Source organism: Clinocottus analis, unplaced genomic scaffold, assembly GCF_023055335.1.
Source record: "Clinocottus analis isolate CAN_PGR_092001 unplaced genomic scaffold, fCliAna1.0.p SCAF_16, whole genome shotgun sequence".
NCBI classification, from domain to species: Eukaryota; Metazoa; Chordata; class Actinopteri; order Perciformes; family Cottidae; genus Clinocottus; species Clinocottus analis.
Window position 1 is genome coordinate 4643105 of NW_027175887.1, and position 64403 is coordinate 4707507.

Below are 64403 nucleotides of genomic sequence, written 5' to 3' on the forward strand. Positions count from 1 at the left end.
ATGTGTAGGAGGTACATATACAGGGCAGATTGCTCCATTTATTTATTTTCAAAGATAAAACTGAGCCAGCGCTCTGCAGGAAGTTCACTGAATTCCTCCATCACATTCTTGACATTTGACTCTCCTCACAGATCAGACCACAATAATCTTCTTCCTCCAGTGGCTGTAGGAAACACTTTGACTGTTTTTAAGACTTCTCTAATAAACGAACGTGGCAGAGACATGAGAAAATAAAACCTGACTTTGTGCCAAGTGGACGGATTAACAAGCCACTCGATTCAACTTAACGAACTACAACAAAAGCTTATCCCTCTACCTTGAGCCGACCGATCCAATTACCCAGCAGTCACCTGGGTTCTGGATTAAACAGCTGGGTGTAGTTTGCTCAGTGAAATGTGACTGTTTACACCTGACACTCGCGCACTGCTACTGGATCTCTCACGTCCATGTACATTTAATTACCCTCCTTATCTCCCCTGCCTGTGCTTTCTCTCTGCAGGTCAGCTAATTGCTACTTTGACATCGAGTGGCGTGGGAAGAGGCTGACTCTCCGGGCCGCCAACGGGAAATACGTCGCCGCCAAGAAAAACGGCCAGCTAGCGGCCACCATCGACTCTGCCGGTCGGTGAGATTTGTTGATTCAGCCGTTCAGACTATGACTCACTAACTGATTTATTTACAGCCGTGATTGAAGGAGATTTCAGTACTAAATCATGGCGGTATGTCCCAGTTGTTTCTGGGCCTCGGCGCTGATTCAGCAGAACGCAACCGTTCGCTCAGATGTGTTGCTCTCGTGCCATGTTGACCAGAGTTTCTTTTTTCAAGTCAATCATTTGATTGGAAACCTCATGAAGGAACAGTGCAGAGTCCCAGAGCAGCTTTCACCATGACACAGAAACATGTGACACAGTCCGGTAGATTTTCATTTGTCCCACTTCATACAATCAGAGGAAAAGATGCTCTTGTGTGTGCGTTTTTCTGACTGCAATCGTTACTCGTTAGCTTTCAAATAAAAAAAATGTGTAACTTAAAAAATACATTTTTAGAGGGATACAGAAAGAGGAATACAGAGTTGTTGTTTTGTCTTTTTGCAGATTTAACTTTTGATTGTGTGTGTTGTGTTCAGCATAATTAAGAGATTTGATCTGTCAAATTGTCGTTTTTACACTTTGGTTTTGGTACATATTAAACAAGTTATGTGTTATATTAGTGATCTTCAGACGACTTGCATTTACTAGACAGGTGGGAGCGTTGTTTTCATCGCCTCATCAAACTCAAATATAAAGCAAAAATACATACTACTCAAAATCTCTGCATCTCCTCCTTTAACGGCACCAGCTCGTACAGATGTTGCAGGCAGAGTGGAGACGTTTTGCCATCGCAGCAACAGCTTTCATTGCGAGACACGAGCATCCTGTCAGAGCGCGGCAGAAGACGCTGCGATCAGGAAGCTGGTGGATCAAAGCTGAAGCTTCGCTCCGGCTGCAGTTTCTGCAGAGGGAGCGGTTCGCTGCCACGGTGCTCCTTCTAGGGCACATTTGAAGCCAAGTTGCTTTGCATACATATTTTATGAGCTGCATGAAAAGCCCTCAGCTCAAACGTTGAGCTGCAATGAAATGCACAAGTGTGGTCCAGATTTAGATTTAGTTCAATCATTGTGGCCGAAGCGATGTTTAACTGGCGGTATTTGAATGACTCGGCATAAAGTGATTCATGTCACGTTGTCTCGTCTTTCCAGTCTTTTTCACACGCGTCGTGCCCGTTTTGTCGTCTCCAGGCGAGTCCGAGGAGTTCCTCATGAAGCTGATTAACCGCCCGATCATCGTGCTGCGCGGGGATCACGGCTTCATCGGCTGCAGGAAGGTGACGGGGACGCTGGACTCCAACCGCTCCACCTACGACTACTTCACCCTGGAGTTCAGAGACGGAGCTTACAGCCTGCAAGGTCAGTTCAGGCGCTCCAGCTGTCGGCGTCCTTGTTAAAGGACATGCCGACGACTGCGGCACGCAAACCTGCACATGTGCGCAGCGCGTGCAAAGACCTCCTGCAGGCACACAAGGGATTACCTCACTTCCTCTTAAAGGGATTCTCATTATGGGTTTATGTTTGGGCCAAAAAGAGGGATTTGATTTGGATAATGTCCTCGCCTTCACATTACACGTATCAAACAAAGCCATTTTAAGCCCAATCTTTTGTCTGCGCCTCCATTTGTGTTCTCACACCCTTCCCCCATCTCTCCGCCTCACGATTGTCCCCACCACCCCTCCAAACCTCGACACACTCATCTGCTGACTGAGATCCGTGTGCTCTCCTCCTGCAGACTCCACGGGTAAATACTGGATGGTGGGCAACGAGCAGGCGGTGGTGAGCAGCAGCGAGGCGCCCGTGGACTTCCTGTTCGAGTTCTGCGACTACAACAAGCTGGCGATCCGCCACGCCGCCGACAGCAAGTACCTGCGCGGCGACCACGCCGGCGTGCTGAAGGCCAACGCCGACGACCTGGAGACCGCCACCCTCTGGGAGTACTGAGGGGCGGCGTGGACGCCGCGGCGCTGATGAGTCCAGTGCGGCGGCGCAGCGCGACCTGTCCATGCGTCCCCCCCCCCCCCCCCCCCCCCACCGTCCTCATATTATATCCTTATGACTTTATATGTTGATGAACTGCACAGAGAGATCAGGAAGGATAGAGGAAGAAAGGAAGGAGACACTCCTTTCTCCCCTGCCTCCCTTTCCTTCCGTCTATCCCTCCATCTTTGTTTCTTCTCCCAGCTCTGCTCTGCAGCGCCGACCTTTATCTGTTGCCATAGTTACCGTGGGGCTGTGCACTTTTTCTGCTCCGATCTGGTTCGCTGCTCGACCTGTCACTCTTCCCCCTCCTCGCCTTAGGGTTGGGCCGTCCCTCTCCCAGAGCAGAGCCACGTTTTAAGAGCCCCCCCCTCTCCTCTCTGAGTTGACCCGTCTTTCTCCTGAGCGGCACATGTTGCCGTGTTTCTGCTCTACGACCTCTGACCTGCTGGATCTGCTTCGACCCGACCGGATCTCCCAAAACAGATCCACCCACCAGATACAACATAAATGTGATGTGTCCTGTTGGCGAAGCACACAAGATGGAGGCCGTGGGTCTGTTTCTGGGCGGTTGCGTCGCGTAGAAACGGACCGTCTCTTCTGACGGGTCGAGTGCGTTTTGTGTTCATGAGCCCCGTTGCCTCAGTGTGACGACTTTGATATAACTGGATATGATGATGATGGTGATATAACTGGATATGATGATATAGAAAATGATGTAACTCACGGGTTCGACCCCCCCCCACCTCTATTCATCTCAACTGTAAGATACTCAGATGTAAACCCGTTCCCTGTGTTGTTCTCCAGCCGTGTTCTCTTTGGACCAAACAGGATGCAGGAAGTTAAAACACGTAACCCCGCCCTCTTCCTCGCGCTAAAACTATTGTCCCGAGAAACGGTTTAAAGAAGTTAAAAATAGAAAAGGTGCCGTCACATACTGTGTGTTTACTGCACTCCCATGACACGCGGTTGGATTTCTTTTTCTACGTCCAGGGCACAGACATTATCAAGGAGACGGCAGGTAGCCATAGCGGAGGGAGTGAAGTGATTTATAGACCCTTTTTGGATAGCTGCTTTTTGAATCCTTCAACCAAACCTAGACCTCGGCCTTTATCTCGACCAAACCTTTGATACTGGATTAACACGCCGTCATCTCTCACACACACACACTCTGAGAAACTGGAACCTGGTGCTAAACTCGTGACCTATTCAGAAAACCTCCATCCTGTCGGGCGTCTCCAGTCTGGACTAGCGGGCGGAGATCTTTCTGCCCAACGCCTTGCCGTGAACCCGAAGGGGCTGAAAGAGCCCGTAGTCGCGCGGTCTGCCGCTGCTTTTCATTTCTGTTTGAAAGTATCAGCTTCACAATGAGATGTGAACAAATTTTGTTGGCTTTTGTTTCATTTAGTTTTTTTTGCGTTTGCCGGTGAAGGATAGGGTTAAAAGAAAGGCAAAGAATCTGTTGTCTTATTGAACTGGACGTCTGTTCTGCAGTCGTCGTGTAGCACAATGCATCGTGGGTCCGGCCTCTCGGGTTCCCTCCCCTTCAGCTTTCTCCACAGCACGAAGCAGCGATGGCCTCTGTCTCGTGTCACAATGCAGCAAAGTCGGGCTCTTCACCCGTCTTCATTATCGTCGTCGTCATCGTCGAGCGTTCCTCCGACGTGAGAGTCTGCGCGTAGCCTCGTGGAATGATGCGTGATTGTAGCCAGCACCTCAACAAGTCCCTCCAATTTCCTCTCTCCGAAGTTTCGAGCGTTTTTGTTTGCGTGAAGGGTCGAGAGTCTCGAGCGACTAAAAGGAGCGGCCTCCTCGGAGAGACCTGCGTCCCCGAGGAGGCCGAGACAAACGGATGTGGGAGGGTAAACGTGTGGTAATGACTGTGCCTTACTCTCCAGTTTTTGGGCAGTAGGAAAATAAAAGATAAAAAGAATCCACATCTTTGCTTTGTATAACTGGAACTTCTTTTTGTATTATTATTTTGTATAATTTTTTTGATATTGTGGATTAACCTCTCTTGTGCCATTGGTTCACCTGAAATCCAACGACCAATAAAACTGGGATTTGGAACGCTACACGTCTTTATTCGTTTGTTGTTCTTCCTGCTGGATGACCGACTGTTTCGCTTGTTAAACCACTAATGGCAGATTTTTGTTGGCTGAAATGAGGACTGTCAGTAGCGGATATTAGCTGTAGCGAACGAGCTAATAAAGTCAACGTTAGCTCCATAATTTAAAGAGGTCTTAAATATGTGCGGTCAATATATCGCACTAAAAGATTGAAGCTAAAGCTACAAAATGTTAGCATCCTCACTAGTTGATTATCTCTGCAGAAGATGTTTAATAAAGACGCACCATTGACTTTGAGGTGAGAACTAGTTCATTCTAGTAATTCAATTTAATAGCGACTGTTTTATTTATCAGACCTTTCTGTTATTCCGTTCTAACATCCTCATAAGTCACAAAGCTTAACATGTCATACTTGGACAACAGGACAGGTCAGATTTGTGTTTTATCCTTCATATTTAAGTAGTACTTTAAACTTTACAAGAGGAATAAATGCTGTATGAACCGCTCCTCGACCTTGAAGCTAACGCTGGGTTGTAGTAAGCTAGTTAGCCAGACATGCTAATGTTGGCAGCTCACGTTGGAGTACACTATTTTAACTCGTTCCTCACACTTTGGATATTGTGTTTTTCTCAGGGTGAAGGTGAGTGGGTAATGTACCAAAGCACTCACAGCTACATGTCATTCACCAACATCCAGTCACTCACGGCATGAATCAGACACCAACATGGACCACAGGAGCCATCGACCCGCTCCGCACAGCCACAGCAGCGCAGGACGCCTGCATTCAAGCTCTTTCTTTATACATCGGTTTAACGAGGAGATATTCTGAGATTAACACACCTCTCATGCCTAATCATGGCTGCTAATCTTTGATGGCACAATATTTTTCGGGGAGGCCTTTAGCAAAGCTAAATTAAATATATGTTGTGCATCACTGTGCACATTTTCCTTGAATACAACATGACAAGGAGACCAACGTAACCTTGAATTGAACTCCATCGTGGTGTGAGGGCTCTGCAAAGGGCCCGCGAGGTGGACGAGCTTCAGGATCGCCTCTCACGCCTCGTTCTCTCCAGACGGTTTTACAGACAGAACACGCCGAAAGTCACAGTTCAACCTGCAAATCACAACCTTTTTATGCGCTGCACATTTCTCTTTTGCACTTCACACTTGGTGTCCTGCCAGTTTCTAACCACAGCGGCTCCATGTGCTCCCCCCCCCCCCACCCCCACACACACACACATATACGGAAACACACATTTTTCCCGTCTCCTGAATAGAGCCTTTGTGTTGAAACATTTATTCTATTGCAGAGAAAGGGCAACCCCCCAAATATTCCACAAGCACACGCACACACGCACACACACACACACACGCACACGCACACACACATCATTCAGGGCGGTAATGTAATGATGGAGCCTCTAGAGCAGGTCTCTAATCCAACTCCCACCACCCGTCAGGCTGGCAGATCCCAGAGGAACACCCAACATGGCAAAACAAACACACCACCCCTCCACGTAATCTCCTCCCCTCTGCTGCCTCATGTCCTCCTCCCACATAATCTCTCTCTCTCTCTCTCTCTCTCTCTCTCTCTCTCTCTCTCTCTCTCTCTCTCTCTCTCTCTCCCTGCTTTAACCATCCTCCCATCAATCCCTTCATCCTCTGCGTTCTCCTCCCTAACACCCCTCCCCCCTCTTCTAAATAGCTTCTGCGAAAAAGATGAGTCACTTCAAATATGACCCAGATCCCAGAAAATGCTGCAGTGGTTTGTGGGTAAAGCGGCAGGCGGAGCCGGCTGGTTGGCCCGCTGTCAGGACAAGTGGACGAGGGACTGCTGGGGGGGTTAAAGGAGGGCGGCTGTGTGCGAAATGGCCGCCGTCTCCTCTCCTCTCCTCTCCACCCGTGTCTGAATCCCCCTGCTCCTCAAACCCACCGCCTTGTTGCCATGGAAACAGCAGCTGCTGGAAGCTGAGAGGTCTGAATCAAAGAGGCGGCGCCAGGGCCCGAAATGTCAAAAACATTCATTACATCCAAAATGTGGGCTGATGGAGGCCCAGTGAGGCTTGAGGGGAGGGGGGGGGGGGGTGCTGAGCCCACGGGGGTCTGGACGAGGAGCCTCAGGGAGCAGCAGGAGGAGGAGGAGCAGGAGGAGGCAGAGGAGGGGGAGGAGGAAGAGGAGAGGGCTGCCTTTGATCAGAAAAGACCTCATCATCGGGGAAGAGGCACAAGGCCAAACTGCTGAACTTGTTCCTCTTATATTCCTCCCATCTACTTGACTGCAGTGTGTGTGTGTGTGTGTGTGTGTGTGTGTGTGTGTGTGTGTGTGTGTGTGTGTGCGTGTGTGTGTGTGTGTGTGCGTGTGTGTGTGTGTGTGTGTCTACCGGCTCTCTTCGCTCGAATCAAATCTACGTCCTCCATCTCTCACGTGGCCGGGCAGCGGGTCACTGGGTCAGCCGGTAATCTCTTTAGAGGATGTGCAGGATGAAGAGCAGGTTGACGCGTCCACACCTTGAACTAACGACGCGTCCGCGCTGTCGGCTCCGTTTAGTTGACAGCTGGGATTTGAGCTACATTTGTGCGCCATGTGCCCGTGTGTGTGACCAGGTTCAGGCGGTTGGGATTTTGTTGGGGATCCAGATGTTGGATTTCCACCCGCGAGATGTGCTGATTGCTTTTCAGCCAGATGAGCGAGGATGTTGTGATGAAGACTTCATTTGAAGGGTTTGCAGGATAATCCGTTTAACTCAGAAAGCGATAGAAATGATGCCTTCAGGTGCAACGGCAAGTGTGAGAATTGTTCAGCATTGTTTTTTTCTTTCGTGTAAGCAGATCCAGTCAGAGTTGGATGAGAAACACACACATTACAAACTCGATGTATCATCAATGATCAATCACGTTGAGCAAAATGTGAACGGCCCAAAAATGTCGGACAAGGACGTTGTTGTCAAGCGTAAAACAGCCTCTGAAGACGATGTGAGCAGCTGCACTGAGCGGTGCGGCTGCATTAAAAAATCATTAGAAATGTACACACTCATTAAAGATACACACAAACAATAACAGACACAAACAGAGCCGGCGGAGCGGGGAATCATCTGGGGAGCGAATGCTGCCAGACACCAGCGGTCCCTGTGGACACAGGGCTTTAATATGCACACACACACACACACACACACACACACACACACACACACACACACACACACACACACAATGTGTGACTTGTGGGGTGTGAAGGTTGTCTCGGTCACCACAGATAATGCAAAAATGTGTGTGTGTGTGTGTGTGTGAGTGTGTGTGTGTGGACATTGGTACTGTTACAGACACACTCGCGCCCACAGAGGCAGGAAGCTGCAGGATGTGTGTCCCTCTCAGGTTTCCAGGGAGATATGCAGGTCATGTCTCGTTCATATTTTTTTTGTTCAAAACGGTGAAATAAAAATAAAGATAAATTGTTCTCGGCATCGGCTCCACCCGCTATTCACTGACAGGGATAAACATCTACTTTCACTGGTTTCAATAGAGAACAGTGTTTATTTTACGGACTGATTGACTCCATTCATCTCTCGATAAGGCAGTTTAAGGTCAAGGCTTCACTTTACGTCATGCATGAAGACAAACAACTGAGGAGCAGAGAGACAATGAAAGAAAGACCAAAAGCAGAAGTGTGAGCAAAAAACATAAAATGCCTTTGATTGTATAAGTAATATATATATATATATATATATATATATATATATATATATATATATATATATATATATATATATATATATAATACAATGTGGCCTGCACATTGCTGTGCACCATGGAGGACAATGTCTAACAAAACCACCTAACTGCATATTCATTTTCACGTCAGAGTGTTTGAGCGACGGCAATCTCCGTTATTGAGCCTCATGCCGTCAGTTAAGCCAGTCCTTTGTTCTCTCAATTAAATGAGTCATTAGCAGATAATGCTCTATAATACTATCCGGCTGTAATCCATGACGCACACGCTCGTCTGGAGGGGCCGTGGGGGGGTTTCTCCTTCAAGGACCAGAATGAAACAGTTCTGGCTTATGGAGAGAGGCCTTTGGGTTTCCAGCGGCTCGTTCCGCCGCGTTCCCCTCCGTGTCGCAGCAGAGCGGCGGTGACAGTCGGGCCGAAGGGTCGCAGGTCGAGGTCAGTGTGCGGTGATTACAGTCGGCTGCAGCCACCACGCTCACACTCAGACACACACACTGAGTGTATTCCTCGTAGGAGGCTACTCAGTCACAGTAACGTCAGCAATAAGTACACCGCACAAGTTTTTAGTGCGATGGATGTGAAACATGAAGAATGAGCTCTTTAAACCAAAGAGAGCTTTCTTTTAAAGAAGCTTGTGTTGGGGATCTTGTCCGTCTCCATCACACAGCCGGCGGTTGGTCCGAGTCTCTGGAGATGAAGCTGGGAGGCTGGCCACCAGCTGGACTCGGTGGTCTTCTTCACTCAGTCAAAGACCTGAACCTGCACTACAAACAGGCTTCTCGTCTCTGTTCTGCGTTCATAGTCTATACATGTTTCTCTCATCACGAGCAACATGAGCATTCTTTATCCTTTAGTAAGACGGTGAATATTATGATGAAACTAGCACTTTAAACATGAGAAATACATTTTCATTTAGGATGCTTGATGGTCACAAGTCACTACAGCCACTAGAGCGAGTCTCTCCATGTGAATAACGTCGTCTGTAACTTCTGTCCTCCTGGCTTCTATAAGGAAACATCTGATAACTGCTACTTTATGTCAAGCTTATTTTAGTCACTTATTTCACTACTTTCAAAAAAGTACTCTATTTTATTATCACTTATGTTTATCAGTGAATTATATTCTGTTTAATCAACCCAGATTTTATTCCATGCTGTTTTATTCCCATTAAACTTCATCACAGCTTCCAGCTCTCTTATTTTCAGGTCGTCAGTCGTCTGTGAAGCTTTGTGAACCGCACCAGCCCGTCTGGAGGTGCGACACCAAACTAAAGGTTGAATGACGGGTGTCAGTATTGTGACTGTCAGCAGACATTAGACTCGTCAAATCCGTTCCTGGTGAATCCCCCAACCCTGACCACCAGACCTCTGGAGCACTGCTGGGGTCCAGGTGGCCCTCCAAAAAGTTCTGTCTGGTGTCTTTGTAGTTGCAGTGATGAGCACCCTCAAGCACCCATGTTCAGTCTGCAGAGGCCTCTGTGCATGGATTAAGAATACATTTAGAGTCGTACACAGCGACACACGGCTGTGGGCTCAATGGAGCCACGACGTGTCCCTGTGTGTCTTTGTTAAACACAGTTCATTCATGACTGTCCTCTCGGCTGCTGCTAGAAGATGAATATGATTAAAGTCTAATCCTGGCTCTCTTACAAACAGTCGGTCTCTCACCGACCATGACTAAAACCATTAGGACCCCTGGGCTATAGCGGGGCTTCGCTGTGCTACTTTTATCGTCTGTGAGCAGAAACGAGAGGCAGCAAGAGTGTGTGTGTGTGTGTAGCAAAATTATTTGTCACACTCGCAGCACACTTGGCTGAACAAAGAAGCCCACTCTCTCAGGAACATCACAAAGCAGCGGCTGTTGCAACGCCATGATTGGCGGAAAGCCCCCGCTCCGTCATGTGATTGGAGCATAGCCCGGGGGCTCAGCTATCATGAGTCAGCCCCTTTCTCTGCATGAGACCAGGAGGAGGGGGAGGGAGAGAGAGAGAGAGCTTCAATGGAGCGAAAGTTTAAACCTGTATGAACTGAAAACTCATCGAAAAGTGAACATAAACTTTATTAGAAAACGGTGTTCTCTCACTTGTTACACAAAAGATACAGAAGGGAATGCTAACTTTTTTTTTCTTCTTTCAATTATTTAGTCAAAAATATCAGTATAAACTGGAAATAAATTCTAGAGCGTTCATCGGATCCACCCTGACGTAGACAAACAGAAGGAACATGTGACGCGGGCCTCCTCTTCCGTATCGAAGCGCAGCGAGAGAAGGCAAAGTGTCCGAATGCGTGCGCTCGTCAGCACAGACGCGCTCGCCATTTCACTGCCGTTTTAAAAACCGGCTCAACAGAGAAGAACGCGACGAGCGGCGGGTCCGAACAAACGCTCCCCCTGCACGAGCACACGATCTGTGGGGAAGCGACGGGAGTAGAAAACCGTGAAGCACACGGAAACAGATGCAAAATAACATCAGAGCTCGAAAGACAGCACTGAAACAACGAACGGATGTGCGGAGAGCCAGCTCGTGGTTCTGCGGACGAGCGGGGGTCCCGAGTGCGCGTTAGAAGCCGCGGTGGTAGCGGTGCGGTCCGTAGTGCATGGGCAGGTCCATCATGTCTAAGTTGTGGGGGTGAGGGTTGATGGGAGGGTGATGGTGGTTGTTGTTGTTGTTGTTATTGTTCAGCGGGGGCAGGTGTTGTAAGGGCGGCACGTAGGGGGCGGGAGGCAGCCGGGGTATCATCACCTGGTGGTACATCCCGGCCTGGGGCGGCGCCGGCGGGTAGCGGCCGCGCGGCGGCACGAACAGGGGAGCCTGCACCGCCTGCGGGTGAGGAGGGGCCGCGGGGTGCGGGAGCTGTGGGTTCTCGTGCGGGGGCCCCACGCGCGGCCGCTTGGCTTCGGTGACGGGCTCCGGAGGAGGGCCGACCCTCTTCCCCGAATTATCTGGAAGGAAAGACAATATGTTGCAATGTCGTCGGTCTGCGCTCACATACTTCACACAAACACTTCCAGCTCAGACCAAAACACAGGAAGCACCGCAGCCAGCGTGAACAAATAACGGTTAAAAAAAGACACAGAGGAAGCAGCAGAGAGAGGAGCAATGATGTTGCTGCCCGGGAACACAATCCATCACATTGCCACATCAGTTTAAAAGAAAAGGAGGCAACGTGAAACAGGGCCGAACAGCTTTTACCCGACCTTAAAGCCGTCGGCGCTCAACAGACGCTCGGTACCGACCTTCAGACTTCTTATTCAGCTCGGCCTCTCCCTCCTTCTGGATATCGTGAATGATTCGCTCGTCGTCTTGCTGTAGAAACACACACAAACACAAGTTGTTAGCGTTGCCAATAAGACGAGGAAAGCAACCGTTTTACTGCGCTAAATGAACTCTTGTGGTACCCAGACGACTTGTGAATGAGCCCTCTCGTCTTTAGACAGTAACTGTGCCCTAACTTTCTATACATGAGGAGAAATCGTTTGTTTGTCTAACTCGTGCTTCTCCAGCTTAAGAAGTAAACCGGTCACCAGCCTCCGCTGGCCCTCTGGTTACCGGGGTCGACTCATTGGGGTTGGCTCTGGTGTCTCTAGAGCTGCTGCAGCAATGGGGACTATTTGTTGCCTCAGGTGGCCGGTGACGCTGCGGCCAGGTCACTGTGGGCCTGATGCTCAGGGAGAGTTACTGAACATGTCTCTGAGTGAAGGGAAACACCTTGTGACTGGATGTGTGCACTGGCTGAATGCTGACCCGAGAGGCCACAACCTGGTGGCTTCAGCGCTGACGAGCTCTTCAATAATGAAGCGGTTACCGTGGGGTCCGTCCAGAGGGAGCACTTGCGGCAGTGTCGGCAGGGAGCGCCAGGAGAGCGGGCGTGCTGGCAGAAGTGGTTGTAGCCCGTGATGGGCTCTCTGCAGAGGTAGCACATGAAGCTGGCGCAGCGGCACGACATCCGGTTGCAGCCCTCCGACTTCACCAGACCCGTCCCGCACTTGACGCACTTCCTCACCCGGGCGGCCGTCATGCGCTCCTCGCTGCGGCACAAGAGGGATACAAACGTAAGAGACCAGATACGTGAACGCCACGGAGACACAACGGCGCCGCGGAGAGAGGGGCTGTTGAACTTCCTTGTGTTTTTGTTTTTTTTTAATCTTGAAGTGGAATGAGACGTTTTGACTGCGGCTCAGGTTCAGGCTGCTACTTCCTCGAAGGCTTTGATAAGAGCGAGAATAGAAAGGTTTGATTTCATGGAAGAGTTTATGGATTATACAATGTAGTCCAAGGTCTAACAACGGGGTGCTGAACCCACATGGCATCTCGCGGATAGCTAACACACATTCATGCAAACCTGCTAATGTCCCCGCTGTGGGACTAATAAAGGATTAGCATATTTTAACTCATCTGAAAACAGAAACATGTGATGCATAAGCTGATGCTGGCAGATTCTCGGTTTAATATGCATTTATTTACTTGTCTCTGTGCCGCCAGTCTTTGGGGCCGATTTAGATTTTTTATTGAGTATTACGATAAAATAAAATAATCCTCTGTTAGTCCCACAGCGGGGACATTTGGTAATGGATAGTTCAAATAAATAAACAATAAAGAAAACATATGTGCCGACCTTACAATAAATCTACTTCAATTGCAGGTGAATTAAAAGATATTCACAATAAATCTTGATGACGATAATTATTCCCTCACAGTTTCTCATCGTCTCTAAACATCAGAGACCAAACATCAGGAGCGACTCAAGTTGCCATGGTGATTCTGTTAGTTACGTCCCGTAAGAGTCTTCCTGCTCCTCTGATCTTTCCACCAGACCACTTCCTGCCTCTTTTAGCACCAGGAAGTAAGAAGATCTGTGTGGCGCTCAAAACAGGAAGTGCTGCCTGTGGACCTGCTGGGCCACAGGAAGCAGCTGGCCTCTCACTTCCTGGAGTGTTGTCCGGGAAACTGAACCGTTTACCCAGCATCCCCTCCGAGGGAGGAGTAGCGGGGACGGCGAGGAAACAGAGAAATGTGCAGAGCCTGCTAAGACGATTCAAAAGGTGGTGAAGATAAAATATGTCTTAACTAAATCATAGTTAGTTGAAGCTTCCTGAAAGCCAACAAACATCCCGGTGGTCTGTGTGTCGATAAAGAGTTAGTTTCTCTCGGACACTTACAAGAGCACCCTCATGCGGATCTCGTCCCGCTCCAGGACCTGCTCACACGTCTTCCCCACGTGCTGCTTCCACTGGACGTGGCACTTCCTGCAACTCTCCTGAGGAGGAAGACGAGAAAGCCGTTGGACCGACGCCGTGGAGGGACGAGGGGGAAGGAACGAATCAGAGAGCAAAAGAGAAAATCGTTATCTAGAATCTCCCTGGAACATTTATTCACCTTCGGTTGTTTATGTTTTTTTAAATACATCATCAAATACCAGGCGATGAACACACGTCCACCCGCTTGTCAAACTCTCCTCCAGCTGCTGAGTGAGAGGAGCCCTGCAGCGTGCTGCTCCAGATGCTCTATATGCTGCTCTGCTGCCACTGCAGGACCAGCACACACAGCTTCTAGGTGTGGCTCTCTCTGCAAATGTGAGAGTGTGTGTGTGTGTGTGTGTGTGTGTGTGTGTGTGTGTGTGTGTGTGTGTAGCAAGAGTGTGATTTGATTGCTGCTGACTGCTTGGTTGCCTAGAAACAGCAACTCCATCCTCCAGCCTCCTTTGTCGCGTCAGCCTGAGACGTTCAGCTAACGGACGTGATGGGCCGCCGGCGTCGTGGCTCTCACCCCCCCCACCCAGCTAAGTGGTGTCACCATAAATATTTGAACCGCTCATCTAATATTGAAGATCGTGGCATATGACAGCACCAGGATAATCTATTTCTCCACGGCAACCTCCAGTCTGACCCTTAACCTGCGAGGGAAACCCTGTGTCGCTCGTAAACGCCGCCCTTACGTCCTGTGACCTCTTTACACACCCCTCCATCCCTGTGCGTGTGTGTGTGTTGTAATTTCAGCTACACAGCTTGTAGCCCTCCCTATATCCACTGAGACAGCTTTCTGTGTGTGTGTGTGTGTGTGTGTGTGTGTGTGTGTGTGTGTGTGTGTGTGTGTGTGTGTCTGTGTGTGTGTGTGTGTGTGTGTGTGTGTGTGTGTGTGTGTGTGTGTGTGTGTGTGTGTGCGTGTGTGCAAGGTCAGCCAGAGGGTGGGGAGTTGGAAAAGCCAGAGTTTTCGTTGGCGTTTGGAGCGGTTTGGATGCAAGCAGTGCAGAGAAACCTCAAAGACCTTTATAGCCAGAACGCGGTCGCTTCCAGCAAAAGAAGAGTCGATTTCAAGAGACAGACGATGAGTAGACCGCCTGTGTTCACATTCTTGTGGCGCTTGTGATTTATAAAAAGGGAGTGCCCGAGCAGTGACAAATCACGAAGCATCGTCGTGAAGAATAGCAATGAGCGTGACCGGGGTGCAGCAGAGTGAGAAAACTGTCTCTGGTCCACGATACCGGTCCAACGTGGGTCGTTAGAGGCGGGCGGGGCGAGGTTTGAGCCAAAGGGCGCAGCGCTGGACTCGAGTGTCAGAAAAAGACGGATCACACAAAGACCGGGAGGCAGAGAGTGAGGAGGGGATGAGGACGGAAAGCAGAGCGGTGAAAGATCACCCCCTGGTGGTAACCTAGAGAGCAGGACGAGGGACAGCGTCTGACACAGGGAGGGAGAGAGAGAGAGTGTGTGTGAGTGTGTGTGTGAGTGTGTGTGTGGGACCTGTTGGAAAAAGCTGTTGAAAAGCAGGAACACACCTGAGCTCTTATAGCACAGCTAAAAATACAGGCGGTGACGTTGGAGTCAACCCCTTACACAGGGGCGTGTCTCCACACACCCGAGGGCTGATTTACATACAAGTGAGTGTGACTGAAATGTGACGAAGGTCGGAGACACACGCACACACACACACGTACACGCACACACGCGCAACTTCACTGCATAAATGGCAGCAATGTGAGCGACTCCAGTCGGGGACATCGTACACGTTTGGCTGTTTGACTTGAGTCATTCACTCGGCATCCTGCTCCAACTTGTCCTCCACCCGATTCACCGCACTCTACTCTCTCGGGTCCTACCCTCCTTCCTACCCTCCTCCCAGTATCACCTTCCTCCAGCTTCATTCATACTTTACCCCCCCCCCCCTCCCCACGGGATCTCTCTCTTTCTCTAATTCCTCTCTCTCTGCAGCAGCCCTTATAAGGCAGTGCAGCAGCTTGCTTCTGATTGGGGGGCTGCGCCGAGGGTGCGGCGGGGCGGCTTTTCACTGCAATCATCAAATCTGAGTGCAGGTTTGATAATGCATGAGAACACAGCACTCACGGATACACGAAGACTCCGGGGCACCGATTCAGCTCTCGTTTGCACCGTGACAGCCTCTCAGCGGCCGATATTTCACATTCCCGCACTTTCATGAAGTAATCATTCGCAGGCCGGGAACAAGCCTGTCCAAATGTCCTCATAAACCACATGTGGAAAACATTAGTAGGGGAGCCAGGGGAGAGGAGGATTGGGAAAGAGAGGGAGGGAGGGAGGAGAATCTGGGTCAAACTTGACCTGCACCACATTTGAAATGGAGGAGGAAGTGCGTCCAACCAGTAAGGAACCAGTATGAGGGGAGTAGAGAGTGCAGCCAGCCAATGAGGCGGCGTTGTGGGAAAAGGCGGGTGGGCTCGCGGATGTGTGTCAGTTACATAATGAAGCCCCTCCCTGCTCGTAGGCTGAGCGGGCTGCGAGGCCGACTGTACGACAACTCGCCACCGCGGGACCAGGATGAAAAAAAATGTAATTAAATAAATATTTCAAAAGCAGATGCAGGAAAGCTCGTGGATGTCGTTCTGATGTTCTTGTGAGTGTGTTCGAGAGGGGGGAAGTGTGTGGGGGTGAAACCCCAGACAACACACGCAGCAGCTACAGACTCACATCCTGATTCCTCCACAACTTAAAGAGGAAGCAAGTTGTGTTCACTTTCTGTATTACTTGACTTGCTTAACAACAAAAAAGAAAAAATAGGGCCGTTTCCTCCATAACTCAAAAGTCTCCATGTAAACTTCAGAGTACGAGACAGGAAACATATTCCAACAGCTGCGGATTGAAATCCGCAGCTGTTGCCGAGATGGAAAATATTCAGAAAAGGGATCCGACCAAAATAAATCTGGAGCATGTCTAACTTTCTTGTATCTTTGGGTGTGTGTATGAGAATGTAATAGGATGCAGCTGTGCAGTCACACTGCAGGGCAGCTGCTACGAACCTCTGGCTCCACCTACAGGTCAGTGGGCGGAGTAGCAGGAGAAAGGATGAACATATTTTCACGTTCACACAACCGCAGAGGTTTGTATGATTATCAGAGCTCTCCTGGGACAAAGACATTCTTAGTCGGCTAACACTCCGAACTCTGAAGAAGTCAGAGTGAAAAAACGATTGGTCGAATAACCGCCTAAGAGGCGGGGCAGCCCCGATGAGTACAATTAAGGTGAGGGTGAGGCCCGGTAACTTCTCCAGCAATAACTGAAATGACAATATATGACTTGAACAGGGATATGATAAGGGCATCTCATAGTCTGGTCGTTCACGGAGAAGCTACCGCTTTTAGGAAATACATGACGGTGTCTGTGCTGCCCGAGGAACTAACGGAGCTTGGGCAAAGTCAGCAGATGTAAAATAACACTTTTATAGTCTGACCGGAGACAGAAGAGCCCTTGTCTTGTGTGCCACAAGAGCATCATGTTCACGTATCGTCAAACACAAACTGGCTGAAAGGGGAACACATCAAAATGTGTTTTTCCGGTCTTGTGGAGTACCCGAAGCTACGCTAGCCGCCACTAGCGTAACACAATCGAACCCCTGTCCGTCAACGGCCGAGTGGCATCGCGCGGTTTTACAAGAAAACAGCCGGCGTGTAATGTAGAAAGACGATATCTCTGGTTTGTTAAATGGGCAAATCCAAATACGCCGTTTTCAAACTACTTATTTTGGCCAAATATAGTCAGATCACATGAGTTCACATCTACTGGAGGACGGGGGTCAAGAGGTGAATATACACATGTATTACATTGGGCTGTTGAGATAGAGATATCTCTCTCTTCCTCTGTGATAGTGTGTGTTTATGCCTCCTGTGTGTGTGTGTGTGTGTGTGTGTGTGTGTGTGTGTGTTGAGTCAGAAATACCTTGCGAGGAGCGAGTGTGAGAACAGAAGCAGGAAGATACAAAGACGCACAAAGAGAACGAAGGGAGGGTTGCATTTGTGTGGCGTGACTGAGAATATGATTATGTTTGTGTGTCTTTGCCAAATAATGGACATTTCAGACTGGAATCCATGTGACAGCCTTGGCAGACACAAAGCAATGCCGCCGCCCCGGCATTCCTCAGACAGAGGGAGGAGGCCCCGAGATAAACAGAGAGGGAGACGGAGGCGGCGACCTCGCCAGATGGAACCGTTTCATCATCTGCAGAAAACTGCTCATCGATCTTTTTTGATCTCCCCGTCCCGTGGCCCGGCTGGACGGAGGAGATTTATGCTGACGTGCTGACGTGGACACAGAGCTTTCGGGTCTCACTGTCACAATGCACTAAATTATTCAGGATGTCGAATTCAAATCCAGGTTCAAGCTCTCTTTTGCACAGTAGAATTGACTCTTATGACGCATGTATTGTACATGAGTTAAGAGCATTAACCGACACGTTGCTTTACAGTTGTGCTCTGTAGAGGAAGAGCAGGAGCAATACGACAGCCTGGCCTCCCATGAACCTCAAAGTGTTTGATGAACTGAACAAATACAGAGCGGGACTGACCTTGCGGCACCGAGGGTTGGGACAGCTGAATAGAGACCTGTCTTTGTCCAATAAGGCTGGGAAATTGCAAAACGGGCACCTGAAAAGGCAGAAAGAGCAAAGAGGGTTAAGGAATGAAATGCATGATGAGCCGTAAGGGAGACTACCCAAATAAACCCACAGCGAGGAAACAATCAGACATTAATATGTATAAATATGACTCATTTTAAACTCTAAAATGGTGGGGAATACTGAAAAATGCCCTTAACAAGGACATAAAGAACTCAATTGGGGAACTTTCACCATTTTGCTCGTAAATGTACTTTTCTAAATCGATAATCAAGAATTCATTTTTGGTTGACTAATCGATTCATTGACTGATTGTTTGCGTTGTATAAAGGATGTAAACATCATGGAAGAAAAAAAGTGTAGTGCAGCTAAACCACATGTAGACAGTTCAGTTACAAGACAAACGCAACACACACACACAAACTCACAAACACTTACCGCACAAGTTCATCAGCACAGGTGGCGGCGACGGCCTCCTCCGCCTGCCTCTCGTAGTATTTACACAGTATGTTCTCTGGGAGGACCTTCTCCAGCTCACACACCGGGTAGGAGCACGGGCAGCCTCCCTCCATGCAGCTCAGCTCCGACTGCAACATGAGCGCACACAAAGGTTATTGGAAATGCACAGGGACGTTCACATCCACCTTCAGCTAACACACACACACAGACAATGAGACACTCCAGTCGTTATAACGCAATCCAGTACGACAACGTCACAAACTGGTTTCATAAAGATGAACCAGCACCGGAGAGGATTTATTACAACGCTGTTTTATTATATTAGATCATATATAATAACCTCTGTGCTCTTTTTTAACATTAAAACACCAATTGTGCTGCTTTCCAACCAATATTTGACTTCATGACTGCAGCGATCACATTCATTTCTAAAGCAATTCCCCTCTCAGGAAGACATCAGGTTTTATAGGAAAAAGACATTTATAGTTTCCTGGCAACATTAACGTGTCCTATTTAAAATGTGAAGAAAAAACAAACCACACAGCGAGTGTGAGAGTGTGTGTCCGTACATTTCCGGAGCCGAACACTGCCTCCTGAGCGTATTTGACCAGGCACTCTTTACAGAACAGGTGTCCGTCTGAACACTGCGTCATCTTCTCAAACGCAAACTCCCCGAAGCAGCAGCCGCACTCAATCAGCTGGCCGTCCTGCAGAGAGAATTATACACAGATATGTTATTTTATAGAGATATGCTATGTAGATATGTTACGCAGATATGTTATGCTCGGAGAGTTTTTAAACAACAGGAGTTAACCCATCGACTGATTTCATTCACGGATTATCAAATACAGAAACTAGAAACCAAGACGTGAGAGTACAAGTTAGTAGAAGCATAAGAAAGCCTAGGACCTTCAGCTGTTTGCCTTTGAGGGAAATACTGAAGGATCTAGTTTAAAACCGGTAAATTCAACAGAGAAACCTTTTTTTTTCACACACAAAATAATGATACAGTCTGATCCACTGTGAAGGTTACATCAGTGTGCCTCCTACCATCTTGTATTCATCCTCATTGACCTGCAGAGCCAGGAGGAAGTCCTCATGCTGGGGAGAGAGAAAGGACTTCGGTAAACTGGGAGACGTAACGAAAGAGTGCGACCCAACTGAAAGCAGCCACGTCTTGGCAAGAGGCGAGGTCTGTAATATTCAACTCGTTGTACAAGCAGACAGTAAACTTAAAGGCTGGGAAAGGTTTACTTGGCAGTGATATTGAAAGTTACAGTATTATATTCTCTGATGCCAGAAATGTTGCATATGCCATTTGAGCAGTTCAGAAATCGGTGTCTGTTACAATTAGTTGTTATTTAATGAGTCATTTTATATTCCCCTTCATTTAGAAGGTGTAGACCTTGCTTTAAAAAGGCCCAAAGGAGTCGTTACAACATAAATCCAATATTACTCAGATGAAATGCATTATGCTGAAAGCAAATTACCCGTAACTCAATGTTCTACAGCATAACACAGAACGTATAACGAGAAATGCACATTGTCAAGAAAGAAATATGAAGTTGGATAAAGTCTGTAGACATAAATGTAATAGTGGGTGGCAGAGGTGTGTGTGTGTGTGTGTGTGTGTGTGTACCTCTGCCCATTCCTTGGCCTTCTGCTGATAGAATGAAAGCTCCTTCTGCACAGAGGCTTCCAGGCTGCTGTACGTTCTGCAGTAGCGACGGTCATTCTCCAAGAAATACATCCTCTTATCAAAATTCACCGATCCTGCAGGACAAAAGGAACCGAGTGAGTGAGACGTGCAGGTCAGACACATCAGTAAACTAAAACAGCAGTCGCTAAAACGCTGATGGAACCGAGTGATGCTCCCGACAGATCTGTAGTCAAACTAGAGTCACTGAAGCTCTCGCAGACGAATGAATAGCAGAAAGGCTTGATTGACAAACCCCGGCTTGTTTCAAATAGGACCAAAAGCCAATGCACACAAGATACCCACGTAAAGTGAGCAAAAGTGTAAAAGAAAAGGTTTGTTCACCGTGCTCAAAGTGGAAGTCGACGTATTGGCGCTCTGAGGAGGTTCTGCTCCGTCGTCTCTTTCCTGAGGCGTCGCCTGAATCTTGCCACTTCTTCAGAGCTTCACATAAGGCCTGCGAGCGAGAGAGACGTTTAAAGGCGCGTTCGTGAGAGTGACGAAAAGGTTGAATCGTAATTGCATTTCCTGTGACGTGTTCATGGGACTGCAGGCACCTTGCGTGTGATTGCATAGTGTCCCTTCAGAGCGTTGAGGGACCATTTGATGTCCTGACAGCTGAGCATCCGGAAGTCGGCCATGAGCAAGTCGGCAGCCTGCATCACAGCCTCAGATCCCACCGCGCCCAGTTTGGTATAGTCGAACAGGTCCTCGGTCACCTGAAAAGACCCGAGACAGACCCGTGAACACAGCGCCAAGACACTGAGACATCCGATTCAGAGGAGTTTATGAAGTGGACAACAAAAGAAAGAAAAATACATTGTGTAACTGCAATTTTTAGACTTTATTTCCTCTTTCTAATTGTAGGGTGGTGGCAGGAGAAACCAAAGGTTTGTTTCCGTTGTTTTGTGTGAACAAGTTAGAGAGCCTGAGGTGAGATTCTCTACTGCTTCATGCTAACATACGTGTGTGTGTGTGTGTGTGTGTGTGTGTGTGTGTGTGTGTGTGTGTGTGTGTGTGTGTGTGTGTGTATACTTTTCCGCATAGTTTGTGTAGAAAAAGAAGAACGGGTAAAGTCATGGTTTCTCCTTTCCATGTGAACTCACATGATGCTTTTTCAGGATATTTACTTTCTTCCCCTCCACAGTAGATGGTCAAAATCTCGTGGCACCAAGAAAGGCTTGATTGTAAAAGGTATTTATCTGCCAAGCTTCGATTGATGTAATAATAAGGAACGAGCTCCCCTTCCTTGATTTTCCAGTTCGGCAGCTTGAAAGCGCGCTATGCGCGAGGCATTTGATACCCGTGAGTATTTTAAGCGCTGACTTACATTGACCCACTCCACTACTACTTTACTACTGCCTTAACAAAAAATAGGTCTTTTACAGATTTTCATTGTTTTGAGGTTCAACAACCACCTGACTACCCCCCCCCCCCCCCTCCAGCCCACACACACACACCCACACACACCTCTGTCTCAGTATTTCCACACTCCAGTAGGATGCTGGTGGGAGCTGCTGTGGCTCCTGCAGTCCCTCCCGTCGGATACTCAGGGTTCTCCAACAGCAGGTTACAGATACTGCAAACAACAGAGAGAGCTGCGTGTGAACACGTTTGTTCGACAGACACACAGTTACAGGTGTGTCTTTTAATACCTACGACCTACACCGAATAGATTCAAAGTACACAGATTTTGGATTGAGAAAAGCAGGTGCTTCTTACACATTCAAGTCTTGCACATTATTCTTTTGGATCAGGTCTGCTACATAGGCGTCTTGGACATCTGGGAAAAGATCCAGCTGGAGGGGCAACACACCAAGAGTTGAACAGGCAGAATGCAGTTGGGACAGAGGAGATGAGAATCATATTCACACCACAATTCAAATCTTTTAACTTGATATTAACCAACTGCTGAGCTTTAACAGACAGATAGTAGACATGCAGACCAAACCAATGCACTGACCACTTTCGCTGATACTCACAACACCAGTGATGAGTGCTCTAACGTGGGGCTGCGGCTCCGCTCTCCCTTGTGGTGCAGAGGGACCGGGCCTCGCGTCTTCTATTCGGGGAATGTCCTCTGGTGCGGGAGGGACCGCGACCAGACCAGGGGCAGGGTTGACTCTTCCTGGGTTTGGAGGTGGAGCCTGAAGGCGACCATTGAGGGGGACTGACGCTGTGGCAGCTGGAGGAACAGGAACGTTTGAGTTCACGTTAGGCACCCTGATGTGAAAGCTGCGGGTTGCTGGGAACACGGCGAAGGCACCGCCAGCCTGTGGCGGAGGATTGGGAACAGCTTGCCCGGGCGCTTGGCTCCCCAGGATGATCCGGTGACCCGCCTCTGGGGCTCCAAGTCTCTCTGGTGCTGCAGCTATTAGCACTGCAGGGGGGACCACCTGTATCACCTGAGGATGTTGAGGGGCCTGGACTGGAGGCTGGGCAGGGGCCTGGGTCAGGAGCTGTGGTTGAATCTGAACGAGATTGCCATTCATTAGATGGAGTGACATGGGCTGCAGTGGGTTGTGAGGCCTGAGCTGGGGCTGGGTTTGGGTTATGAGAGCAGAGGCTTGGCTGCTCGGCTGCTGGGGAAGAACGAGTAGTTTCACCTCCTTCACCTGGGTGAGGCGGGGCTGCAGGATTGCGGTCCCTCTGGACTGGATCTGCGTCGACGTACCGGACTGAGACTGCGTCCGCGTGCAAGACCGGGACTGTGCAGATGAAGTACTGGCCTGAGGATTGTCTTGTGACTGAGCGCTTGTACTCGCCTTTTCTTGAGTCTTGGTAAAAGAACTTGAAGCAATCACACAAGAATAGTGTGTGGCACTTTTAGAGGTACTCGGCTGGGGCTCCACCTTTACAAGTTCTGAAGAGCCAGCTTGTGGCTGCATAAGCCCAGAGGTGCCGGGCTGAGGCTGATAAAGTACAGGTATAGGTGCTCTGGATGAGTTGGCATTTGTGGAGGTAGATGGGGTTTGGATAGAAACGTCAACGAGTTCCACTTTTGTTTGCGCTGACGTACCGGCCTGTTGTTGTGGGTTTGTGTTAAGTTTTGGCTGAGATGGTGTGTGCGATGACGAGCCGGGTTGCAGCTGTGTGTGTCCAGAAGTGATCGACAGCAGTGGTGTCTGTATCCGTATGGCTGGCCTTACTGAGGAGGAGTTGGCCTTGGCATCTCTGGAGGTAGAGAGGGAAGACCCAGGGTCCACAGCTGTGCTACTATGACCTACAACTTGAATTGGGTTGTGCGAGGCCCCGCTCCATTTTGCTGCTGGGCGAATCACGTGTCTGCGTGAAGGAGTTAGCGGCTGCAGGAAAATACAAGAGGCAAGTTGAAAGATGGATGAATTTCTAATACAGTCTAACGACGCGCATACAAGTAAACACTGAAATGCACAAAGTAGTATGAACAATAAAACAGAAGACCAGGGTTTATCGTTCACCTCCAATATGCTGATGTCATCATCCGCGTCGTCCGGGACTAGAACAGGGCTGCCAGGTATCAGAGTCACCGGCTCCTCGTCTGAGTCATCAAAAATGGTGATAAGCTCCCTCTTACGGGAACGGGAGCCTTCATGGAAACAATGCAATGTAAATATTACACATTTGTAGTCATTTATGTCTTCACGGCAAAATGTGTTAGAGAGAAGTAAAAAGCTGAACAGAACTATTTTCATGATCACCATTATTATTATGATGGTTCAAAACATTCTTGTTTATCTTAGTACATTGAGCTTTGTGGGGGAAACTTGACTTCTGCATTTGAACAGTCTGTAACACCCGGTTAGTTCTTTGTGTATGTGTGTGTGTGTGAGTCCTGATTGTTCATGCATACACCTGTGTTTCCCCTCTCTTATACACACCTTGCCCCCTGCTAGATTCTCTTGTGTGTTACAGCCGAGCTCTCCAGCGTTATTCCTCGTTTCTCTCCCTTATCTGTCGGTTCTGACCCTGCCAGTCTTTGACTCTGGATTCCCTACCTGCCCTTTTTTGTAATTGTTTTTGTGACTAAGTAAAGTACTTTTTGATTTGGGCCTCACTGTGACTCCTGTCATTTTCCTTCTGCAACTGAGTCTCTGCCCCACCACACCTGGTCGTGACACATGGCAGAGCAGCACCAAGAGAACTGCTTCTGTTCTGAGGCCAGCGTCAAGAGCCACGTGGGAGACTCTGAGACTACAGACCACATGAATTATGACAGGAGTATAGCTTTTATTAATTTTTTCTTTTTTTTTATGTGAACCTGTTTAGCTAACATTTTGGTAAAACATCCCACAGTAACAGTAAAAAAAGAAAATAAATTAAAGAACAGTAATTTCAAAAGTATAGAAATTGTTATGCGACTGGCCGCTGGAGCCTTTGCCTCTGAGCTGGGCATGAAATCCACTAGGTTGTATAATAAGTACAAACAAAAATCAAATGTGTTGAAACAATCTGGTTCCTTCTCGGTATTATAGCTCAACCAATAAAGGATGTTTGAGAGTAAATAAATAACTAATATGCTGGGCGAGATCAATGTTCTCAGCACAACCCAAAATATAAATATTTGTATAAGTCTCCCTTTAATTAGTATTTTTTGTGTGTGCAAGAATTACAAAGAAGAAATGGACCGGTCAGGACATTGTACAGTTGAAAAATAAACGTGTTGCTACTCTCTGGTGGACAAACTATAGAATAGTGACGCTCTTACGAAACGTTGTCTTTTCTTGTTACTTATCGATACCGATACTGATATATCTGCAATCAACTGATATCAGACAAGGCCAATATATTATTAATTTATACTTATCTAATTTATAACTCATCTACTACCATGTGTCTCTCGGAATAAAAAGCTTCAATGCGCTTAAACTGACATTTTACATATACAAAGTGGGCGAGTTTACCATGCTTTGTAGGAAAAGCAGGTAAAGCAGTATTCCACTGCAGTTTTTACAGTGCAGTTACATCTCTCACTGACCAGAATGTCCATTTTTGACTTCTTTGAAGCCTGAGCAAATCTGTCATTTTGGAAAATATTATTTTATCACAATACGGTCATTGATGTCTGTGATGTGAAACTAAAAAGGGACGTTAATGCCAAGCTTTCTGTCATACTTATTTTGTGTCAAACAGCAATGTTGCTTGGCATTAGGAACCTGCAACTATTACTGGCAGGACTGATACATATACAAGCAGTATAGTTTGAAATGTTGTAAAACCAGAGCCAATATGACAAGGAAAGTGAGCCCGCCTCAGTCAAAAGCTACATTGGACTAAAGTACAGTGCTGTGTTGTTGACTCATACTAATGTGTCTTACCTTGGCTGCGGTGTACGTTGAAGCTTGCCAGGTGAATGACATCATCATCACTGCCTCCTCCATCTGCCATTGTGAAACTAAGCTTACCAGGCCCCCTGAATCAGCCCATACACAGAGTCACTGCTCAATCAATACCATCTACTCCACCCACAGACAGACACACAGACACACAGAGACACAGACACAGACACAGACACACACACACACACACACACACACACACACACACAGAGTTAAAGTGCTGGTATTCCCCTGGAATTCCAACAGATCATTAGACTTTCAAATGTGCTTTACTTGTCATAACATCAACTACACAAGAGAAAGGTTGGACTCCACCCTGTTACCGTAATCATCTTACTCGCAGTGCTAATAAAGACCGTATGACCGACTAACACACGGCCAGGTGACTTGGCATGTGAGCAGAAGAGAACTAACCAAAGAGGAAGCTGAACACACAACATAAATCTAAAGCATGGGGACCAGGGTGGAGGGGTTTAGTGATTGTGTCACCATGTACATATAGCATCAGCTAGCTAACCGAAAGTAGATTATATGCGTTGGCCAACCCCATAGAAACGTGTAGAAAGATCCACTCCGTCATCTTTCATTTGCTCACGCAGTCCTATAGTTGGATCGGATCAAAGTTGGCATGAAATCGATGTAAATATTCTCTGTTGTGAAGCTGCACACGCCAACACTGCGAGAAGCTGTCAGTGTTACAACACAAGCGGCATAAACTTGCATTTGTATTCACCGACTGGACGTTACCCGAGACACCGTAACCCTCGCGCAACGTCTGAGTGACTGCTGTTAAAAAAAACTAACTGTCAAAGCAGCGATTGATCGTTTCCGCGAGCACACACAGAACAACCCACTGCTCTTCGCTAAGCTAATGTTGGTTAGCTCGGCTCGCTAGCTAGCTGGTAGGTTTAAGAGTTAGCTCACTTATGTCGGGATTTGTGTCCATAACATTGCTTCAAACTAACCACACGCAGTCTGAAATACAGGCACGAACAACACACGGGCAGATATGTACATTACCGCAGCGTCGTGTTGGAGAGACAATACAAAACGCCTTCTTTGGGGGGACTGACAATCCGTGAATATCGAAACAAACTGCCAAAACAAGAACAGCGGCGACGTCACGCGTATGAGACCAGTCGCGACGTACGGGCGCCGGGGCTTCTGGGTAACGTGGTCCTGGGGGTCGAGGGTCAATCCGGCATTGTAGTTATTCGGCTGAGGGTTTACGAATATAGATAGACCTTGGACGGTGAATAGATTATATTTACACGTAAAACAAATGTAAAACATAAAAAAAGAATTTCAAGCTATGGTAAAACGTGAAAGAGAAATAAAGGAACAGTTAAGCACATCAACGAGTATGGTTTAAATAAAATATAATATAGGGTTCTCATTTCAAATATAAAAAAAGATACAAAACATCACCAAAGGCCATACAATTTTTATCAGGCTGATGAAATAAAACAGAGATTTGCTTCCAATGTCCCATGACAGTATGTAATTAATACATCAAGTTAAATAAAAACTTAAATATACAGAAATTATTTTTTGCTTGATTTGGATATTAATATATACAGAGAGAGAATAATGCACACAACACCAGGAAGGTATTTTCAATTTAATTTCTTTTAATATAATCTTATTTACATTGTATTTTTTCATAAATGTTTAGTACATAGTAAGTTACAATACTCTTGCATCCATTACACAGTGAACTCAGAACCTAGAAAATGCAGATTGAAATGGTACTGCTTAACAGTCTTTAATAATCAATCTACAACAAATTTAAACTTTTTCCACATTGCTCGTTAATCATTTAGGTTTTTAATTTCATTCACTTTGTTGGAGGACTAATGACTGCAAAGAGACTTTGTTCATTCATGGTGGTCTTGAGGACAAGGGCTACTGTTTTTTTTTTTTTTCTTCTAACATCCAGGCCATGGAGGAAAAGAGATGGTCAGAGAAACATCAGGGGCACAAAGAAACAGAAAAGATGGTGAAATGGTTGATGAAACATGTACGAAAGGCTTATGAGATTTTATTATACATGTAACATAAAACCAAAAGAATTCCTGAAGCCGCCTCCTTCTTCTTTCCATCATCGTGGCTCATTTCGCTAAATATCCAGGTCACGCCCTCGGACTGCTCCATAACATCAGTAGAGTTAGATTAAAAAAACTAGGGCCGGGATGATCTTTCCCTTTCACGTCGAATAAATGTAACGAGGCATTTAAAACACCAAAACAGTTCTCATACACTGACAAAAGTATTTCTTCCCCTTGATATGAAAAAAATAAAAATAAATGTAACAAAATTCAATAAAACCCACTTTGTGGATTACTTGAATTGCAAGTGAATTGACCCTTCAACTCTGGTAGAGGGGGTGATCAAGAGATTAGTGTGGGCTCTTTGTAGAGCAAATAGCAGCTTGGTCAGTAATCACTTAGTAATAAATAATAAAATATCAGAGTGGATCAGAGTGGTAGCAGATACAAACGGAAGAGACAAAAGGTTACCAAAACAGAAGAGCAGGCTCATTTGATCATTTTTACAGCGTAACCGGGTGCCATGCCTGACACACACCCATACACATTCACTCACACAGACAAAAATACAATCTCAGTCTCTCACACACACACATTCACACGTACATGCACACGTTCTGGTACGCGACAGTGGTTAAACATGAAGCATGAATACTACTCAATCAGCTTGTCAGACAGAAAGACAATCAGTCTCCGCCTTGTTCGTCACACGTCTGAATTCAAGGTCTCTGTTCCCAGGCTCGCATGTGATTGGCCGATTCTGTCCTTTGACTCGAGTGTGTTGGGAGTCAAATTGGCTGTGGCGGTAGACATTCTGAAGAATGACATCATAGCTTGTTAAAACTGAAGGATAAAAATGCTTCTTCAAAACATCTGAAAAATTTTAAAATACTTTATTTTTTTGTCTGTTTTTTCTTCTTTTTAATCCTTTACTCTCCCGCTGTGCTTCCTCCTTTAAACCCCCACAGTCCGGTGGTCAAGAGGCGGCAAGAGGCCGCGTGTTCTTGGCCGCTCCGTATACTCCGCGTATACTTGATATTCTGCTGATGTGTGTTCGTGTGTATATATATATGTAAAAAGTCAAATAGTTTGTGTGCAAGTGCAAGCGCAAGTGTGACTGTGTGTACGTTGGTTTGGTTGCGGATCAGTCACTCCACAGCGAAGCCGCAGGTCTCCTCCACGGCCGTCAGCAGTTTCTCGTAGAGTTTCTCGTAAGACTCGTAGGGAGGGACGTCTATCCGGTTAAAACTAGAGACAGAGAAGGATAATTAGTGACATAAACTTGCAAATATGAAGAGAGAAACCGGCGTCATCATCTTCTTTTATGTGTCCTCACCATGTGTGAGCCTTGGGCAGGTTGTCCGTGTTGGCGTCTATCAAATGGATGGTGAAGAGCCTTGGTCCTGCAGAACCTGTAGAACCTTACACACATACATTCTAGTTATCACTGCTCTACTCTGGTACACAGATCACCCTTCAGTCTTCAAATGGTGAAAGTAAATCAGCTGATGCTAATGTCATTGTAGCGTCTCTAACTGCACATTGAAGTGTGTTTTATGAAAATGTGTAAGTTTGCATTTGTACTTCGGTATTTTGTTGGTAAAATTTAATTGGAACTGATTTGAATAATCAAATAATTTTCTGCTTCTAGCGTCTGTGCCAGTCCATGACCCACCCTGAAGCGCTTTGAACCCTTGTAATGGGACCCTTGTGGAGCCCGTGACGAACTGCAGGAGGCGTCCTCTCCTCTCCTCGCTGAAGGCCTCCACCGCCTGCCAGAACCACCGCACCACGTTGCTTTCACTTGTGCAGTGCTTCAGGCGCGTGTTCGTCTTCCAGTCTGCAAGATCTATCTTCCCCAGACCGCCGATGATCAACTGGAGGAGGAGGAGGAGGAAGAGAGGCAGGAGGGTTGAAGGTGAAGAGAGGGAGAGGAATCAATTAAGAAGAAGCAACAATGGCATGAAAAGCATAATTGTTAAAAACAAATAATATGGCAAGTGAGGAGCTGGACAGCACGCGTACCTCAAGTTCTTTATGGTCAAAAGGTTTGAGGAGGTGCTGGGGGATGAGCTCACTGAATCCCTTCTGTAGAGCCAGAAACTGGGCTTCAATTCCCCGCATAAACCTCCAGTTAACATAAAGCCTGAAAAGCAAAAACACATCGAGCAGGCTAAATAAGTACACAGCAATAACTTGGCAACAGCATTTTGCACAGGAGCTCTTTCTGCTGACAAGACAGAATATGGTTTACGCTCTGTGTCAAGGGCACAGTTTGGGCAACGCCCACATCCAAGACAGAACATAACCGCCTCACTGTTCTCACCTGACGTATTCTTTTTTGTTGTCCTCGGTGACGGGGATATTGCGGCCGTTAGGTTTGAGTTCGTGTTGTGAGAACTTCCCAAAGGCATTGTGCTCCACGCAGAACGTGTGATCGAGGACTGAAGTGATGTCGTTCTCTCTGCACAGAAAGGAAGAGTTAACACTGAAACTGTGATCTGTTCGTATCCAGACGGGGACAGTGCAAGAGAAAGAAGAAAACAAATCAACAACTAAGAAAGAGTTCATGATGCAAAAGCCCTCTGCTGTCAGAACGACTGGTGTGCCGGTGCGTTCGCTCACAATATCCAGACAAGGCTCTTGTGCAACTCGGGGTCGGTGGTCTCCAGGTCGTTGAGCTGGATGGGTTTGCCTAGCAGCTGTTTGTAGAAGGGCAACGTGAAGCTCCCGTTGATGTAGTGACTGTGAAAAACTGCCAGGCCCATCACACGGCCCACAAAGTGGAAATATGACAGATGGTCCTGAAAGAAAGTAAAACAGCCGGAGAAACGGACAGAGGCGGTCACGTGGGATCAAAGAGAATCGCCTTACGCGGTGTGACCGTGAAGTGCTGTCTGTGTGTCTGTGCGTGTGTGCGTGTGTGTGTGTGTACACTCACAGGATTGATGGAGGAGTCGGGGTTGATCTGTAGTGTGTAGATATTGTCTGTGGAGTACTGGAACAGGCCGTAATAGGGGTTCAACATTTCATGACACAGCAGGTACAGCCACTCCCTACAGACAACCACCACATCGTTAACACATGTTAAAAACTCTTAGGAGAAATTTGGAGACATTAATTCATCATTAAAAAATGGAGGAAAAAAAAAAAGCAAATTATATATGATGTAGTCTGTGTGTCCACTGAATTCTCCTTTTTATTTTTTAAACCAGCAGCTCTAATGAACGGATGTAGCACTTTAACACATGAAGCTGTTTTTACGTCCAACATGTTCACCCCCTTGAGGAGGCTTTGCTGCAGCTCTAGCTGATCAACTGGACGTTAAGGAAATCAAATGTTCAAAATGAGACAACTAAAAACAACGGCAGAGTGGGAAATTATAGGCAGTGGAAATTTGTCCATAACACTCCCTAAATTCTTGTTTTAGTATTTTTAGCGATGTGTTTTCCATTTAAGTGTTTCCAACTCAATTATAATTTGGTTAGCTAAAATTTGTTTATTTTAAACTCATGAATGTATACTTATACCACTTAAACTCCACTTATCATGGGATGTGACTGATGAAGCTGATGAATATGGTTTCCTCCAAACAAACGCAGAAGTGCTCGGAGGTGTGAATAGCAAATTACCTGGCCACCCCCCCGTAGTCCAGGCCCTCCTCTCCCCTGAATTTCACCATCAGGCGTTTCTTTAGGTCTTTGGGCCTCATCTTCATTATTTGCCGATATGACTCCTATACCGACACACACACACACACACACACACACACACACACACACACACACACACACACACACACACACACACACACACACACACACACACACACACACACACACACACACACACACACACACACACACACACACACACACACACACACAACATTAACACATTTTCAGAGATGAAAAGTGAGCCACAACAGAGCCCCTGAGATCTGTGTTTCAGTAGACTGTTTATTAATATGCACATCGGTGCTATTCAGAGAAAGACACTGAAATAATAGATTGTTGTGATGATGAGGCAGGAGTCGTGTGTCTGTATGAATGTAAATGTTCACAGGAGCCCACACTCCACACTGCTTTCATAGATCTATCTGCATGCGTATATGAGAAAGAGAGATGGCAGCAGCAGCAGCATTTTTTTTTTACCCACCTCAAAGATCTCCTCCCGGGACACCTCTATGCGACAGTGTCCGGCTTGAGGCTGCTGCAAAGACAGCTCATGGCGGAGCAGCTTTAACTTATGGACCAAGTCTCTTTCGTAGCGCGCCGCCACATCTCCATCTCCTCCTCCCACGACTCCTCCACCGACTCCTTCCTCACCCCCCACGTCCATCTGGGGGGCTTGTGAGGATTCCTTCGCTTGGGACTGCTGGCTGGAGGTGGGAAGAAGAAGAAGGAGGCGGAAGATGAGGACAGAGAAGAGACAACATGACAGACTGTCAATTGACAGAAGACAAAAAAAGAGCAGTCCTAATCCAATTACAGTGTGTGCATTCGCTCAGAGCCGATTCAGCGTTATCAGCAGAGCTGATGACTGTTAGTAGGTCATGATCAGAACCAGTCTGACTTCAGCATTACAGCTGTGAGAGATTAAATGTTCAGATTAGTTATGAAACCACTTATTTAGTATGCGTCATGGATGTCTGCCGCGCCCCAGGTATTGATTGACTTTGCCACGAGGGATACAGTAGAGTGTTTCAAGTGTGAGTGCGTGCGCGTACCTGATAATAGTGTGTAGTCGCGGGTCTGTGAACTGAGTGGTTCGGTTGTTGTGGTCCACAAAGTAGATCCGCCCCGACACCGTGCTTCGGACCTCCCAGCCCACTGGCAGCGGCCCAAGTTCCTCGCAGCTCACACTGGCCAGGTCCCTGCACCGGTAACAAGTAACCAGACGGAGGCTTCATTCAGCGGCTCAATATCCACGACACCAGTATAACCTGACCCGTCTCAACGTTGACCCTACATACTGTATGTTCTTAACCCCTCATACTGATCTAAACCCAGGCGCCAGCGGCCGAGGGAAACAACATGAGATTTCCTCTTAATCGGTTAAAGCAATCGGTGCAGAACAAAGTAAGGAGAACATGGACCAGAAGTATGATGCATCAGGGAACAGCATGTAGTGTTTCACCAACAAGAAAGCGGGAGCTTATTTTGTTTATTTAATTGCTAAATGTATATTTAAAATTTACCAGCCCCAATAGAATAATCCCTTGAATTACAGAGCATTACAAATATGCAGTATATTCACTCTATAATCCAAAACACATCCCATGTGGGGTGATTCCTCCTGTTCCTTCTTTCTGTTATATTCTTCTCAATGTCTGCTGCTGCAATGGCCTAGTTTGTCAGAGGGGTTTATTCAAGGTCCGTCTCTTTTCAGGTGATGCTTGGACTTGACGTGAGTGAAGTGGGGGGTAATCGTACCGTGGTATCCGAGGGTCGTGCCAAGTGCTGACGCCCGTCTGTGTGTGAAGGAAGTACACCTGGCCCTGTACTGTTGTCCGTTGCTCTGTTTTAAAACGAAGAAGAAAAAGACGTCACATGACTTCATAAATACAGCCGGAGATGTTTGAGAGATGACTTGAACATCAAGAGTAACGTTTGACTGACCATATCCCTCCGGCAGGTCAGGCGGTTGGTGCCCATGAGGTCTGTTCTGAGGGGTGTGGCCGTGTCCTCTTGAGTCCTGCCCTCTGATTCGCTGCGTCTGAAGACGGCCCTCCTGACCGGGTGAGTCAAGTCGACAGTTCCCGCCGCCCGCCGCACCAGTGGGGTCCGAGTAAGGCAGGGGCTCTTCACTGAAGCATCCCTCAAACACAGGCCTCCAAACGCACAACACACACAAGCCACTGAAGTCAGATGTTCTCTATGTTACTGAACTCAAGCTTCTGGGTCTGAGAAGAGAACCCAATGCGTACGTGTGTTAAATATGCATTCTCTCTACTGGCCATCAAGAGTCACAGTCCGTTTGAAAATTAAGTCCAATTGTATAGAAGTTTATGAGAAAATGACTCTGCTTCTCACTTGATTTATTACCTCGGTGGACATTGTAAACATGAGTTCATGATCTCAATCGCTAGATTCAAATCTTCTTCAACCCAGCATGATGTTGATTTACAACACTACGGTCCCATTTATGGTAAAATAGACCATGAAGCAGGGTATTCTTTAACTCGTGGCTGGCTTGTGATTGAGAGATTGGGAAATAATTAAATAAATAGTTACGATGACTTAAGTGATCTTGCAACACAACAAGCACCAAAAATAGGTCACAGTCCAACTTCACATGGGATCCCAGCATGACAAAGAAGAGCTGTATTATCAGAAGACTGAATTTAATCAGTTTACACAATCAGTCATGAAAATATCAGAGTCCATAGAATTTGACAACATTTGAGGCTGGTATTTTTTGTTTATTCGTAATAATAATAATAATAATGATAATAACAGAATAATAAGTGTTTCTCTGAGATATATATGTTTTAGAGCCGGCAGCATAAACATCTGTTGACACACGCACCCATCATTCTCCAACAGTCCTCTGCAGTCCACCACGGGACCTCCGCTGCCGATGCGATCTCTCGTCTGTAAGCTCACTGGAAACAAGCCGGTGGTAAAGGTCAGAGAGATGCAGAGGCAGGGTGACAGAAAGGCGCCTGGGGTCATTTGTACCGATAATACGTCTGTGGGTCCAGCCTTACCTACGATCTGCCCCCGCACTGCGTCACTGTCCGAGGGGTTCAGCTTACATAGATCTAGACGCTGGTCTGGAAGAAGAGGAAAGAGGAAATGTAAACCAAAAGCTTTTCCTCTTTAATTGACATCTGTGATTTGCATTCATGTGAAATTTAAAAATCAGTGGGCAGAGAACGAAAGGAAGACGAGCCTTACATCCTGTGTCTTTTAGCCTGCTGATGGCGTTGGAGAGCAGTCGTATGCAGCCTAGGAAGCCCGCCCCTTGTCGTTTATGGATCTTCTTGTGGTTCCATATACTGATGGTGATGGAGTCTGTCTTTCCAATGTAGCTGAAAAACAGATGGAACATTCTCATGTGTTTGCTCCATGTTTTACAACACAGTCTGGTATCAGCGTGAGCAACCTGAGAAAATATTTTATCACAACTTTCTTTTATTCACAAGATGAATAAAAGAAACTTGTAGGAAATACCACATTAGCTCAAACATAAAGTGTCCCTTACAGTTAGACGACACCTCAACGACCAAATCATGTACTTATATTCGAACCATTAAAAGCCAAACAAGTAAACCAGTAAGAAAGCATTCAAAGAGTGATGTTGTGGGAGACTCACAGGTCGTAGTGCTGATTCCATTTGGGGTCCAGTGTGCTCTTGACTGTGTCCGTCGAGTGGCATTGACCTGATCCGTCCACCACAACCTTGGCAAATGGATCTGGCAGGCCTGCATGCACACAGCTCTAATTAATAGTTCTCATTCACAACATCGAATCACAAAGAAGATAATATCCAAGTATTAGAAATATCTCAATTGGCTGAAGCGCTGCAGATAACGTATCGCCATTAAAACAAGAAAAAAGCGTTCTGCTTCTGCGGACATTTAGCGGATTATTCTTCTTATCTGTACCTTCACTGAGACCGGCCTGCAATTTGAAAACGCTCTAACCCAATAAGAGCATATTCTATTTGGTTGTAGTTGGTGCATAATGTAATCATGGCATAGTGAAACTGATGGAAATGAAGACTCTTGTCCTGGAGGTCTTAGGAATGTGTATGATCATGACACAGAACAGCAACGCCACCAGTTTGCTTACAGTGTTGGTTTTGATGGGGAACACAGACCCTCATTGAACACATCATCTCATCACGTATACCGGCCGTCATAACGGAGGATTCATGCACATAAAAATGAGCGAAAAGGTACTTACGAAAGAAGTCTTTCTTTGCGAGGTTCTTGGCACATAATACTGCAAAAGAGAAAACCATTATGAACAAAAAGCCACACACACAAATATGAAAATGATCCCTCTGTGTGTAGGCTGGTATGAATGTATGCTGGTGAACAATAAACTGCATGGAGGAAGAATGCTGGTCAGGATATAAAATATGAATGCCACAGGATGGTAATGAGCAGCAAAACTGATCCGACGTGCAGGAAAAGAATGAGCAGAAAAGTATAGGCTAGTGTCAGGATCACTGCACACACACACACACACACACACACACACAGACACAGACAGACACACACACACTCATGTCCACAGGCCGCCCACAGTGAGAGTGGCAGGATGCCTTCTCTGCCACATCATCTTTGTGGCTCCAGAGAGCAAAGCTCATACTGACCCAGACCTTGAGAGTTTGTAAGTGTGTGCTAACTATTTAGTTTATTGAGTGAGTGAGCGTGTGTGTGTGTGCGTGTGTGTGCAATTCCTTGTTAGTTGTTTGCTGCGAGAGCTGGCAGATGTCATTCTAGGTCAGCGAACACCGCTGTGTGTAAAAAAAATAAAAACACAAATCACAGTGCAGGTGTGGATTATAGGGGCGGTGTGGGCACTGAGGAAAAAGAAGCAGCATGTTTTGTATTTGGGGCTGATGTAATGCACTCAAAAAGCGGACTGCACAACAAGGTGCAATTGATGTGAAAACCGTGATAATATTTACACTGCTACAGTCTAAATGTGCTGCTCTAAATATCATCTTTTAAGTCCATTGTTGGGAGGCGCACGTGGTCAAAGAAAGTACAAAAACATAAATTAGCTCTCGGTGTAAGACACTTAAGTATTCCCGAAGGACGTTCTAGTTCAGCATCTTGAACTCCTTCCAGGCCACTCTGTCTAAAGCAGATGGTTTGTTTTTTCACACAACAGATTTTCAAAGCTTTTAAAATACTGGAGGGAGGAAATCTATCAAATATTAGACTACGCAAACTTGCTTCCTGGTGTTCATGTGTTAGGCGACGGAGCTGTGAGAAGAAGCCACTTCTTGTGGTTGCAACAAACGATGAACTACGGCTACCTTCTTTGGATAAAACTTCCTTCCATTGGGCGTCACGGTACAATCAGTTTAGTGAGTCTATAAACAAACGCTATGATGGTTTATTAATACAGCAGAACTGATTTGCAGAGCAGCGATGTCAAACCCTCATCATAACGTAATCCATTGGGCGTCACCTCCACATGTACTGCACAGCACGTACAAGACACATCAAACGCAGCATTTAGATTTCTCCCTTACAACAGGAAACTTTCATGAGCTACCGTTGACTGATAGGAAATGAAGATACATTGCTAAGTTTGGTGGCAAGAGACAAACCGTCGCATGTACCAGAATGTGTTTTATAAATACCTATGGCCCTATTTATCTTCTATTCTCTTTCAAGGTCAACTAAAGGGGAGCCTATGCTGACAAATGAGGTGGAATGTGTCACTATATCCTGTCAATCAACCTCATCGCTTAGATGGGGAAGAGGTGGGTTTTGAAGGGAGACGAGGAGCCGTTATCCAGAGTATTAAGCTCTGGTTTTATGCCCTACAATTACAGCTGAAACAACTAATTGTGGTAAATCACTCTGTTTTGATAATCAGTTTATTTTTTAAGCCAAAATGCCACACATTTAAACGGTTGGTTGCTTTAAACGGTTTTAAATCATTCTAAATCAAATATCTTGAATTTGTTAATGAGATACTAACCAGAATAATCAAGACAGTGATATTCTGATGATCCAATAATGACCACCCCAAAAGACAATCTATAACAATTGACCAATGGGGATGTGTTAACAACACTTCAGGGATGAAGACCGGCGGCATCGTCTCAAAGGCATCTGTTCGAACTGATTTTAATCCACCGCCTGAACCGTTATCGCAGCTCTGAAGACCAATTAAAATCAGGCATGATCTGGTTTGGCCCAGACAGCCATCTAGGAAGTTAGTCAGCCAGCCAGCAGTTTAGGATGTGGTGACTGTGTGGTGGCGTAGATGTGTCTGGCGTGCCGTGGTTTCTTTCCTGTGATTAACCCGTGGAGAATGGCTGCAGGATATCCTTCCTTCTTCCTCATCGACCTCATCCATTCCTCCTCCTCCTGACTCAAACATTCCACACGGAGATCTCTTTTCTCACACACACACACACACACACACACAGACACACAGACACAGACACACAGACACACAGACACACACAGAGAATCAAGTTTCTAATTTGCCCCTGCTTCCTCTTTCAGATGAGCAGTAGAGGAAGACCTTCTCCGTCACTGTCACAGCTTCGCAATCCACCCGACTCTCATCCTCCAATCTTCTGCCAGAGACAGGGGACACTCCATTTTTCACCCCGTCTCTCTTTTTACGCCTCTTGACCAGCTCTTCTGCGGTACTGAATGTGCGACAAGCCCTTTTCTCAACGTCTCAGGAAATTCCTCATTCTGCCAAGGTCACGGCTGGTAAAGACACACACAGCTACAGCTCAGCTGGTTCTCAATTTCCCCACCGCTGCTTTCTTTTTTGGCCTTCATGTCCTTTTCTTTCTCTTTAAAAACCTGGAGAGCTGGAGGGAGCCAGCGGGGAAGAATTCTATTCACCCAATCTTGAGGGGGACACAGCAGAAACAGTCCGAGGGAGATGGCGAGAAAGGGAGTTAGCAACTCCTTTTGCAATATTAAAGCCACAACATGTTTCAGCCCAATCAACCATGTCCAAAAGAAGTAGAAAAACAAGCCATTCAGCTCTACTCCTGCATCTTAAGCACAGAGAGCACTTGCTGTTCTTCAGGTACTGGCAGGAGCCATAAAACTGTGGAGGCTTTGAAGCTCGTTAAAGCTTCTGCAATCCAACATGATGGTCTCGTTCTGTGAAACCTTTGCAAGGTGCCACTATCTGTTCATTGGAATCAATACTCACGATCACGGATCCAGCCAACATTTTTCTATAAAGAACTACTCCAGAGAGCACTTGCAGGTTTAAAAGTTAAGTTGAGTGACCCGAATGAGATTACAACGATGTCACTTCCTGTGTGACCGTCTCCTCCAGCAAATATCTCACCTACTTCAGAACAAGCTGTGCACCGGCAACTAAACACGCAGGGCCTTCAGCTAACTGCCACACAAATACAACAAGTTTAATATTCACTCACAAGTCGTTAAATTACCAATTTGTTTTATTTAAGTGCACTGTATCTCTTGTCGACCGCTTTTTTGATTATCGTTGTCCCACTCATAGCCTCTCTACTCTCAATTTCTCTATTTATTTTGCATGCGCTTTTGGAAGTGTGTGTTTCTGCACAAGCTGCCAGCTCAATAAGTGAGAGGATTAGGAGTGCTTACGCTGCTTCCTAAGTAAGCATGGTTCGCCCCCTTCCTCCCTCACTCTTTTTTACATTCACCCACGCTTTTGGTGTCCCTTCTTTTTTATTGCCTTTGTCCCCTTTAGATATTTCTCATTCTCCTACTTTTCTGCTGTCTTATCAGCTCTCTCCCTCCCTCTCTCTCTTGTGAGTATCCCAAGTCACCTGCTGCCTGGATGCAGAACCAAATCTGTGTTTAATCCGACTACCTGGCAACAAAATCTGATCAGCACATGTTGCTTCCATGGGCAAATTAACATTATGCTGAGTCACTGATTCTTTCATTCATTAGAAGCTTTTTTTTTTGCAATAAAACTCATTCATTCTCAAACAAAAACACAATTTTGTCCAACTATTTGACTCAAATTATTTCCTGTATTTAACATTGCCCTGACCCTGTTCTGCTTTCAAATCTTGCCAGCAATGTGGTCACAAAGAGCCCACATTGAACCCGAATTGGCCAAAGTAATAATTACAAAACAAAAAGCAATGTTTGCTTAAAAACAAGCAACACTTTATCAAATGATAAATAGATAATATTTTTAGCACTTGAGAGTGTTTCGTATATATTTATATTTTTTAAGTACTTAGGTTCAATAGACAGTCTTAAAGCAGACGGGGTGAAGCAAGGGTTTCTTCATGAAGTCCAATACTAACCATCCACACATCATTAGATAATGAAACCTAAAGATAATGCAACACGTTGCTTAGAGCACTTCCCCTATAGCTAACTTAAGCGTACCCACAAGCTAGCTAAAACATGTCCATATACACCCAACATAGTCTCTGAACTAAACCAGTGTCAAACTTGCCTGGTCTTTGTCTGTGTCCCACAGAGACACACAGGCCTTTCTGGCGTGGCCCAGACAGCCCTTCTCTCTGACAGACCAAACAGTGCGGGCCAGCCGGGCAGCATTGCCTCCCATTGGCTTCTTTGCACATTCCTCACCCAATTAGAATTCCACTCATACCTGTGGGGGCGGGGCACAGTCAGGGGCAAAAACCTCTGTTTGCATCCACGCTGCCATAATGAATGACTGGTTTACACCAAAACAAATATACACACACCCTCCACATTCGAATACACCCACACACACTACTGTCTACATGCGTATTGATTTTCACAAAAATATTTTTTTGCTGTTATTCTCCCAATTACTTAGTTACTAGGTTAATACCGAGTTATACGGATGAAATGGCCGTACTTTTAACTGCTAGGGCTGCAGCTAGGGATTATTTCCAAAGTCAATTCATCTGTCAATTATTGTCTTGGTTAATCCATTAATTGAGCGGTCCATAGAATGTCAGCAGATAATGAATCAGACCGAGCAAACTGTGACGTCCGCTAATGTGTTGTTGCGTCAGTCCAAAGATGTTCAGTTCACTAGACGACTAAGAAATTCAAACAATGTTCATGTTGAGAAGCTGGAGCCAGTCAAGATTTTCCACTTTCCTTCAAGAAAATTACTCCGTAAACTTGTACTCCCTTTGACTTTTGCCTGTTTGACGTTCGTATAATATAACAATATATGTCTCTCGCTGTTGTGTTTCTGGAAAGAGTTTCTCATTGAGACCATGGCACTGGACCAGGAACTGTTGCCAGTCTGGACAACCATACTGGCTGGTAAAGATAAACTTCAACTGAAATAGGAAAAAAATTTGATAAGGGAAGATAGCGTTAGAGGTGTGAGCATATATCCTGTCAAAAACGATGTTTGCTCTTCTCTTGACATCCCTATTCAGAAAAAAAGGGGGACAGAATAGGAAAATAAACAGACAGCAAGTGGCCCCCGCATAGCATTTAAGGAAAGCACATCCATCCCAATCATACACTTGATGTGCTCTCTAAGACTACAGTATTTAGTCCACCAGCAAGCACATTCTGGTGTGTGTTTGGTCAACTTTGAACCAGAAGAAGGACAAGGCGTCTGCCCAGCGGCATAGAGTGGTCATTTCCATTTGAATAGAGGCCCCTGGGTGCACAGTGGGGTTACATTAGCTACAGTAAAAACCATTGTTCCAGCTGTGTGTCCGTGTGTGTGTGTGTGTGTGAGAGAGAGAGGGAGTGTGTGTGTGTGTGTGTCTTTGTGTATGTGTGCCCTACCGAGGGAAAGGAACACAATATTTGAGTTGTAACGTTACAGGATGCCCAACAGAGCAAACGTGTCAAGCTTTGCAGGGACAAGTTGAACGAGTCAGTCGGTTGTCTCGCTTCAGCTGACACAGCAGAGAAACGACACTCAACTGCCATAATGTTGGCTAGCCTTGTCAAATGTACCGAGGGGCCGGGGTCCGACACTAGGGTACGAAGCACGTCGCATTCAGCTCGAGCGATGGGTTCAACACTCAATAAAAATGGGTGTAGCTAGCAGGCGTTAGCGGTCAATGGTAACGACAGTGGTACTCGGAGCTAACGCTAGCTGGCTCGGGAACAAGTGTGAGCTAAAGAGATAAAGTTTATAAACGTGGCGTTAAAGAGTCTGTGTTTCCGACGAGCCGTTAGCAGCCAACTGTCCCCGCTGTGAAAGCCCCCCACATGATAGTGAATAGCTTCCCCACTGTCCTCTCGGGGCTCTGGTTAGCGCAAGAGCTAACGAGCTAGCACTTGTGCGGCTGTGTTTGCCACACAACAACCGGATGTTTGGGCAAACAGAGAGCCGAGGGGACACTTCGATGTGTTAGGTTTACTGGCAGCAACACGTTACAAGAGCGGCTCACTGAGGGAACATTTAGCTCCGGTTGAAACGTGCACCGTAAGCGCTTTCTTTCGGTGTCGTTTTTTTTTTTTTTTTTTTACCTGTCAGTCGGATTTTGATGCTGGACCCGTTTCTCCGAGTCCCAGGATTCGACATCACTCCGGGAAAAACGATCACACAAACTTCCCGTCGGAGTTCCCCCAAAACACCGTTTCACCACTCAATGGGAACGCGAAGAACTTCAGCCTAAAAACATGCGTTTTCTTGTGGGTTTCCTCCCGGGTAAAAACGTATTATTCCATCGCAAAGTCCTGTGCTCTTTCGAAATCCAACAACACGGGAGAGCATTTTCGGGCAGGCTCAAGCACGTACTGACGTCATGTCCTTAACGGGTATTCGCTGATATTACGTTACGTGCTCGCGTCCGAGAAGCGTGGGCGTGCCCGTGTATATCATATTCTTATCATACACTTTGACTTTCAGTTTTGCTTTTATTTTAGGTAGGCTGCTGTATCCCACAATAAGTGATTAAAATTCCCCTGATTATTTACACTTGTCACTTTCCCATTACACTTCCACATACACACACTGTACACTGGTTTAAAGTACTGTTATATATTTGTCTGTGCACTTTATTTTATGTTATATTATAATCTACATTTAGTATTTTGTGCACTATATTAATTGTCTAATGTATGCTCCGGCTACCAAGACAAATTCATACATACCTGGCAATAAATGATTCTGATGCTTATTTGCAGAACCATACTTATTATTTTACAATGAATTACAAACACGATTATAAACAAATAACGTGGGAAATCAATAATCATATTTTGTTTATTTGACATGTACAACGACTGTTTTCTGTTTTCTCCCATCTCCCATCATTTAATACCTCCAGCTATCTGGACATGTAACTGTCTGCTTCCATTCAAGCTCCTCCAACATCACTAAATAAAATTTAAAAAATATTTTGGATGTTATGCATCCTTTTATGGTTATTCTCTTTTTCCCACATCCCTCACAATCTCACAACCGTCCCATGCCTGGGTTTTCAATTATTTTACAGCTCCATATTAATTAGCCCATAATATCAATAGCATTGTCCACATAATCAGGACCAAAATGTAACCAGCAAGAATAGTAGTCATGCTGTTGGCTAAGTGAATTGATTTGAAAGCTCAATCAATATAATGTCCGCGGAAACCTCCAACATACAGAGTCACTTTTGAAATGGCAGCGACTCACAAGCTTTGAGCTGTTTCATCCAACAATTTGTTGGATGAAACAGCTCAAAGCTTGTGATTAGAAAAATCAAAGATGAGCAACAAGAAGACCACATGGTGAATATGATTTTAGTAGCCTTTTAGTTACAAAATATGGTGTTTGACAGTCTTTATTTAAATTAAATGAGGGCACGTGGTAGATTTGCCTGCATCCAAAATTGTTTATTTATCTAATCTTTGCTCCAACATTTGTGTTAAAAGTTAAAAATTGTTAAGTTAAAATTGCTGATTCTCAAGTTAAGAAATGCAATGCTGTTTTGAAGTTCCTTGACTCAAGAGCAAAATTGATAAACTCATCGGCATTAGGGTTTACTCCCTCCACACAGTTTATCAATCTAAATGAGGCTGCACTTGAGAAAAGCGGGTCCTTGAGCTGAATGCTAACATGTTGCGATGCTAATATGTGGATGTTTGCAAGTTAGAAAGTTCACCATCTTTTGTTAACACTAACACCAAGGGGTGGCTGATGGGAATGATTGTAGTTTGGCAGCTATTTAGTCACAAAACAATGACTATTAAAATGAAATACATGACCAAAGTCAGGGGATCACCTATTTATCCAATAGCTGCTGCACGGCTCAAAGAATTAATGCGTGGATAATAATACCAGTGCACTGTTAACTTGACTAATGACAGGGGGCGTCACTCACAGGTAGTTAGTTCCTTGAACGTTGGAGAGTTTCAATAAGCATGAACTGCCACCAGATAAGAGACATAATACAGTATAGTCTGTAGTTTAAACTGCATTTATGCACGATTAGAATCATGGCGATATTGAAGATGAGAACATAAACTAAGATCGCAGATACAACATCAATTCAAGACCAAGTTAATGCATCACTTTCTCTGAAATGATGTGCCGTGCTTTCCGAATTGTTTGTCAAGATTGTAAAGTATAGCCCGCTGAAGGTTGAGGGAGAGCTGGGTGGGCAGGGATGATGGCCGGAGGGATTTGGCTGCACGGCCGCAGTATTAGCTGCTGGAACAATGGACCCTCTCACCAGCCTGTTTACAGGACACAGTAAATCCACATAAGCAGTGAAATGGCTCATGGGACACCACACACTTCCAGAGGCTAGGCTCTCTCACACACACACACACACACACACACACACACACACACACACACACACACACACACACACACACACACACACACACACACACACACACGCTCATAAAGGCAAGGGCCACAAGTGGATGTGATGATTTGAAGATCTTTCAGTCTTCTTTTTCTTAGAAGTATTTTTAGTTTTAGTCTCTTTTTCCCACTTTTAAGATGTTTGTATTGTCTACAACCGCACTGCGTATGTCTAGCTCCCACATGTGGTTGTTTGTATCATCTATGTGTCAACACTCCGCAGGTGCAGAAACAGATTGACACACACACACACACACACACACACGCACACAAATGAGTTTATCCCTCTGAAACTTTAACGTACAGCTGTTATGTGATTATGTGTGTATGTGTATGTTTGTATACGTGTGTGTGTGTGTATGTGTGTGTGTGTGTGTGTGTGTGTGTGTGTGTGTGTGTGTGTGTGTGTGTGTGTGTGTGTGTGTGTGTGTGTGCGTGGGTGTGTTTTAGTCATTCAAAGTTCCGTTGGAACCCCTGAGACCAGCTGAGTGTGTTCACAAATACTTAAATAGATAATCCCAATCATAGAGACTAACTTAGTTATACTCACACACAGACGCACAAAACTCAATGAAGATGAAGACCCAACAGTTTGTTCTCGCAAAATGAAATAGAAATAGAAAAATGGTTAAATAAATAATTCCCTTCAGCTATAAGAAAAAAGGGGGGAGAAGATAAAGAGGACTAGTGACAGAGAGTTTATATACATGTTTGAATATTTATGTTCCTGAGAGTCTCTATATCCTTTCAAACTTCAACATTGTGGCTGAAAAAACTGTCTTCTTGTGAGAAAGCTGAACAATATGGACTGTATATGTATCTCCTTTGGGAAACAAGAGCAACAGCTGCTTCAGTTCTGGATACGATCAAGACAGTGATGCTCAAAAGAGGGACGTTTCCTTGAAAGCGCCACAACAAGCTACGCTGGTCGCACTGGTTTTTCCTCATCATGGGAGTTGTTGAGTTCCAGATGAAACACATGCGCTGCCATATCCAGGCAAGAGTTGGTTACTTTAAAGTTGCTTCATATCAATGGTTTTTAGTCAGTGGATTGAAAGTGGGCATTATGTGGAGCAAAAGAATGAAGATAACTGTAAAATTGAAAAATATAAAAAGAAAAGAGGCCCACTCCGTCTCTCTCAATGGTTTTTAATTTAAGAGGCTTTACTCATCCCAATTCCCACCGGGCGCACAGAGAAAAAGCAGCAGACAGCGAAGAGGAGAGTCACGGTGGGGTGAAAATGGAGGTGTGGTGGAGCACACTGAAGATAGCTCCAGTGACGGGGTGAGGAAAGGACATGGTTTCAGCCTGAGTGGTAGCTTTCCAGGAAAGCCCTGAACGGAGGCAGACTGGAGAATTCCCAGATCCGGCGCTGCCAGGCAGGTTGGATGGATGAGACCTCAGGGTGGTGGTGGCTGGTTCTGCAACTGTGACCACATCAGGAAGAAGAAAGTCTGATATAAAACTGTGTTGCCTCAGCTCACACAACCACCATACTCCTCCTGCGCGTACCTCCTGCATTGGTGAGTATCTGAGTCAAATACTGGGTGCTAGTGGGTCCCTATTTCTAACACGGTCTGCTTTCTCTCCATTGCTCAGCCTCCAGGTGAGCGAGCTGGTCAGTTGGTTGGTGTGCGTTGGCAGCAGCAGCAGCAGCCCTGCCATACAAAGGAGAGTGCGGGGCCGATGTGGACCCCATGCTGTTCATGGTTGCCCCGGAGAATGCTATGAATAAACCATACGACATGAAGCGCTCCTGCTGGGTCAAACATGAAAAGGAGGCTTTCATTGCTGGGGAGATTCAGTCTGACAACGGGGAAAAAAGTCACCGTCAAGACCGCCAAGAACACTGTAAGACCAACACTCACCAGTTCATTTGTCTTGAAGATTTACACTTAAGAAAAAGTGATGTTGAGATAATCTCAGTCAGGTCACTATAATCATGATGATTTAGTGTTTATCCTCTCTGGTCAGACGGTGACTGTGAGGAAGGACGATGTTCTACCAGACCAGCGACATGGCCGGCCTCACCTTCCTCAACGAGGCCAGCGTCCTGGAAAACCTGCGCAGCCACCACGTCAAACGCAACGAAGTTCCTCCTCACCTCTTCTCCATGTCAGACAACGGCTACCACGACATGCTGATGGGTGAGGAGCGTCACAGACAGGGTCAACACGGGTCAACACGGGTCATCACGGGTCATTGCGTGGTGGGGGGGCGGAGGTTGAGTTGGCAAAGAGGAGAAGGGAGCGTGCAAGTGGCATGCGGTGATGTGGGATAACTCCCCTCGAGACGAGTTGCTTGGAAGCCATCACACTGTTTTTAATGTGGAAAAAGGGGAGCGGGGCAGTTGATGTGTAATCAGTGTGGCGTGTGATGATTTGTTTAGGGAGCAGAACAATATTTGAAGCCATTATATGGCATCAGGGGAGCGCTGACAGCTGTCTGTGTTGTTGGTAATGCTGACAGAAAACTTCATCTGTACCTCTGATCCGCTCAGAGGGAAATCAGCAGTAATTACTCTCGTCTCGTTCACGATCTCTCTCTGGTTCTCGTCCACCTTCTTCATGTCCCATCATTGCAGAGCAAGAAAACCAATCTACGCTGAGTACGTGTACACATGTTTTAAAATAAATATAAGAAAGAAATAAATAAAGTGTAGACATGTGTCACTATTAGGAACTCCCTATAAGCTCATCCAGTACTTCGCCAATGTTGGAGCTTCTGGGGGCAAAAGCTCTGACTCCAAGGCAAGTGTGTGTGTGTGTGTGTATTTGTGTGTGCTAGACATGGTATGCTTTTGCTCGATGACAAACTCATGCAAATTCATCTCACATGCGTCTTTTCCTCTTATCCTCTCTTCCTCTCAGGGCTCCCTGGGGGACCAGATCATTCAGGCTAACCCAGTGCTGGAGGCATTTGGCAACGCCAAGACCATCAGGAACAACAACTCCTCACGCTTTCTAGGGATACGTATACAAAAATCATCAGATCATTTTTTTAAACCGTCAAATTAAATAAATTACGTCCACGGGACGGCAACAGTACAACCAGAACATCTGTGAGAATAACGTTTATGTGTTGTTTTAGGGAAAGTTTATCCGAATCCACTTCGGGCCAACAGCTAAGCTGGCTGGTGCCGACATTGAGAGCTGTGAGTGGGTGTCATTTATTTGGTCTTTTATTACCTCAGTCAAATACCAAAGTCTAGGTTTTTAAGTGATATGACTGTAAGCTGCAAAAGGAACATAACAAATATCCTTAAAACTAATTGTCTTGCTTCAGATCTGCTGGAGAAATCAGGGGTGATTTCCCTGCTGAGAGAGGATACCACATCTTCTCCCAACTCCTCTCTGGAAGGAAACCAGAACTCAGAGGTGAGGAAATGAAAGCTGCAACGCCATCAGATATGAAGTGAAAGTACATGTAAGCAGAAAATACAAGATCCTCTCCACTGCTGCACACATGTACTTTATTATTTCACAGTCGGCTTTGTGAATGCTAAAGAAACATTTGGGGTAACTTTTCTTTCTCACAGTCAAAACAGTTGAGGCGAAAAAATACTGCTTTAAATATACAGTTGAAATACTTCACATTAGCTGGAAGTAACGTAAGATGCATGTTTGAAACAACGTGAGATAAGTTGGTAAAAACTGTTGAAGTCACTAAGTTTAGTAAAGTAAAAGAAGTGACGGATAATCAGCTGAAATAGCTAAAAGTGATGGTTACAAGTTTGTAACGTCATGTAATAACTGTTGAAATCACTAATTATCTAAACGTAAAGTGATTTAAATAGTTATTTAAGAGTAAGGTTAGTGGTTAAAATAGTGAGCTAAAGCTAATGGATTAACAGTCGATAAAGTTAAATGTAACATTCGCTTAAAATTGTCTAACCTCTGCCGTTATCAGTTTAAATGCAAACTTTATCAAGTTTGCTCAGCGATGTGAGTTCAGAGCTGAGTAATTGACGCTGTGGTTTGATTTGAAATCAGCATTAAAGACGGAGACACTTCTCTGCACGACCAACGAGAAATGATATAAATGAGCCTGTTGATGGTGCTGTTGCCTCTGTGTCAGTGTTGTATGCGTCTGTGTGTGTGTGTCCGCAGGAAGCCTTTGATGTCCTGGGCTTCACTGTCGAGGAGAAGATGAGTGTGTACAAGTTGACTGGAGGCCTTATGCACTTCGGCAACATGAAGTTCAAACAGAAACCCAGAGAGGAACAAGCTGATGTGGATTCCACTCAGGGTATAAAAAGTCCAGCATGTTCACTCTCTCCGGCCTTTTCTGTCTATTTCTTCTTTCATCAGTCTCAATCTTATGCGTATTTGTGTTCCGGCCCATGTTTTCAGCCTGTGTAACAAGACATTGTTGGAATAATTGAATGAATTCCTTGTCTCCTCTTCTCTCCGTCCCTCGCCTGAAGTGGCGGACAAAGTCGCCCCCCTCATGGCCGTCAGCTGCGGGGAGCTGCAGAAGGGCATAACGCGGCCCAGGTCAAGGTTGGCAACGAGTTTCTGACCAAAGGTATTGCCAAGACATTATTTATTTGTTGCAATTTATTTTCCTGCATATAAAGACTGTGCTCGGTTAGAATAACTTGTAACGTCAGGTCAGAACCAGCACCAGTGTGTGTACTCCATCAATGCTCAGGCAAAGCCATCTATGACCGCATAGTCAAGTGGATGGAAACAGGGAAACAAGAAGATGACAATATCCACTCCGCAGCCCCGCCTCTTCCTAACACTTAATATACAGTAAACATGAGGAACAACAAGCACACAAGCCACGAGACTCGAGCTCAAGAAGCTGGGTACAAAGACACGCACTGACTCACAACACGCTCACCGGCTCACCCGTGTCCTTTCACTGTCTCTGTACAACAGGAACAACTGAACAAGCTGATGAGCACCCTGCGCACCCTGAAATGTGCTCACTATCTAGAGAAATGTATTCTTCTTGAGACATTTGGTGAAATATTCCCTGTGCACTCTCCACTTGGTGTTGTAAAGGTGTGACAGACAACCATCTGGTCCTGCATCAGTTAGCCTGCATCGGCGTGCTGGAGGGCATCCGGATCTGCAGGAAAGGATTCCCCAACCGGCGGCAGTACCCAGAACTAACAAAGGTTTGCCTCCCTTTCTTTCTGCGCTCATCTCCATGATTGAGTTTGAAAAGTTTTGAATCTCCATGTTAAAGTGGACGGCTCTCACTTGTCTCCTCTCGGGTACTATATCCTCAACAACAGCATCATCACAAAGGGATTCGTCGACAACAAGAGGCCTCGCAGCTCATCCTGGATAATATGGAGTATCGCATCAGCCACACCAAGGTTCACCACTGTTGTATTCAACACATCTAAAGATACCTCTTCTTGAACAAAAACATAATAATCAACATCAAAGACTCTAAAGTTGAATCACTTGTTGTCTCTCTGTTGCTCGTTGTGTGCGATCGACTATGAACAAATGAGAGTGTGAATCTGATTTCAGTTGTCCTCTTTGCCTCACCCCTTCTCTTTTTACGTCAATGTCAATGATGTACCTTTCCTCTGTCTTTCCACCTGTGTACTTATGAACACACATAGACACACTACATACACAAACACACGTACACACTTCACACACACGTACGTACGTTCTGCCCTTGTCTCGCCGCAGGAGCAGGACACGCTGCGTGATGCTGAGGAGCGCTGCACCCAGCTGATGCACCAAAAGCTCCATCTGGAGGAGTCAGTGCAGGTGATATGTGACAGATGAACCGTACCATACTAACTGTGCATTCACCTTTTTTTAAAATATTGAGCAGCAGATTTCCTCCTGGGCATGTGTGACATTATACGAACACTTTGAGGACTGGGAAGAATCGTTGAAATGTGTTAGATCTATAGACATTTTAGAGAGCAACACGTCTGGGACACATCTGGATAACGTTCTGTGTCTGAAACAACTGTGGATGTAGGATCTGCGTGGCCGCCTGGAGGAAGAGGAAGGCAGCACAGCCTCCCTTCATGGCCAGAGGAGGCAGCTGCAGGGAGAACTGACTGAGCTGAAGAGAGACTCTGAGAGGCGACCTGAGTCAGCGGGACGACCTCGTCGCCAGGCTGCAGGAGGAAAAGAGAGCTCTGGAGGAACTGCAACAGGTAGACAGACACACGGCAGCAGGCACATATAGACTGTGATTTTAAACACCTTTTTTATGTGACCAAAACATGCATTGATACATTGTTATAATTTAATTAGAAAACTCTGAAAGATCTCCAAACAGAAGAAGACAAAGTTAACCATCTGACCACGACCAACAGCAAGCTCAACTCCCACGTGAAAGAGGTATACGGGTAAGAATTAGTGCTTGAATCATGTTTGAATGTGTGTGTGTGTGTGTGTGTGTGTGTGTGTGTGTGTGTGTGTGTGTGTGTGTGTGTGTGTGTGTGTGTGTGTGTGTGTGTGTGTGTCTAGCTGGAGAACAGCTGGGAGCAAGAGAAGAGGATCAGGGCAGAGGTGGAGAAGGCGAGGAGGAAAGCAGAGGGAGACCTAAAGATGACCATTGAGAACCTGAATGAGATGGACACACACACACACACACACACACACACACACACACACACACACACACACACACACACACCCTCCTCTTGCAGGGTCCTAACACAGCGGTGGTGGGCCCGGCCAACGCCCGCCACGACCTCTCCCTGCTGAAGGAGCAGCTGAAGGAGGAGTCTGAAGTGAGCTGCAGCGCCTCGTCTCCAAGCTCAACGCCGACGTCACCACCTGGAGGAGCAAGTATGAGACGGACGCCATCCACCGCACCGAGGAGCTGGAGGAGACCAAGTGGGTTGAATCGAAGCTTAAAAAAACAAAACCAGCCGCTATAACGCTGCGAATCAAAGTGGGGCAGAAAGTTTTATATTATGTCTTGTGTATAAACAAACCATGTTTGATACTTTTTTAATTTAGTCCCACAATCGCTTCTTTCCTTCTCTTTCCTTTTCTTTCCTTCTCTTTCCACCCACTCTCTTCCAGGCGCAAACTGGCAGTGCGTCCCCGGGAGGCGGAGGAGGCAGCGGAGGCGGACCAGGCCAGAGCGGCCAGCTTGGATAAAGCCAAGCTGAGGCCGCAGGGAGAGGTGGAGGACCTCACCATAAGCCTGGAGAGGGTATATATATATATATATATATACACACACACACACACACACACACACACACACAAACATCGAGACCTAGGGAAATAAGAGGTTAATGGTCCCTTATTTAGCGTCATAAAGAAAGATCTTTCTTGATTTACGTCTTGACATCGAGACCGTGCACAAGGAAAACAAAACCCTCTCAGGTAGATTTTACACGTTTGTGGTACGGCCGAACCATGACGGAGAAGAGCGTGTGGCCTCGTCCCGGTAGAGAAAGAAAACTTGACATGTGCGAGTTCTGACTGCAGAATAATGTGAACAAATTAGCGTGTGTCCATAGTCCCGTTGCCTATCTTCCACTTATCAAAATGTGTGTTTGTGTGTTTGTGTGTGTCCAGGTGGAGGAAGGTAAGCCGGTGCGTGTGCAGCTGGAGCTCGCTCAGGTCAAGGCCGACATCGACCGCAGAATCCACGAGAAGGGGGAGGATGTAAGCTGCACGGCTACATGCGCCGCCCTCGAAATGTCTCAGTAAAGGCACGACATACATGAAACAGAGACAAGATGTAAAATCGATGAGTTCGGTGAGTTCAAAGCGAGGATATTGAGCGCTTACGCGTGCGTCTTCCTGCAGGCGACGCGACTGTGTGAGGAGCTTCGGCAGGAGCAGGACCGCAGCTCCCACCTGGAGAAGGTCGAGAAGAACCAGGAGCCTCCGAGACCTCACGCTGAGGCTGGAGGAGGCCGAGCAGCAGGCCCTGAAGGCACCATCCAGAAACTGGAAACCAGGGTGAGGAGCCGGGGGGTTGATAGCGTCGCTTAACGTTTCCTTAAAAAGTGACAAAATGGGGGAAAAAGGGTCACACCTCTCGTCCACGTAGTGTGTCGATTCTCCCCGTAGGTCAAGGCGATGGAGAGCGAGCTGGACCAGGACGACCATCCACGAGCTGGATGACGCTGAGGAGCGCGCAGAGGTGGCCGAGATGACCGTGAGGATGAGGAACCGAGCCTCCACCTCCAAGGGCTTCACCTCGGTCGAGATCGTCCAGGTCACGAAGCCCGCCAGTGGAGGAAAGGACGAGTGGAGGTAGAAAGACACACACACACACACACACACCGCGAGCAGGTAGGCAATTATACATCTTCATGATCGTGGACACAAACAACGTGGTTCAGTCAGTCTTGTCTCTGTGCTCCAACAGAGTGACGTGCAGACATGCAGCCCTCCAGAGGACGCTCGACTGAGGAAGCAGGAGCTCGGGAGGAGGAAGAGAAGGAAGATGAGGAGAGAACTCCTTCGAAAGTCCTAAATAATTAAAAGTCTTCAACATCACCAATCGTATAAATCGATGCAGTCTTAGGATTGGTCACGTCTCTTGTGCCAATCGATCCTCAGCCTGCTTGCTCAGTGTGTTTTACCGTTAGTATGCCGTGAATGTGTGTGTCTGCAGGCTTTAAATGTACATTCAAATGATGTTGTTGTTTATGTGGAACTGTCAGGTACAAGCCTTCGGTTGTGTCTCACCTTTTGTTCTCATGGTTCTGTAAAGTGCTTTGGATCCTGTATTGTAAGTGTATGCGTGTGTGTATGTGCCTTGCGTGAGTGTCTCCACACTGGAGGGGTGTGAAGCTGTGCTCTGATGTCCACGATAGAGAGCCCACCAGGGTGTGTGCAGTCGCTTCTGCATGTGTGTTAAAGGTGTGTGTGTGTGTGTGTGTGTGTGTGTGTGTGTGTGTGTGTGTGTGGTGGTCAGCTGCAAAGTCTTAATAAACTACAAGCAAATGAACAGAGAGGTTTGTGGCCTATTGAGCGAAGGAGGGGGGGAGGGGTTACACTTAATGAAGCAGCCTGCAACACAACATGGAGTGTGTGACTCCCTATACAAGAAAGCTGCAAAGAGCAACACAATCCATCAGGTGCACAGGTGTAAGAGGTCCCTGCTGAGCTTTTGAAGCTTCTCTGGGCTCACTGTGCTGGTCCAGTCCCATCCCTCTTATCTTACCCCGAAAGGAAAGCTCTGTCAAACCCACGAAGAGGTGTAGGACTAAACATGAGCGATTAGCCAGTGAGCACGGCAGCGTTGAGCAGCTAAAGAGCCAGGTAGTCAAAGGAGAGGACACGCTGGGTTCACCTTCATCAGCAGGCCAGAAACAAGACTCCACATGAAGGCTAATGCTGGGTTTTTTTTGTTGATAGATGGCTGCACTGCCCCCATGTGGAACAAATCTATTAATGCAGGTTGAAGCTTTCACATAAAGATAAATAGCTGTAGTGGAACAAGAACAGACGGCACCGTATCTCATACATCAACATGGAATTTATTTTTCATTTTAGTTTCAGATGAACGTTTCACATTTTGTACAAAATCATTAGAAAATGCCTGCCGATCCCCGTCTAGCGGCTTCAGACACCCAAAGGATTAAATGGGGAACCATGCAGCGTCCTGGACCAGTCGGTGAGGCTCAGCCCGAGCTCCAGATCCACCGCAACTAAAACCCACAGTTCACTCGCTGTCCCAGAGAGCGTAAACTCTTCGGTCACGACCCGACGCCATGGTGCGGCGACGCCTCAGCCACATAAGTAATGTACAGGGCCGCGTGGCGGTGAGGCGGCGTCCCTCACAGCTTCCTGTCTTTCTCAACTGGTCCACCCAAACGTCTTCGATGTATGGACAAAGTACCACGTCAACAACACCATGCATGCTTTCTTACGCATGACACATCGTTGGCTATGATCGTTATGTAGATTTAAGAAAAGTACTAATCAGAGTTTAAAAATCAACCAATGACTGCGGGCCTGAGAAGAGGAGCAGAAGGTTCTGTGAGCCATTGTATGGATGAGGGGAAAGTGAGAGGGGTGGTTGGAGACAAGTGGAGTCTAATTACTCAGTGTTTTGCTAATGTACATGCCCAGCACACACACACACACACACATACACACACAAATGAGGCCTCAGCACGAGCGCACGCTTAAAAAGCAAACACCTCCGCCTCATGCCGAAGGCTTCCTAATCATTATTTGGAGGTTAAACTTAAGCCAGATGAGCGATGCCACACTCCTGGACGCGATAGAGGGAAAAAAAGAAGAAGGTACACACCGTCGATTAAGATCCGACAACTGAAAATGGATTTTATTAAGCCAATGCAAGGAGATCCCTCTCTCAAACAGAAGAAAGCACGACGCTGGGGCAGAGAGGCACTTACACAAACACTTTCATTTTACACAGTGCTCGCGTCTGTGTGTCTTTAGTGAAGACACAGCTACATTTGTTTTCTTATATCAAACGTCCAACACACACACACACACAGATACTCGTTTTCACACTGGAGCATGTTTTTAGCAGTTGGCACATGTACATGCAAAGCGTCAGTCTGGCCTGCGCAGGCAAACCGAGAGAAAAGGGAGCCGAAAGGGAGGCGGGGGGGGGGAATGAGGGAGATAGACATGTATGTGAACGGACAAACGCACAAACAGACCGACAGACAGGCTCTTGGAACACTTCTGAGCGTTTAAAAACACCCCTCGCCTCTGCCCCCCTTGTGTCACATGTTCATAGCAGCACCAGAGGAGCCCTCTGATTGGTGGGTACTAAGTCAGTCAGTCTCAAGGATGAGTGGCGGTTGCTCGTTCTCTTCCTCCAAGCGCAGGTCGTTGAGGTCGTCTTCGAGCCCCGCCCCTCCCACGGCGCCCTGCTCTTCACAGTAACCTAGGGAAACAAGAGGTTTATTTAGCGTCATAAAGAAAGATCTTTCCTGATTTACTTCTTGAAATTACTTACTTGTAAATGTAAAATTGTAACTAATATGAAAATATAATTGATTAAATAACTGCTTAGTTACTCAACAAAACCAATTTCATACAATTGCATCGTCCTTTCCACCAAACTTCTACTAAGTAGAACATTTGAGTGACAGACCTTTAGTGACAGCAGCACTGTAGGTTGGGGCCACAAGTGGGCGGTCATGTGACTGCTCAAGGATCTCATTGCCCGGCTCGGCACTGCCGTCTAGCCTGAGGAGTTCAGGAGCAGAAACTCTCAGTTCAGCCCTTCAAACTTCAGGCTGCAGGTTGTGTAAAGAACTTCAGATGTGTTTAGTTACCTGTGCTGCTTCATAAGTGTGCACTCCCCTCCTTCTTGTGGATCCAGGTTGTACAGATACAGGTAACCATCAGCCGCTGCCACCAACAACCGAGGAATCTTCTGGATCCTAATTTTAAAACAGAGATTCACAAGTTCCATTTACTGATGAAGAAGAGCATCCAGCCTTCAGCTCCCACGGGACACGTCACAGGTGACCACGATGTTTGTATTTTTCTATAATAGATGAAGAGGGCCTGAACGGTACAACATAAATGTGCCTGACCTCTCTGCCCCCGAGAGCAGACCTGCATATTACTTTGGATTCAACATCACTGTTTTAAAAGGGTAGGACCCATCAAACAACAAACAAAAACACCACAGTGCCGTATGTGTACATACATACGCGTGTGTATTTATACTCACACAGCTAAGGCGCATATGTTCTTATGTCCACAGAAAGGCAGACGTACAGTCGCGAAGGCTCGCCCCTGGGTGAACATTTCCGTAACCTGAGAAGGCAGGTAGGTGGTGGACGCCATCAGGACCTTACCCAGGTACCCTCCCCATGTGGTGGGCTCCTCTGCTGGCCTACACGCACACACAAACACACACACACAAACAAACACACACACAGAATATGAGAAGCCTCGGTTACTCTGAGGAACATGAAGCAGAAGGGCAGGACTCATCCACAGCCCTCAGAAGCTGTTTTTTTCTTTTAAGTCCAACTTAATAGGATGGAGACTGAAAGGTACGTACACATACTTCTCCTTCTGCGTCTCTAATTTGAAGATGTGGACCGTCTCTGTGTTGCTGGAGGCCGACAGGTAAAGGCCTTCCATGCTGAACGCCAACGAGCAGATGCTCACACACCTGAGACGAGAAAGCCACACGTACGGGGAAGCAGGTGAACACAAAGACAAAACGATGCGAGTCCATCACAGTGAAACAGCTTTCATTTCTGAAGTGCAGTCAGAGATCAAACCGTCTACCTCTTCACTCCTCTTCGAAACTCGAAGAGCTTCTGCCCCTCCGGGATCGAGAAGACGCGAATGACGGTGCCCTGGGAGGAAGTGAGAGACACAAGACTTGTGAGGATGAGAAAGCTCGCAGGTGAGGTAACGACAGTGATGCGTCTTCGCTGCAGGCGGAACACAAAGCCACACACACTAATGAGCCACAAAGACGTCGGGTCAATGCGCTTCACAGTTCGTGCCGTACCTTCTCTGATGCTGTGGCCAGTTTGGTTCCACTGGCATCGAAAGCCAGCGCCGCTAATGGGCTGTCGTGGGCTGGAATCATGTTAGCCGCTCGCTGGGAAACACACACGGACACTAGTTAGAGATGCGCTACTTCAGATAGAACTAAAAAAAGAAAAGCCAGTATCAGCTGTGACTGATGATAGGAAGCACTGGCTGACAGAACAGCGAGGAACGAGACCCACGGGACAATTTAGATTTAATTTCATCGTTGGGTCTTTTATAGAATGACAGAAAATAAACACTAAACAAATATATCATAAACAGCAGATCAGCTACACATGCAACAAGTGTTTGTGTGACATGAGGTGTATCCAAGGACTTGCGTTTCGTGTGGAAGATTAAATATAGGAGCTTTTTATTGAAGGGCACAGAGCTTGACACCTACCAGGTTGACTGTGTCAAACACCTGGACTTCTCCTATCGTAGCACTGCCTGGGTAAGCCAGATAACAGTTATCGTTGCTGATGGAAAGGGCGCACAATCCTGGAGAAAACACAAAGCACAAATGCAAACTGGTTAACAAGAGTGAGACAAAGAAAGATAAATCAGACTCCAACAGAACCGCTTGTATCTGAACTTGACAATAAGTGAAGCTGAAAGAATGACTCAAGTACACAATGACACTACAATCATCTTGATGTTTGCAATAGTTCTGACAGCGTGAGTTGGTTTTTGTTCAGTGGTTGTATTAAATAGACAAATATCACAAAAGTAACTCAGACTGCAGTGACAGTTCAGGAAACGACAAACAAAATGGAGTTAATTGTGACTGAATAATAAACTTAGAAATATCAGAATCAGAACCATTTATTGCCATGTATGTTTTCACATACAAGGGATTTGTCCTGGCAGGAGGTGCATAACATTTAACAATAAACATTTAACAATAAACAGATGGCAATAAATGGGAGCATGAATATTTACAATTGAATCGACAGGAGAATATAAATTAAAATAAAGTGTTATGTGAAGGTGAGTATAATTATAAAGTGGCAAGGGTATTTAAATTTGAGGTGTGGAGGGGTTTGCAGGGGAGTGACCAGGAATTGTCTGGGAGTGGCGGAGTTATATGAAAGAGAAACCAAAACCTGAGCAAAGTCTGGTCCCTGGTTTCAGTTTGAGCGCATACTATACTGAGACGCAAAGAGCCTCATCTCCATGAGAAACACAGTCACTGGTGTGCTGTGGGCTGTAAGAATGACCACTCTCAGTCATTTGCACAATGATCAGGGCTGAGGGTTAACAAAGGAGCAAGAACAAAGGGGACTGGACCACCTGTGGTCTCGGGGAATCTCCCTCCTGTTCTTATCAGGAAAAGGAGGGGGATTTGATTTGCGTTTGAACAGCTGCAGAGATAAAGAGACTTTACATGCATGCAATATATCATTTGCATTACATTGTAACCTTTAGAACTTAATAACAATTCCTTCTAGGTGACACTATTTTCTTAGTACACACAGGAGCACGGAGTGATGACTTTAGATACTGGAAAACAGAAACGTTACGGGGCCATCGTCAAAACCTAGATTTGAACTAATAAGGCGAATGAGCTTAATGTTCTGGATCGTCAACACCAGATTGTAGAGGACTGAGCGAGGTTCTTTGAGATGAAGCGAGACAGGAACGGGCTGTGGAGCGGAAGCTCAGACACTCAGCTGAGTAATGTATACTGTATCACCATTTGAACTTTAATTAAAACATTTTATTATAACTCATTGAGTTCTCCGATTGTCTTTGCATGAGCGCCCAAGGTTCGAAGAATATTTAACACCTCATAGAGCATTTTACTGACGTGTACCTCACACACTATACCTCATATACACAGACCGTACTGCGTTGCTCATCATTCTTCACACTCACCTGAAGGGTTGGGCGGAGTTTCTCTGATAGTGTGCAGCACCTTCATGTCCCGGATGTTGTGAATGTAGAGTGACTCCTCCAGACACACAATCAGCCTCTGCAGAGAAACCACAAAACATCAACAACATGCAAACCCTAACTCGACATACTAGTCAACAAAAACATCTGCGACAGCGTGAAACTAAGTGTCTGACAGACAGGTATTTCTTCCCTCCCGCCGTCCTACCTGTCTGTTGAGCTTGACAGCCAGTATGGTGTTGGAGTAGGAGTAGTTGCAGATCTCGGTTCCCTTCTTGAAGTGACAGACTTTGAGCTTCCTGGGGGCCTTCAGGCTGACGATGGCCACCAGGCTGCTGGAGAACAGACGCTCCACAATGCACACATCCTCCGTGTCCGCTGCAGGGATGCACACAGACCCACAAATCACCACAACGTTCACTCGGTGACATGCCATTACCTTTTACTAGCTGCCTCTCTGTGACTCGAACAATTTAAAAAAGGGGAAACAAATTTGTGCTAATGAAAGCATCACATGTTACACCCTGTTTGGGCAGCAAGCCGAGTCACAAACAAATTTGCTGCCCCTGCACACACCGGCATAACTTCTAGCACACTGCGTACATTCGGTGAACATATGGAGCAGAAGCTGGGTTCATTAATTATAGATTATAGCACTTAATGGCTCAAAACACTTATTGTCTTGGTACGACTACACAACCAGAGTCTCCTGCTGCCCTATTTGCATTGGTCCTTCCAATCGAACAGGATGATCAAGGCACAGACTGAGCACATGCAAAATATAATTGCTGCAGAGAATAGATCATAATGTACAATTATGTAAATACAATAACGAGGAGGAAGCTTGATGTTGTGGTGCATGTGGGTGGGAAAAGCGCTGCGAAAACTTTATGAATATTTAAAGTGAGAACAAGGCTCAGATGGTGCAGTGATTGTGTCTGAACTGAGCCTGCGTTTTAAAACAAAGACTCAAAAAAAAGACTGAACAATAGTGATAGTGACTGAACAGTGTAGAACAAGCAGCTTTAAACCCACTGCACAAGGATTTTGTACATTAGTTTGCTCTTAAGAGAAGAAAAAGTGAACAATACTTACGACATTCATATATCTGCTCCAATTTGTCCACAGAGGACAGGGAGAAAAACTTGTAGCCTGATTTGGTGCCAACAGCTAAGGACCTACATCAGTAACAGACAACATGGAACAACCATTATAATATATATATATATATATATATATATATATATATATATAAACTCGTCATTGCAGCTGCAGTGGTCTCCGCGTCACTGGACGTTTCCGGTCAGAGGTCGTGAGAGTCGTCACACGACTGCAGGGTTTAGCAATGGAGCCGGGCCTCTGCGGTCTGCAGCGGACGGCTCCTCTCCCTGCACTCGCAGAGACGCATCGCGGCACGTTACTCATCTTGAAGTCTGCTTACAAGCAAAACAACGACGCAGTGTGTGTCTGCTACAGCGTCACCGGACGGTCCCCCCACGCGAGTCCCACAGCGATAACAGGCGCTCGAGCCCCTAAAACGTACGAAAATAACAGACTTCCGCAAAGTGTTTCTTTCACACGACTATATAAATTAATCTTAACAGCCGTCGCGTCACATGACACCCAACCTACATGTGTGTTGTAGCTAAAGTTAGCCTCGGACAACACAGCATCGTGTCAGCTAAAGGAAGCTATGTGCTCGTGACGGGACGTTATTATGGCGTCCACGGGACCGCTAACGGAGCCAGCTAACGCCGGAGTGTGCTGGTGGCCATGCCCCGTGTGAGACACGACCACCAGGCTAGTTCACATCGCGCCCCGGCCTCACGAGCCCACACATTGAGCGAGCTAGCTAACGCTAGCTCGACAACGCAGGCCGTCCGCTCTCCCCCGGCCCTGTCTTACGTGTTGTCCTGGTTGAAGTTGGCGAAGAGAAGCTGGCTTCCGCCAGCATCCCCGCTTTGACTGGCTAAGTTCATGGGCTCGACACCATCGAAATGTACAGCTCCGGTAGAAATAGCAGCAGCCGGGCTTGGATTAATACTACGATAAGGGCCAGAAGTGTGGAGCTTTCAAGGAGCCATCTCTCTTTTCTGGCCCCGCTGTAGTGATTGTTGTTGTTTTCAGAGGGTCTGTTGCTTCCCCTCACTGCGCATGCGCCGAGCACGCAACGTGCAGCGCCGTTAAAGAGCCAGCGCCGTTTTGCCGAGAGCAGCGTGCTGGTGACGATACGTGTGATCATGTACGCTGTGACTGAGAATAGTATGTTTTTTTTTGTCCATTGTCTCGGCTCCACGGGCGAGAAAGTCAGCAGGAGCAAACACGGATCTCCTGGAAACACTCCGCAGTAACTATTTGTGATGTGTGCAAACATCTGAAAAGAAGGAGCGAAATAGTCCGGTTAATTAAACATGTATTACCTTTCCTAAATATGTTTTAATATCTCCATGTGTGAACAAACACTCAATATTTAGATATAATGCTGAGCAGGTCAGTATGGCAAATTTGGTGATATATAGCCAACTCATTTTATATGAATTAATAAAACTGCACCGCAAGCTTGCTCTGTTCTTTCTGTGCATTTTGTGTCAATGCTACAAAATAACAGTTGAACACTTTGTCACCCATGTCTTTCTGTTGTACTGCTACAGTATAAAAAGTTGTCTTTTAAAACAGCACCACCCTCCTGCTTTTGAATGTACTGATAATCTATTAAACAAAGGACACACACACACACACACACACACACACACACACACACACACACACACACACACACACACACAAGGCGTGGGATGATGAAAAGGAAACTGTTAGTGATCTGTTGTGTTTCGACGGTGTAATTGTGGATGTGAGTCACAGTTTCTGTCTCCCTGCATTGTTTCATTGCAGTTGCAGGTGTAAGTCTGATCATGTCAGAGTAATCGTGAGTGATTCTAATTATTCGATGGATAACACTGTGAAGCAGAGACAGACTCTGCTGACAGCTGCTCACCCTGAAGATACCTGCTAGTTGGCACAAGGGTAAAAAAAAAAAAGAAGGAAAGAAAGCAAAACAAAACATTTACAAAGGTGAGAAAACCACAAATGCTCAAATGCCGAAGAAAGCAAACCCACCACGCTCAACTTTTAGCCAGTGAACACACATTCAGACCTTTTACTCAGGTAAAGGTATTGTAGTATAAAAAAAGAAGGGAAAAAGTAAGTCCTGCATTCAAAATCATTTAAAAAAGTAAAAATGTGACAATGTACCAAAATAAAAGTATCATTATGCTGAATGGCCCATTTCACAATGAAATATAAATGATGAAAATATTACTGGATTATAATTTAATGACGTAATCATCCTTTTAATGTTGCACCGGCTAAAGTTGGTGCTAATTTAAAGCAGCTAAATGCATCATTATACATTATAAATTATTAGTTAATTATTTATTCGTAATAATAATGTAAATCTGCAGAGTAACTAATATGATCATATACATGTAGTGGGGTAAAAAGTACAATATTTGTCTCCAAAATGCAGCTGAGTATAAGCATAACTGCATGAACTTGTATAAGTACTTGAGAAAAGGTACTTTGTTAAATTCAACTGCAGCTTTTAGCCTAATGAATGCCTCTGTTGTCCTCAACAGCAACAATGTCATTTTCACCAAATGTTGCATAAGATCAGTCACTGAATGATGACCTGAGTGTCCACGATCCTTTATTAATGCACTATGAAGCAGAACAGAAGTGTAAAGGGCTTCACAGACACAGTTATTAGGTTTATTATGTCCTCTGTAAAGAGCACGGCGACCTCATCCGTTTAGTTAGTCAGACTCTTTGTTTGCTCCTGTGTGGTCCGATGCCCTGCCAGCTTTACTGTCAGGGGGCCGCATGTCGGCCCCTCCGATAGAGGCAGGGCTCCAACACACGGTGTCCTGGCCTTTGGTTTACACAAGCCATGGCCTCCAAATAAACATGCTGGACGGGGACAGGGGCAGGGTTTGTGAAATAGAAAGCAAGGCACATCTAGCTTGAAGAAAAAAAGCAACACAAAATATACCGGGTCAATCAAGAATATATATGTCTTTTATGTTTATTTAGAGTCTATCGGCTCTAACGGTTTTGAATGTAATCCCTCTAATCTATTTTTTGACATGCACAGTGTGTTGGGAATAACCAATGAGCTGTACAAATATGCTCGTCTGAATCTTATCTCTAAACACAGACAGTAACACATTTCGGTTGGAAACTTGTTTGGATGTCTGTGTGCTTGTGTGTGTGTGTGTGTGTGCTTGTGTGTGTGTGTGTGTGTGTGTGTGTGTGTGTTTGCATAATGTATCTCTTCTGTGTCACACAGCTGCTGCACAGTGCCTCAAACGGCGTCTGCTGGACACAGTTACCGTTGGGTAATATTTAATTTTCCATTCAGTTTCAGCGTGTGTGTCATGTGAAAGCGAGGCACGAGTGGATCTGAGAAATGGAATTTAGCGAGAGAGAACAAAACACGGCCACAAAGAGGAACCATATATTTCAAACACCAATAAACTGCATTTTGTCTCCTGTCCGGCTGCTCCTCTGTCGTCTGTATCTGCATGTTTGAGACTGAAACCTTTGACACTTTAAATTGTTTACTTTTTTAGGTTCAGTCTTTAGCTGCATTATTTGACATATTGGTGTGAGAATGTGTTGGATTGCAAGATCAAGCATCTTTATTTATTTTTTGGTGGAAATACTGGTTTGTAAGGATTCTTGAATGGGAACTTTTATTCTACAAGAAAAAACACCCCGTTGAGGGGATTTTTAAAGGCTGAATCATACGTATTTATACAACAAATATTTACATTTCCCCACTGTTAGGCCAATAAGTAAATACAAGACTCCTGTTTATTCCTGTTGTGTGTCACAGACAGGGAATTTAGGAAAATAAAACCAGTGGTGGGAAAAGTATTCAGATCCTTTATTTAAAAGTATGAATATAAAAACACCGTATAACAAGTAGTCCTTCATTAAACATGCATCTGAAGTGCATTATCAACTAAATATACCAAAGTGACTGTGACTGCTATTATACATTAATAGATTATTATACTTTATTGTGTATAAGCATCATTTTATTGTTGCTGTAGAGGCACAATATAAATCAGAGGGATGGTCAGAGGAAACAAGAACAAGCAAAGTTCTGAAACCATGAGGAGCAGTGATCTAAATGAAACCATTTAAAAAGGAATCTCTCTTAATAACTCATAAAAGATTATGTTGAAAACCAGTAGTTTAATCAATGAGTTGTATTTCATACATATAATATACTCTTATGACATATTGTTGCGTCTTAATCTGAAAGTAACTATAGCACCTAAACTGTCGGATGAATAGTGGAATAAAAAGCACAACATGTACTTCTAAAATACACTGGAGTAAAAATAATGTTAAAGAACCTGAATATCATATCGTGCAGTATTTCAATAAATGGGGGTCAGCGGTGCGTTTCAGGAACCTTGGACTTCTGAAACCCTGGAGACTTTTTGCCCTCCAGTGTTTGTCTACACTTTTTGTCTCACCCACCACAACATGAATGACTTTTATCAAATGTTTCACAATACATTGGTCACGTGTCGCATCCTGCGTGTTTTCCTACAACAGATTGTGTTTTAACAACATGCAAAAAAAACAAAACAAAAAACACGCACACACAAGAAAAACGAAGGCAGGAGAGAAATGTCGTGTTGTTGAGAGCTGTTGCTGTTTGCTGGTGCGTTATCATCAGCCCGGCCCGGGTAGGGGAAAGGGAAGGGGGAGGAGAGGAGGAGGAGGAGGAGGAGGAGGAGGGCGAGGGGGAGGAGGAGGGGTTACAAACACAGTCCCGCGGAACATCCTGCG

At 45.9% G+C, this 64403-nt stretch overlaps 4 protein-coding genes and 1 pseudogene across 8 annotated transcripts in view; 2 read left to right on the forward strand and 3 right to left on the reverse strand.

The window, feature by feature from the left end:
• fscn1a (fascin actin-bundling protein 1a) overlaps window positions 1-4641 on the forward strand; it is a 15259-nt gene extending 10618 nt beyond the window's left edge. The window contains exons 3-5 of the mRNA XM_068579209.1: window positions 500-621; window positions 1778-1945; window positions 2322-4641. Coding sequence (XP_068435310.1) covers window positions 500-621; window positions 1778-1945; window positions 2322-2530 — 499 coding nt within the window. The 3' untranslated portion in view covers window positions 2531-4641. The remainder of the gene's footprint in view (window positions 1-499; window positions 622-1777; window positions 1946-2321) is intronic.
• Window positions 4642-10403: 5762 nt separating this feature from the next.
• Window positions 10404-26807, reverse strand: rnf216 (ring finger protein 216). Of its 2 annotated transcripts, none has more exons than XM_068578526.1 (17): window positions 26714-26807; window positions 25673-25810; window positions 23816-23943; window positions 22358-23680; window positions 22098-22174; window positions 21846-21954; window positions 20933-21094; window positions 20721-20832; window positions 20319-20452; window positions 19730-19780; window positions 19249-19386; window positions 18659-18807; window positions 18173-18251; window positions 13522-13619; window positions 12168-12390; window positions 11599-11668; window positions 10404-11304 (listed from the first exon to the last, which is right to left on the reverse strand). In XM_068578526.1, the coding sequence occupies exons 2-17, from the start codon at window positions 25740-25742 to the stop codon at window positions 10922-10924; spliced, it is 3306 nt and encodes a 1101-aa protein (XP_068434627.1). In that variant the 5' UTR covers window positions 25743-25810; window positions 26714-26807; the 3' UTR covers window positions 10404-10921. The 2 variants fall into 2 exon arrangements, with proteins under 2 accessions (XP_068434627.1, XP_068434630.1); XM_068578529.1 differs by having other exon boundaries at window positions 26709-26789.
• Window positions 26808-28619: 1812 nt separating this feature from the next.
• On the reverse strand, window positions 28620-42130 carry smurf1 (SMAD specific E3 ubiquitin protein ligase 1). 2 transcript variants are annotated; one of them, XM_068578413.1, is made up of 18 exons: window positions 41861-42130; window positions 35655-35693; window positions 35062-35170; window positions 34644-34777; window positions 34454-34519; window positions 34273-34348; window positions 33363-33574; window positions 33177-33261; window positions 32471-32617; window positions 31900-32122; window positions 31374-31477; window positions 30683-30797; window positions 30367-30545; window positions 30068-30205; window positions 29767-29887; window positions 29417-29618; window positions 29078-29153; window positions 28620-28989 (listed from the first exon to the last, which is right to left on the reverse strand). In XM_068578413.1, the coding sequence occupies exons 1-18, from the start codon at window positions 41913-41915 to the stop codon at window positions 28890-28892; spliced, it is 2181 nt and encodes a 726-aa protein (XP_068434514.1). In that variant the 5' UTR covers window positions 41916-42130; the 3' UTR covers window positions 28620-28889. The 2 variants fall into 2 exon arrangements, with proteins under 2 accessions (XP_068434514.1, XP_068434512.1); XM_068578411.1 differs by having other exon boundaries at window positions 29078-29162.
• Window positions 42131-45430: 3300 nt separating this feature from the next.
• On the forward strand, window positions 45431-52271 carry LOC137786440 (myosin-16-like; annotated as a pseudogene).
• Window positions 52272-53616: 1345 nt separating this feature from the next.
• Window positions 53617-60677, reverse strand: wipi2 (WD repeat domain, phosphoinositide interacting 2). 3 transcript variants are annotated; one of them, XM_068579166.1, is made up of 12 exons: window positions 60444-60677; window positions 59634-59716; window positions 58747-58916; window positions 58521-58617; window positions 57046-57143; window positions 56620-56712; window positions 56391-56461; window positions 56164-56271; window positions 55822-55986; window positions 55418-55525; window positions 55234-55328; window positions 53617-55023 (listed from the first exon to the last, which is right to left on the reverse strand). In XM_068579166.1, the coding sequence occupies exons 1-12, from the start codon at window positions 60515-60517 to the stop codon at window positions 54911-54913; spliced, it is 1275 nt and encodes a 424-aa protein (XP_068435267.1). In that variant the 5' UTR covers window positions 60518-60677; the 3' UTR covers window positions 53617-54910. The 3 variants fall into 3 exon arrangements, with proteins under 3 accessions (XP_068435267.1, XP_068435266.1, XP_068435268.1); XM_068579165.1 differs by having other exon boundaries at window positions 56158-56271; XM_068579167.1 differs by lacking the exons at window positions 53617-55023; window positions 55234-55328 and having other exon boundaries at window positions 55414-55525.
• Window positions 60678-64403: the final 3726 nt, after the last annotated feature.

Bases quoted from the DNA above. Each gene is read 5' to 3' on its own strand.
- rnf216 (XM_068578526.1), bottom strand. From the start codon at position 25,742: ATGGCAGATGGAGGAGGCAGTGATGATGATGTCATTCACCTGGCAAGC. The intron at 23,681-23,815 runs GTGAACGATAAA...ATTTTCCTGCAG, and splicing joins ATGACATCAGCATATTGGAG to CCGCTAACTCCTTCACGCAG. The intron at 12,391-13,521 runs GTAAGTGTCCGA...CTTGTGCCGCAG, and splicing joins ATCCGCATGAGGGTGCTCTT to CGAGGAGCGCATGACGGCCG.
- smurf1 (XM_068578411.1), bottom strand. From the start codon at position 41,915: ATGTCGAATCCTGGGACTCGGAGAAACGGGTCCAGCATCAAAATCCGA. The intron at 34,349-34,453 runs GTAAGGCTGGAC...GCTTGTTTCCAG, and splicing joins AGTGCGGGGGCAGATCGTAG to TGAGCTTACAGACGAGAGAT. The intron at 33,575-34,272 runs GTGCGTGTGTCA...GTGCGTTTGGAG, and splicing joins GGACTGTTGGAGAATGATGG to GCCTGTGTTTGAGGGATGCT.
- wipi2 (XM_068579165.1), bottom strand. From the start codon at position 60,517: ATGAACTTAGCCAGTCAAAGCGGGGATGCTGGCGGAAGCCAGCTTCTC. The intron at 56,462-56,619 runs GTACGGCACGAA...ACTTCCTCCCAG, and splicing joins TGGCCACAGCATCAGAGAAG to GGCACCGTCATTCGCGTCTT. The intron at 56,272-56,390 runs GTAGACGGTTTG...TTCTCGTCTCAG, and splicing joins TTTCGAAGAGGAGTGAAGAG to GTGTGTGAGCATCTGCTCGT.